The 57,216-nt window shown below is 61.4% G+C and overlaps 3 protein-coding genes across 11 annotated transcripts; all 3 read right to left on the bottom strand.

Moving 5' to 3' along the window:
• Nucleotides 1-203: 203 nt before the first annotated feature.
• On the bottom strand, nt 204-3,159 carry RASD1 (ras related dexamethasone induced 1). 2 transcript variants are annotated; one of them, XM_059998269.2, is made up of 3 exons: nt 2,309-3,159; nt 1,579-1,918; nt 683-1,359 (listed from the first exon to the last, which is right to left on the bottom strand). In XM_059998269.2, exons 2-3 carry the CDS (start codon nt 1,862-1,864, stop codon nt 815-817), a joined length of 831 nt encoding a protein of 276 aa, XP_059854252.1. In that variant the 5' UTR covers nt 1,865-1,918; nt 2,309-3,159; the 3' UTR covers nt 683-814. The 2 variants fall into 2 exon arrangements, with proteins under 2 accessions (XP_069396229.1, XP_059854252.1); XM_069540128.1 differs by lacking the exon at nt 2,309-3,159 and having other exon boundaries at nt 204-1,285; nt 1,579-1,988.
• A 1,961-nt stretch (nt 3,160-5,120) lies between these two features.
• On the bottom strand, nt 5,121-52,894 carry PEMT (phosphatidylethanolamine N-methyltransferase). Of its 8 annotated transcripts, XM_059998062.1 has the most exons (9): nt 46,812-46,894; nt 46,141-46,335; nt 43,631-43,738; nt 14,479-14,594; nt 10,350-10,495; nt 9,667-9,726; nt 8,506-8,617; nt 5,694-5,768; nt 5,121-5,396 (listed from the first exon to the last, which is right to left on the bottom strand). In XM_059998062.1, exons 3-9 carry the CDS (start codon nt 43,721-43,723, stop codon nt 5,339-5,341), a joined length of 660 nt encoding a protein of 219 aa, XP_059854045.1. In that variant the 5' UTR covers nt 43,724-43,738; nt 46,141-46,335; nt 46,812-46,894; the 3' UTR covers nt 5,121-5,338. The 8 variants fall into 8 exon arrangements, with proteins under 8 accessions (XP_059854045.1, XP_059854048.1, XP_059854049.1 ...); XM_059998065.1 differs by lacking the exons at nt 46,141-46,335; nt 46,812-46,894 and adding an exon at nt 52,783-52,894; XM_059998066.1 differs by lacking the exons at nt 46,141-46,335; nt 46,812-46,894 and adding an exon at nt 52,235-52,325.
• On the bottom strand, nt 29,830-40,444 carry LOC138413898 (uncharacterized). Its single transcript, XM_069540114.1, has 5 exons — nt 40,278-40,444; nt 39,949-40,130; nt 37,192-37,303; nt 30,923-33,461; nt 29,830-30,001 (listed from the first exon to the last, which is right to left on the bottom strand). Exons 1-4 carry the CDS (start codon nt 40,442-40,444, stop codon nt 32,315-32,317), a joined length of 1,608 nt encoding a protein of 535 aa, XP_069396215.1. The 3' UTR covers nt 29,830-30,001; nt 30,923-32,314.
• Nucleotides 52,895-57,216: the final 4,322 nt, after the last annotated feature.

Here is a 57,216-nt window from a genome sequence, read left to right as displayed (position 1 = left end):
CCAAACGGAAAGGCATCCAGTCAGCTGGAGCTTTTGTGGAGCCTTTTCTCCCAGGAGGGCTGGAGCTGTGTTCAGAAAGCCAGGATTATTTTCGAGCTCTGGGGAAGGGGAGTCTAATTCCACAGAAGTAGAAACCCGCCTCTCCCTTCTCACCCTTCCCCCTTCCCCCTATTTCTAAAAGCAGAGGAAGCATGGTTTTCCATTTTAAGTTATTTTATTTTACATTAAAAAACCAGTAACAAGACTAACTTCAAAGGTAAGGTTTTGTTCACGTCAGGTGGCGACACCAGAACCGCCATGCAGTGCAAGCTCTCTGTTTTGCTCTGTGCAGTTGCACACACATGTAAACAAGGCACTCCCTAGACCCGACCCCGCCCGCAGTTTCAGGCCAGCTGTCATGGCAACCCCCAATCACAGATAATGCCCCGTTTTGTCCTGGCCCTCCAGCTGGCAGGACCCATTTCTGAAAGCCCAGTGGTGGCTGATTAACTCCCATTCCCACCCCCATTCTTAGGTCTTTGTGAGAAACAAGGCAAATTCAACCTCTGCTGGGCGGGTGGGGCTAGCGGGCGCCTACGGGGGATCGGGATCGGACGTGGGGGAAGCCCGGGCTCAGCTAGCTCTCTTTCCTTCCGGAGCAGATAATGGTCCCTTCTCGGTTTCTTTGAGTCTCCCCAGTGAACAGGCTGGAGTGCTGGGAAGGAAGACGCCCGTCCGCGCTCGCGCGCACGCGGCTCGGGACGCACGGCCCGGACACTTGACTCTTGGACAAGAGGGTCTTCTGAGGCTCTGCGTCCGCGCGGGGCGGGAGTTCCTAGCTGATAACGCAGCGTTCCTTGTCCTTGGTCTGGCCGCCGCCGCTGGCCTTCTCGCGGATATACATGAGATCGCTGTGCACGCTTGGCCTGCGCGCCCAGGGCGCCAAGATGCCGAAGGCGTCGTCCTGGTCGCCGCCCGCTCGCCGCAGCCTCTTGCCCCGCAGCGCCTTCTTGTGCAGCGCCTCGCAGTGCTGCGCCGATACCCGGCGGTGCAGGTCCGGGCTCATCTCGCGCGGCAGGTTGGCCATGGCGAAGAGCGCGTGGAACATCTGGTCCAGGCGGCTGTTCCTCTTGGCCGAGATCTCGAAGTAGGCGCAGCGCTGGGGGTCGGCGCCCACCAGCTGCTCGATCTCGCGCTGCTCCACCTCGCGGTAGAAGTCCCGGTCCCCTTTGTTGCCACAGATGACCAGGGGCACGTCCACGTTCTCCTTGGTTTTGTTCTTGAGGCAAGATTTGGTGTCGAGGATCTGCTGCTTGAGCCTCTGCACCTCCTCGAAGGAGTCGCGGTTGTCCAGGCTGAACACCAGGATGAACACGTCTCCTACGGGGAGCAGAAAAGGAGAGGGTGAGGGCAGCCGCCAGGGGACAACTTAAGCGGGCTGACTTCGGGGCCTCCCGACGCCGGGGCTCCGGCCGCCGCGAGGGTCGCGCCGAACTCTCCGCGGCCGCGCCTCCAGCCCAGGCGTCCGGGGACGAGGGGTCCCCGGCACTGCGGCGGCGCGCTCCCTCCCCTGCCCGCTGCCCGGCCGTCCCGGCTCACCAGTGAGGATGGAGAGGCGCCGCATGGCGGGGAAGGGGTGGTTGCCGGACGTGTCGAGGATGTCGAGCTGGTAGATCTCGCCGCGGATGCAGTAAAACTTGCGGTGGAAGTCCTCGATGGTGGGCGTGTAGGCGTCCTCGAAGCGGCCAGTGAGGAAGCGCGACACGATGGCCGTCTTGCCCACCTTGGACGAGCCAAGGACCACCATGCGGTAGCAGTTCTTGGCCGGGATACTCAGTTCCGAGTCGCTCTGGCACATCTTCTTGATCATCGCGGCCAATTTCATTGAGCAGAGGGACCGCGGGGGCGGGCGCGGGGCCGCGAGACGAGTCGACTGTGGCTGGGGGAACGGGGCAGAGCGGCGCGGCTCGAGCTCGGGACGAAACCTCTGCCTCTCAGCGTCCGGCGACTGCCCTTATATGCAGCCCGCGTGGCCGCCCCGCCCCGCGCCCGCCCAGCCTCTGCGCGTCACGGTGCGCACGCTCGCGGGCCCCACCGCGCGCTCCCTCCACCTCCGCGGGCCGCTGCCCGTTCCCGCCCGCGGGGCTCGGGAAGGAAACGGTACAGGGTCTGCCTGCGGCTACGGGCGCGCGGACCCTTCGCTTCTCCGCTGCGCGGGGCTCAGCGGCCCTAAGGGCGTCGGGGACACAGTCCCGGCTGTGCCTCTGGCCTAGGGCAAAGAACCCCCCACTCCCCTGCCACCGCAGCACTCACACGCGCACACACTCACTTTCTTTGGGACGCAGCTTCGCCAGAGAATAACGACACTGGGCAGCGTGATGGCATGTGCTTGCCCGGTGCTAGGCACCGCGTCCGGGCTCCGCCCATCTTCTCGCCAGCTCTGCGAACTGGCCCAGCGTAGGCCCCTTCGCGTCCCAGGCGGGTTTTGCTCCCGGGCGGCCGTGCCAGCGCGAGGTGGGCGCCTCGCGCTCCGGCCGCCAGAGTGCAGCAGAGGCCCCGCCGCCGGAACGGGGAGCCGTGAGCGCCACGCTCAGGGCTGGAGTCAGCGCAGCCAGAGCGTCCCGACCCCGCGTTCTACTGCAGGCTCAGCTCCTTTCTCCCAACCAAAGATCCGCTGGATCCTGGCAGGGGTTTTCAGCCAGAGGCTGTCCCGTCATCTTCCTGTCGGAGACTGGAAGGACCAGAGGTTTGCCCTTAGTCAGTCTGAGGCCAATGTCCCCTCCCCTCCCCATAGCATTTTGTGCCTCTGGAGTCCCGTGGGCCAACATTCCCATTTTTATAGTTGGGGGAGCTGGTCTCGAAGCCAGAGTGAGCCTGAATGCTGTGTGGGCATCACAGCAGTCTCCGGCCTTCTCTGGACCTCGGGTTCCTCTTCTGGAAGATGGCGGTCTGGCTCTGACTGGCTGAGAACTTGCGAACAGTGTAGGGGCAGGACCTGGTAATAACAACAATAGCAAATGACCCACGAGGCTGCAGGACAAGCCGGGGGGCGGGGGCAGCAGGTAGATCAGTAACCAGGAGTGGGCTGCTGCCGAAAGGCTGGGGAAGAGGCTGCCGGAGCTGGCCAGCTCTGGCCTGGAGCTCATGGAAAAGCCATCGCTCCCCGTGGTGACAGGCGAGGCACTCTGATTTGGGAGAAAGCCAGGGCTGTTAGCTGTTGCCACCCACCCATCCACGCATCCACGCAGGTCGGAGCTGTGGGCAATGCTGGGGTGCCAGCCCGCACCCCTAGCTGTTTACACAGGGCCTCTAGACTCTCATGGGCTTCTCGGCCAGCCCTCTATGACGAGGATTCCAGCAGAATCTCACACCCTCTGCAGGGGGGCCAGGAGAGTGTTTATTCCACGTATTCCATGCCAGGCATTGTTCTTAAGTCCTTCCTCGTGGCACCCGTGAGGGGTGGGAACTATTACTCTCTCCGTTTTACAGGTAGAGAAACTGAGGCAAGGAAAGTGACTTGCCTAGGGCCCACAGCTAGTAACTGCAGGGTCCAGGGTTTGAACACAGCTCTCCCTGGGGTGGTCAGTGGGCCAGGACCCAGCCTAGGGTCAGAGCCTCCCTCCCCCGACCCCAGGTTCGGCCCCTTCCAGCTGGTGACAGTGGTGGGTACTGAGCCCAGCCTGGGTTCTCAACCTTCGATTCCTGGCACCTGGGCCCATCCCCACCCACAGATGCCGGGTTCTAAGACTTGTTCTCCCAGGTCAGCCAAGTTCATTAGGCCCTGAGCACACCTGTCGTTCTTTCCCCAAAGTGTGCCCCCTCCCTCCCACCATTGCATTAGTTCTAGGTTGTCCAGGTTTACGATGTTACCAGTGATCTCTCCTCCTATGCTTGAGCGCCTGCCTGTACCATTTCCTTGCAATGAAGCGATTTTCCAGCTCAGAGTGGAATGGGGAACCCAAACGTTGGGGGTGGGCTGGGGTCGGACAGCTGGACCCCAAGGCAGGAAGTGTCCACCACAGCCTGGTCTGCTGGCACAGAGTGGTTTAGAAGGTTCTTGAAAGCCGTATTGAGGAGTGCCGGGCAGGCCACGTCAGGGGGCGTGTGGATGGATGCTGTGCTGAGCGCCAGCCTGCCGCCCGAGCCCACCCCCAGCAGCTCCTCGCCCAGAGGGTCCTGTGTCACCCCGGCCCACAGCCACACCTGACGAAGAGGGCAGGGCTGAACGGAGCTGGGTTTCCCCTCTGACCTCGCTTCCTCGGCAGTTCCCTCCTCAGCTGCGGGCTGCTCCCATCACAGCTGACCCTCCCCACTCCGGGCCCACCCCTCACGGCGGCGTAACCCGCGGGTCAGAGGCCCGGAGGTGCTTGGTCTTGCCCTGACAGAAGGAGGGCTTAGGCCATGGGGGCCAGCATGTCCTTGAAGGCTAGGGAGGATGTGTGTGCAGCGGTGCCCGCGGAGGGGTGAGCTTCCTGTCCCTGAAGGTATGTGAGCAGAGGCGTTGGGTAAGATCAGCCTCTGTGCCTCCTGTGGCCCCTCGAGCCCGGAGACCTCTGGAGCCCAGACACCAAAGGGCACCCTTGAGGCGCTCCATGGCGGGGTGGGGGCCCAGCAGCTCCGGTGCCCAGGGCGGGCACAGCTGTGGCAGCCACTTCACAGGTGAGAACGCAAGGCTCAGGGCCAGGCGCACACAGAGTACACCCGTCTGCCATCCTGAAGGGAGGAAAGGCGAGTTCTGTGCCCTTGGAGGGCTGGGGGCTGTGCAAGGGAGGCCGGGCCCAAATGCGGGTCCTGCCCCGTCCCTGTGGCTCTGTGGTCAGGCCCGGCAACCGGCCCCGGATGGCCCCACAGCTGCTCCTTGTGGCCACACGAGGTCCACGAGGGATTAGGAGAGAAATGTCAGTACCCAGAGACACCAGCTTCAGCAGGGGGATGGGGGAGGGCCCAGTGCTTCCGACCCAGGAAGCCGAGGCAGGGCCGGTCCCGCTGGCCCCCCCCCAAGGGGCAGAAGTGGGGTGAGGCTGGTGGCACAGGAGGCCCAAAGGCCTGGGCAGTCCCCCCCATTCGGCGTGGATGGCGGCGCCGCTCCTGGCTCACGGACCCCCTCCCAGACCCCAGCCTGCCCCTCCCTGGCCTGGACAGACAGAGACCAAGGAGGGGCTGGGGTCAGGTGCCTTTATTGGTCAGGATGTGGTGGGTGGCAGGGGGCTCTGGGGCCACACGGCACCTTCCAGGCCCCCAAGCCACGTTTCCAAGGCACTGGACGGCCCAGGCCAGGCACCGCTCTCCCCCTCCCCTCGAGGGGCGTGTGCTCGGGGCAAGCCCGAGGTGGGGACCCCCACGGAGTGGCCGCGGTCCGTCAGCTCCTCTTGTGGGCCTGGGAGGCTTTCTGCCGGTAGATCTCAGCGGTGAAGGGCCTGCGGGGGTGGGAGAGAGGCTCACTCAGCTGGCGTCGAGGTTGACGTTGCCACCCAGGCCCCCCACCCGGCGTGGACAGGGTGAGGGGTCCGTGTGGGAGCAGGAGGGTCCAGCACCACCTGCCCGGCACCCGGGCCACCCTGTGCCCGCTCTCAGCTGCTCGTCTGCCACCCTGACGGTGACTCGGCGTGGCCAGCTGCCCAGGCCCCAGGAAAGGCCTTGGAGGGAGAGGCAGGGCTGGTGCAGGTGACGCGGATGGTACACGGCAGCCCTGGCCCGAGACGGCGCCTACTCACTCCTCGTACAGGATGGCGACCGTGTAGGTGAGCGCCACCACCGTGGTCAGCAGCAGGCCGGCGGGGCTGGCGTGCCTGCGGGGAAACGCGGGTCAGGGGCAGGCCCGGGTCCAGCCTTCTCTCGGACCGGGGTTCCACGGTCCAGGCCCTGACCCGGGGACTAGCTCGCCACTGCCCGTCCAGGCCTGGCTCCTTGTCCACAGGCCTCCAGCACCAGTCAGGAGCTCAGAACAGTGATGTGGGGAGGACGGAATGGCTGGCCTCCCCAAATCACTTGAGTGGTCAGCGTGTCTTCTGCACAGGAGGCTGTCCCGGGGCAAAAAACGCTCTCCTTGCCCACCAGAGGTGATGTTCTCAGGCTATTTTCTAGAAGTGGGTCCAGGGCCGCCAAAGCCAGGCGGAGCGTCCCTTGGGCCCCTTCACGGGCTCTCTCCTGGTGACTGCTGTGGGGGCTGAGCCCCTGCATAGACAGTCGGGGAGGAGAGAGGTGGGTGAGCTGGCTGGTGGAGCCCAGGAGCCAGAGGGGAACGTGAGCCCCAGGCCAGGGGCCCCGAGGCACAGGGGCTCGAAGACACACGAATACCCTTTGGGGACCCTCTGCCCTGCCTACTCCCCTCCCGCTGGGACATCACACTGTCCATCTGGGGGCTCCAGCAACAGTGAAGGGTAAGTGTCCCCTACGAAACCGCCAACTCCCGTTCCATGGGCTCCATTCAAATCAAGCTTGAGAGGCGGACTGGGCCGCTTGGCCCTCGGCACTGCCACGTGGAGATGCCAAGGCCACAGATGCTTTGGGGCTGAAATGAGATCTGCCCTCCTGAGGCTCTGCTCACTGGCCCTGGTGCTGTTTCCTGAGTGGGCAGGGCTTCCCCCGCACAGCCAGGCAGCCCAGGTGCTGGGGAGGGGCAGGCTGGACCCCCCAGGGGACCTCAGGGCCAGGGCTCTGTGGCCACTGTATCCCTAAGGCTGACGGCCCCTGCCTGGGAAGCAGAGTTAACTAGGCTCTACGGAGGCGAGGGTCGGGGCAGCCGGTGCCTGGTCAGCCCCGACATGGGCCCTTCTCCGTTCCGTCCACGTGAAGTTTCCCACCTTCCAAGACCTGTCGCACCTAACAACCTATGTGGAGATTATCATCCCACACTGCAGATGAGGAAACTGAGGTCCACAGTGACCCACATGCCAGAGCCCAGGCCTGGCCCCGAGCCTAGGGCAGGTAGGGTTGGTCCCAGGGACCTGGCTGTGCATACTGGGGAGGGCGCGTCTCACTCGGGCTGACAGGCCCAGAGACAGAAGGCCCGGTTCCTGGTGCCCCCAGAATCTTGCTGCTCTGGGCCTTCTGGGGCTCCCACACACCTGGTTGCTTGGGTACCCGGAAGGCCCACCCGTGGGGCTGCAGGTCGGGGACAGATGGGCTGCGGAAGGCCTGGGGCAGCCCTGCTGGGTCAGCGTCTGGCGCCCCGGGTAATGGCTTGTCTCTAATGAGCTCTCAGACAGAGGGCTCCATCCCCAGCACAGCCGAGGCCCCCTCCTCATCACCGCATGGCTGCTGTCCTCCTGAGGGGTCTGTGGGAGCCTGGCCCCCCTAGGATCCCTCACGTGTTCCTGAGAGCCTGGCCTGACAGCGCTGAGGAGGCAGCGACCTCTCACTTCTGGGTGCCAGGCACTGCTGGGGCACAGAGAGGACCCAGTGTGTGGCTCTGCCCTTGGAGGCCCCGTCTGAGCACAGAGAAAGAACGTGAGTGTGTGTGAGTGTGTGTGTGTGTTGGGGGCATGTGGTCAGGGAGGACTTCCTGGAGGAGGGGACATCTCCAGTTGGGTTTGGAAAGACCCAAGTGGGAGGGAACATCGGGTGTGCTAGCAGGGCAGGCTGCAGGGGGACCTGCATGGGGTTCACCCTGCCAGTCTCATGTGGGAGATGCTCTGGGGAGTGGGTAAGTCAGGGATGTGAAGCCTGCCCCACTGGATCCCACTGCCTGAGTCCAGGTGAAAGGGGCCAGGCTGAAGGCAGGTGGGCAGGGGCTGCCTGGTCTGAAGTGGGACTGGGGTTGGGGGGTGTCCCACAGACCCACACATGCCCCTCTAGCTCCTCGTCACTCAAAGCCCAGTGATTGGATCCCGGGCCACCCCCGAAGGTGGGGCTGGGAGGGGACGTCTCGCTCGCTCCAGGCCTTCCACCATTGATTCATTCCTTTGGGTCCTGTCGCCCTTCTGGTCTCTGGGAGCACTGGTAACCTTCTAGGTAAGTGGTTTTCAAGCAGAACACTTTCTACAAAAACAACTTTCTATGGAAGAAGTCCTCATCCAGAAAATGGACGAACGGGAGCTGCTCTGGGGGGCGAGCGGCGTGATGCCCTGTGCCAGCCTCTTTGACGGCGGGCCGCTTGCTGGCATCCACAGCTGGCAACGCAGACGGAGGTCGGCTCGGGGCCTCATCCGCAGGGCGCGGATCCCTGAGCCTGGCCGTGGGCAGGGAGCCTCCCAGCCCAAACGTTCCAGCACCGAGTCAGCAGCCTGCAGGCCCCGGGCCAAGAACAGCTTTTACAATTTTAATTGTTTTAAAAAATCAAAAGAATATTTTGTGACTCGTGAAAATTACGGGAAATTCTAATTTCAGTGTCCATGAACAAGGCAGTGGGGCCCCCAGCCACGGCCATTCCTTCACCTGCCTGCAGCCCGGGGACCTCCCACTCTTGTAATAGGGAGTTTACCGACCCCAGTTCTAGGAAGGGGACCCTGACCAGTGCCCTGGGCTCCACGGAGGCACGAGAGCTGACCCATCGCCCAGGAGGCACAGAGGGAGCCCGGGACTTACATGATGGCCCAGCCCAGGTAGTTGGCTGTGCTGCCCCAGTACATGGGGTTGTCCAGGACGCTGAATGGGAACGTGGTCACTCGGGTCTCCTTCAGGATCCCGAAGTAGTCGCCTGTGCACAGGGTGGGCAGGACGGGGGGGGGGGGGGGGGAGTCACAGCCTGGCCACCCCATCCCAGGCGAAGGGGCCTGGGGTCCCCAGGGGCCGCGGCACTGTGAGTCTCCACGCCCACCTGCTCCTGCCTCTGTGCCTTTGCACACGCCGTTACCCCTGCCTGGGGTGCCTATTGCCCGCTCCCTGCACACCTCTCCTCTGCCATCTCCCTCAGCTCACATCCCCTCCTGTAGACCCTTCCCCCCACACTGTCCAAGGCAGGCCTGCCTGCTATTCACCGTCTCTGCCTCCATCTCCGCCCCCCACCCCGGGCCCCACCAGCCGGCCTGGAGCCGCTCACAGGGGAGCGTGTGGCCGCCCCGAGAAGCCTCCCTTAGAGGCATGAGACACAGGCGGTGTCCGGCGCAGCACTGCTCACTAAGGCCCCTCTCCCCGATGTTGAGCTCCAGGCACACGTAGGGCAGAAGGAGTGGCGGCGGCGTCATCGCTGTCTGGGGACAGAGGGCTCGGGGCCGGGGAGCCGCGGGAACCTTTCTTCCCGGTGGCACAGAGACCAGCTTTGGGGTGACTCACGGAGGGAAGCGGCCGCCATGCCCTACATCCCAGAGTCTGTGGGCCCCTTGAGTTTGCACACCGTTTCTCCGCGGCAGCAGCTGGTATCTGGGCCCTTCCCCCTCCCTCCTCCAGACCCTGCGCTGCCCCCGCCTGCTGCCCTCTGCTGTGGGGCTGCTCACCCCGGCTCTCCTGACCTGAGGCGACAGCACCACCCTTCCCTCCCCCTCCATGAGGCCCACACCGTGGTCCCCACCTCCTCCCTGCCCCCTAGCCCAGCTCGGACCCACCGGTCGCCTCCTCGTTGCTGGGAGACCACGCCTGTGGCCCCCTTCTCCCCGGGAGTGACACCTCAGTCCCCTGCATGGCTCTCGGGACACGTGCGACGTGGCCCCCGGCTGGCCTTCCACTCTGGCCCCACTGGCCCTTGCACACCAGCCACCCTGCCCTCCCGCCCGCAGCGCTGCACCCCACCCCTCCGGGTTCCGCCTGCACCTGCACACCCTCCTCTAGCACCGGGCTCCCTCCAGCTGCTGCCAGGTCCTCGCCCAAGTGCTGGTCCCCAGAGGACGACAAGTCTCATTTGCCTTCCGAGGGTCTTCTGTGGGACCCCTGCTGCAGCCCGCAGAGCCCCAGGCCGCCCCAGGCACTGCAGGGAATGGAGGCCAAGACTCCACAGCTGGCTGGGGCGAGGGGAGGAGGACCCAGGAGCCCCTGACCAGGCCGTCAGAGCCGGGTCACCTCCCTGTGCCCCGTGTGCCCGGAGGGCACTCTCTGCGGCAGTGGCCCCCTCCCCCTCCCCCAGTCCCGGGGCTGCCCTGGCCCCTGCAGCCCCCACCCCGCCCCCGGGCTGCTCCCCTTCCCGAGCTTCCAAGCTGCTGGGAGTTGACGTCAGGAGGACATCCAGCCAGGCCAGCACTGGGCTCCCAGCCCCAAAGCACCGGAGCCGCAGGCAGTGGGGAAAGCAGAAGGCGCAGCGCCCCCCATGTGTTGCCAGCTCCGGCTCGCAGCCCGCACACAGCGAACAGAAATCCCGCCCTTCCTGGCGGCCAAGCAGCTGGATGGGGTTTGAGAGCCCGGCCTCCCAAACGGAGCAGGGCAGACCAAGGCCTGGGGGAGCAAAGGCGGCCTGGAGCTGGTGGTAGCCGGGCCCCGGCCCCCCGCCCTGGGGGTCTTACCTAGGAAGGTCCCTGTGAAGCCCAGAGCCAGGAAACTGGAAAGGACAAACACGCCGCCCACTCCCAGGAGTGCCAGGCCCATGCCGTAGGCCAAGGGGTTGTCCAGGCTCTGCATCCTGGGCTGGCTCAGCATGGCCTGCGTGAAGCTGCGGGGCAGGGGACGGGAGAGACAGGTCACTGCTGTGCAGAGGGGCCACCCTGCCCCTCCCGCCCCCACCCCCTGGGGTCCCCAGAGTAGCCGGGCTAGGAGTGTCGAACTCGGTGCAAGGCGGGTGCCGAAAGCGAGTGAAGTGGGCTGCAGGGGGGCCGCCCGAACTACATTCAGCCCGTGGAGAACAGCGGCGCCTCCTGCCCCGAGCATCTCCCTGGCCCCAGCCCACGCCAGGCAGAAGGGGTCCCAGTACGTGTTCAGTAGCCAGAGGAAAAGCAGCCCCCTCCCCTCGCCTCCTCTCCCCGCAAAGGAAGAAGGGGGGCAGGGAGAGAGGGAGAAGCGTCTGTTTGAACAGCAAACAGGACGCCGTGGGCAGAGGCCTGCATGGTGACCTGTCAAACAGTGGCACACATGTGTCAGGGCACACCTGGCCACCGGTCATGCTGCCCACACCCCCTGCTCTCCACCCACCCCTCCTGCTGCCCGGGCTCAGGGTCACCCTGCAGCTCCAGGCTGAGCCGCTGGGATTGGCTCAGGGCCGCGCACACGCAGTGTTGTGCTAGGTGGCCGAGCCGTGCCCCCCTCCCCACCCCCAGCTCTGAGAGACCAGCAGCCTCCGCCCCTCCCCCTCTCCTGTCTGCAGGCAGTGGAGTGGGAGGGGCCGGGCGTGGGCAGCAGGTGGGCCCTGGCCCAGCAGAGCCCACCTGCAGGCCCCTGGCTCCTTGGCCACCAGAGTGCTAGGGACCACGCGGCAGAGCGAGTGTGCGTGAGTGGGGTGGGGGAGGCGCTCAGGCCTCCACGCGGATGACCCACTTCCGCTCAGCCCCCGCCCAGGCTGACCCCCGACCCCCAAACCTAGGGCAGCGAGGCATGCCGGGCCCCCCCCCCCGTCCATCGCTAGGCCGCCTGCGGCCCCAAGTTCTAGTGGGGGCACCGCATGGCGACCCGATGGAAGCGCCGTGGGCTCAGGCAGAAGAGTGGCACTGGGTTCAGACAGGCCTGGGTGCCCCAGGCTGTTTTCACCCCTGTGATGGTGACACTGGGAGGTATGTGACCCGCTGCGCTCTGCCCACAGAGCTCAGGGACAGGGGAGTGAACTGAGGGTGACACCATGAGACGAAGCAGGACAGGCACGCTGGGCGGGGCCCGAGCTGTGAGCCCACGGAGGAGACGCCGTTTCTTTTGGGGTTTTCTGCGCTGGGGGTGCGAGTGGAGAGCCTTATCCATGTCTCTAGTTCTGCTTTTAAAACCTGGACTGAGCTTTTGGTCACCAATGTGACAAAGCTGTCTGCATTCTGCTCCCCAGAAATCCCGGAACATGGGTGGAGATGGGGAGGGGTGTCCCACTTGGTGCCCATTTCTATCCGCAGCCGATAAGCCCAGGGAACCCCAGCCGCTCGGGGACGTGGCCGCGACACCGTCTCGGGCTCGGGGCACTAAGCTCCCGGTTCTTCAACCCACACCAAGCAAAACTGTCCACGAGAGTAGCATCTGACAGGCTCACTTGTGTTTTCTAACACACATTAAAATAAGCATACAACCACAAAACCAAAAAAAATGTTCACATGGGTAACATTTTCCACCTGTGAAGAACCATGTGGAATTTAGGGCTCCGATGCTGTACTGATTCTGTACACTTGATCAACACATCACCTTTCCAAAGTGTTCCCCAAACCCATCACAGCCAAGAGAGGGTCTGTGGTCTTACAAATCCGCCCGGTTGGGGAAAGGAAGGGGGAGGAGCCCAGGCTGATAACCAGGCTCACCCTGCTCTGCATAACCCCACAACCCCTCCCCTGGAGGGTGGGCTGCCCTGTGAACACCAGGGGTGCCAGTACCTGGTGGTGCGAGGTCAGGGCATTTCACCGAAAATGTTACCCTGGGGCCCTTTCAAAGAGGCTTTGGAGGTCAGAGAGACTCTCCCACTGGCCTGGAGGAAGGCGCCCGCCCTGCTGTGGGGAGGGCACAGACTCCAGGATGAGAGCCTCGGTCCTGCAGCCACAGGAGCTGAGTCCTGTCCCCCGCCCATGAGCCTGGGGGAGGCCCCACCTGATCTCTATGTGCTCCCCCCGCACCGGCTGCCCGGCCTGCTCTGCAGTGAGCTGTTCCCGTCTGTCTGCCCCATTCACTGCTCCTTCGTGCGGCCACTCAGCCATCAGGCCTGTCCTGACCGTGTCCTTGAGCAGCTCCAGCTGGACTCTGATGCAGCAACGGCTGGCACCCAGATGGCCACAGGGACAGAGCCACCCGTGCTCACACCCCGCCAGTGCGCCGGTCCACACGCAGGCCCCTGCCCTCAGGCCACGAGCACACAGGTGTGGAGGGAGGCTTGCTCCCCCCAGCACAGCCCGGCTCCTGTCCGCTGTGCCTCAACCCGTGACTGACGGACACCCATTCACACGGTGAGGTCCTGAGCACCACAAAACTATACCTTAGATGGCTGAAACGGTCACTCACACACACACACACACACACACACACACACACACCCTGCAGGAACCACATAAAGCGACAGGTGAAGGGTGCTAGGGAAGGGGGCAGGACTCCCACAGAGCCCCTCCGCAGAGCCCCAGCCAGACCACCCAGACCTGTCAGCAGGGGGCAACCGGGAGGAGGACCTGAGAGGGGAGAAGAGGAAACAGGCCTGCGGGGGGCGGGGGGGGGCGTCCTTTCTCTCCCCCCAGATTCCCTGGGTGGCCAGCTCAGCCAGACACCAGGCCTGGCCGGCACTGACACAGGGGCCTGGACGGTGGGGAGGGCGCTGGACCTGGGGTCACTTCCTCCCAGGCCTCCTAAGGGCCCAGGACACAAGAAGAAACAGGAGGGACAGGAAAAGGCCGTCGGCCCTCGGGGCTTGGCCCTCAGGGTACAGAAGCAGGACGGACAGGGAGAGGGGCTTGTCTAAAGCCACCTGCCTCTGCGGAGCGCTGGCAAAGGGGGGGCTTGGGTCGGGGCCCCAGGGGGCCCCCTTCAGCCCTTGGGCCGCCGGGCTCTCCATCGCCTCACCCTCCGCCCCTCTGCGGCCCCGGCCCCCGCCTGGCTGCCCACCTGGGCGCAGCCCACCTGCAGGGCGGGAGGGACTGTCAGCCTCCACCCCCCAGAAACAGCAGCTGGGGCTGGCCCAGGGTTCTGGGCCAGCAAGTACCAGGCCGAGGAGAGCCCGATTGGGGTTTTCTCTTTACATCTTGGACTCAGGAAGCCAAGAACGCAGAAGTCTAGAACCGGAAACAGCACATTCTGTTCGGGGAAAGGCAGCAGGTCCTGCATCCTAAACAGACTGATGTTTCGGGAGCTCTAGATGCCTCCTCGGTGACTGCCAGGAAGAAAGCGGCCGGCGGGGATGGAATGTGCCCACTCGGGCACTCACGCGTTCGCTCACCCGTTCATTCATTCATTCACTCATTCAGAAGGGCCAGAGTGTCTGCAAAGGCTCGTTAGGGAAGAAAACAGGAAAAAAAAAAAAAAATCAATCGAGCCGAAGGGTAGCACCTGGGCTGGCCTGCAGCCCAGGTGGGGCCGTTTGGGTCGCCTCTCCCCCCAGGCTGAGTTTCTAGAGAGTAACTAGGGGAGGAAGGCCGGAGTGCAGCACAAACGCACCAGCAGCCAAGCCCGCGGGAGGGTTTCAGGAGCCGACACAGAGCCCGCCAGGCTGTCCTCTCCCCCACCCCCCGAGGTCACTGCTCGCTGCCCTCCATGCGGGCACCTCTCAGCCAGCAGAGCCGCGCGGGCGAGGTTAGCCCAGCTCAGAGCAGCCCCTGCACAGTGAAAGCCAACAGTCCATCCGTTCGCTCCCTGGTCGTCATCCCGTTTGCGCCCCCCACCCCCCAACAGCTCGCGGCTCCCGTTTTCCTTCCACGTCCCGGGTGCCGCCTGACCCCCCGCACGAGCCTTCCCGGGCGGCTGGGACTCTCGTGGAGGGGACGGGGTTCCGTGCGGTCGGGCTGCCCCTCCCGCAGGCGCGGGGGGCGGGGGCCTTACCAGTGGGAGCGCAGCACGTTGAGAAGCAGGATGGCGCCGCCCAGGGTGCAGCAGGCCAGGTGGGGGGACCCGAAGGCCCCGCTCAGCTTTCGGGTCTTATGTTCCCATCTCGCGACCTACGCAGCGGAGAGAGAAGTAGCCTGCGCGTGAGGCCTGCGCGGAGGGTCACGGTGCAGGGCGGGAGCGGGGTGGAGGGGTCAGGAGGAGGGGGGATGGGGGGATGCGGCTGGCAGCCGGGGGTTCTCAGCCCAGCCCCGTGGGGCATCCACCCTGCGAGTCCTGTACGGACGGACCACAAGGTGCTCCCGGAAGCAGCCTCTCCCGGCAAACACGACAAACACGGGGGCAGGGGAGGCCCTGAACCCGCGCGGCCCGCTGCCGTCCTGGCTTCCTCTGCCCACGGCCTGGCACACACTCGGGTCGCCCACTGCATGACACAGGGGACCGCGGAGGGCAGGGAGCCTGCGGACGTGGCCCAGCGCCACCATCCGCGGGGCGCTCCCACCGGGTCCGGGGCCCTCAGCCCTACCCCCCAGTGCGCCGCCAAAAACAGACTTTCCAGCTTTTAACTTTTAGCCACAGAAGCCTGCCTTTATTTTTTCAAGCTCGTCACGCCTGAAATCTCGACCTTCGGCATCCGACAGCGGAGCCAAGTTGAGGGCGGCCCCTCAGCTCCCTCCCGCCTCTGCCGTCTCCACGGCTGCCTGCCTGTCCCTGTGGCACGAAAGCCAGCCGGGCCAACTTGCTCAAAGTCGCGGGGGCGTCTGGGTGGTCGGCCTTCAGGACAGGAACCTGCACACGTTTCCTTCTGGGGCCCCTGGGGGACAGTCCCCTCCAAAGCAGCTGGACCAAAGGGAACCCACCGAGGGGTGAAGGGAGGTCCTTGCAGGGTGACTGTCCGTCGGGAAAGTGGACGCAAGTGTCCTTGGCCGGAGGAAGCAGCCTGCTTTCACACATGGACCCGAGACTCAAGCCACAAGGGTGCACGGGACGTCCAGGCAGAGTGAGCTGGGAGGGGCGCTGACGTCCCAAGAAGCGAGGGATGCCAACGCCAACAATAAAAATCACAACCGTCGATTCAGCACCTGACGATTTAAGTGCTTTTACCTGCGCTCACTTAACACTCAAAACAAGCCTGGGCCGATAGCACTGATGAACATGGATGCAAAAATCCTCAACAAAATACTAACAGACAGAATCCAGCAGCACATTATAAGGATCATACACCAGGATCAAGTGGGGTTTATCCCAGGGATGGAAGGATTCTTCAATATACGCAAATCAATCAATGTGATACACCATATTAACAGACTGAAGGAAAAAAACCGTATGATCACCTCAACAGATGCAGAAAAAGCTTTCGACAAAATTCAACACCCTCCAGAAAGTAGGCATAGAGGGAACCTACCTCCACATAATAAAGGCCATATATCACCAACCCACAGCCAACATCGTTCTCAATGGTGAAAAACTGAATAGCTGATTCACTTTGTTATAAAGCAGAAACGAACACACTGGGACTTCCCTGGTGGCGCAGTGGTTGAGAATCCACCTGCCAATGCAGGGGACACAGGTTTGAGCCCTGGTCCGGGAAGATCCCACATGCTGTGGAGCAACTGAGCCCGTGCGCCCTAGAGCCTGCGAGCCACAACTACTGAAGCCCGCGGGCCTAGAGCCCATGCTCCGCGACAAGAGAAGCCAACGCGATGAGAAGCCCACGCACCGCAATGAAGAGCAGCCCCTGCCCGCCGCAACTAGAGAAAGTCCGCGCGCAGCAGCAAAGACCCAACGCAGCCAAACATAAATAAATAAATAAATTTAAAAAAAAAAAAAAGAAACTAACACACCGTTGTAAAGCAATTATACTCCAATAAAGATGTTAAGGAAAGAAAAGAAACAAGCCTGGGGTGGGTGGGATGAGGTCCGTTTACATGTCGGGAAGACGGGGCCCCTCAGAATTGACTGGGTGGGGGGGGGTCACTCAGCCACAAAGAGGAGCACCCGAGCGACCCCGAGACTCCGGGCCCAGGGTCCCTTCTATCTGAAGGGGCCCAGTTGTCCTTCAAACATGCTGTCTTTGTCACAAAACCTTGTTCCTGGTATGGGATTTCAAGATGCAGCTTTAAAGGCCGTTGATTTTTCCTCCCAGCTGACGAGCTAACGCTTTCAAAAGGACACTGAAATGGGTGGGAAACCGCGTAGTACCACGTCCTCACCCCTCCTGCAGGCCCGGTGCGGGAGCACAAGCCCCGGGGGCCAGACCCAGAGCCCCCCGCGTTTGTCGGTGCAGGCATGTTCCGCGCTCTCCCCCCACCCCGAACCGGCCACCCACCGAACGGGGCACGTGGACGAAGTGTGGTCCATCCAGAGGACGGCTGTCATCGGCTTCATGCAGCGCAGGAGGAGTCTCCATCCTCGCAAAGGCCTGGAGGGCAGAGCCCACCACGGTGACGAGTCAGAGCCGCGGCGGCTGGGCTGGGGGTCTGACTAGGAAGGGGCGGGAGAGGACGTCTGGGGAAGGAAGGGTTAGGGTCTTGATCAGGGCGGTGGTGACACAGGTGTATACATCTGTCAAGACTCAAACTACATTAGAATGTGTTTATTGTATACACACTCTAGCTCAATAGAGCTGATTCCTGAACATCCCGTACCTGTAGAATCTGAGCTCTAGGGACAGATGAGAACGGCCACACACGTCACCCACCCGGGCAGACTCTTCTGCTCACGACACGCCGGGTCCCGCCCCTGAAGGAGGGGCCTCTCCCCTGTATCCAAGGGGGCCGTGACCGGCTGCACCCCAGCCCAGAGCCCTGGGCAGCGGAGGGGGCCGAGCTTCAGCCGAGCGAACCGGGCGCCGGGACCTCCGGACTCCGGGCTGGGCCCCCCGCTGCTTTGCGGACGGTGGAGCGTCTTTCCACCAAAGGCCCTTTGGGGACCGCTCTGCCAGCCTTGGCCTCCCAGATGGCCCCCCAACGCCTGCTCCTTCACCTGGGAAACGGCGGGGTCATAACTGCACTTTCTGAGCAACCCAGAGACAAAAGGTGGGAGAGGGAGGAGGGGAAACAGCGAATCCGATTCGCCAACAGCTGTCTGCCTCCAGGCCGGCCAGCCTTAGACGGGTTGTTATTTCAAGGCAATCAATAAAGCAGCTGCCAGGAGCCTTGCTGGGTCCGAGGTTAATGTCCCGCCTGGCCTTCCTCGGGGCCCAGCTGCACACTTCATCGGATTAGGGGCCTGGAAGCAGGCAGTGGAGCTGAGCACAGGGGACTGGCCACCACGGGCTGGGCCGTGAGATGAGGCGGGTCAGCACCCCGGGAGCTGAGTGACTGGTGCGAAGCGGGATGACCAGACGCTCTGCCGTCACCCTCCTGACTTGGCGTGGCTTCTAGGTTGCCAGGACCCCAAAATGGAGATGCCCTGGCCCAGCCCCTGGCCCTACCCCACACTCACGTTCCCTCTCCCGAGGGCTGCCGGAGAAACACAGGCCCCCAGGTGAACCTGGATCTCACATAAAGAACAAATAATTCAGTACAAGTTGCCCCAGATGTAGCTCCCTTTTGTTGTTTCCCTGAAATCCAAGTGAACTGGGCTGGTTCTGCGTTTGCCACCTTGGGCCACCTTGCACGCACCCCGGGCAGGGTCACCAGCTCACCTCTGTAACGGGTAGGCCTCTTCCCCAAAATGTTGATTTTTTTTTTTTTTGCAAACCTCTCCCACAGAATCTGGGCCAGGAAGGAGGCTGCCGGGGCAGGAGGGGACTGGGATGGATGGAAATCAGGGGAATTTGGCCCTGACCGCCAGCCGCCAGCTGTACATTCCGTCAACCGAGTCAGCAGGGAAATGCGACAAACGGGCCAGTGACTCCTTACCCACCTCCCAGTGTGCGGGGAAGAGCCAGCGGGCGATGGATGGCCACACGCCAGCACCAGCGCCTCGTCCGGGTGGAGAGGGCCCCTCCCCCAGGGGCCCTGATTCCAAGAGCAGCCCCTGCGTCTTGGTCCCCTCCGGGTCCCACTCGGCCACACTGATGGTGCTGGGTCTGCCTGTAAAGGAGGTGGCTCTGTTCCCCACGGCAGCCCGGGGCCCGCGTCCTGGGGCTCAGAGGGCGTAAGGCGTAGCCCAGAGGTGTTTTGGTCAAACCCACATTATTTAAAAATATCTGTCCATCAACAGAGGAATGGATAAAGAAGATGTGGTACGTATATACAATGGAATATTACTCAGCCATGAAAAAGAACGCAATTGGGTCATTTGTAGAGACGTGGATGGACCTAGAGACTGTCATACAGAGTGACGTAAGTAAGTCAGGAAGAGAAAAATATCGTATATTAACGCATATACGTGGAATCTGAAGAAACTGGTACAGACGACCTTATTTGCAGGGCAGAAACAGAGACACAAACGTAGAGAACAAACGTATGGACACCAAGGCGGGGAGGAGGGGCGGGATGAATTGGGAGACTGGAACTGACATATGTACACTATTGATGCTATGTGAGAACCTGCTGCATAACGTGGGGAACTCAGTGCTCTGTGGTGACCTAAATGGGAAGGAAATCCAAAAAAAGGGGATATATGTATACGTGTAGCTGATTCACTTTGCTGTACAGTATAAATTAACACAATATTGTGAAGCAACTATACTCCAATAAAAAATAAATAAATAATAATAAAAAAATATATTTGACCCAACAATTCAACACCATTTAGAATTTCCACATTAAAACCCAGGCATCTGGGGCTTCCCTGGTGGTGCAGTGGTTAAGAACCCGCCTGCCAGTGCAGGGGACACGGGTTCGAGCCCTGGTCCAGGAAGATCCCACATGCCGCGGAGCAACGAAGCCCGCGCGCCACAACTACTGAGCCTGCGCGCCTAGAGCCCGTGCTCTGCAACAAGAGAGGCCACTGCAATGAGAAGCCCGCAAACAGCAACGAAGACCCAATGCAGCCAAAAATAAATACATTAATTAAAAAACAAAAACCCAGGCATCCAATTTGAGGTGAAAAATCTGGACACTGAGGCTATGGGGGCTTCCACCCTGCACGGCAACCCCGGCCGCAGCCACGCCCAGGGTGGGAGCAGGCGTCCCATGTGGGGTCGGGCTCCTGCAGGCTCATGCGGGGGGGCGGCAGGGAGACAACAGCCGCATGCCCGCCGGATGGGCAGCCCCGTTAACTGCAAAGCTGACTCGCCCGCGTCCACAGGGAAGGAGAAAAAACACGTTCCCAAGACACGCGAGGCCTTTGAGCTAGGAGCCACCAGCTTCGCAGGGCGCTGTGTCCCAACACTCAGAGGAGGCCTGCTGGGTTTGAGGCCCAGGGATCAGAGTGTTGACGGGTAACGTCATTGACTCAGGACCTGGAACTCCTGTGTGTGAGCCAGGGGGGTCTCCGTGGGCTCAGCAGGCCTGGACCCTGGCCAGTTGTCGCAGACTGTGTGCCCGTGGGCCGTGTCCTCTGCCTGAAACACCAGTGGTACTGACCACAGACAGTCACAGGGACCGCATGCTCGCCCAGGGCCAGGCAACAGTGTGTCCCCTGGGACACCCTCACACAGGGAGGCTGACAGCCCAGTGGCACCTGTTGGAACCAGGACCTGCCAAGCATCCCGCACTGTCCGAGCATCTCACTGGGGACACAGTGAGCGTGGGTGACAGCAACTGAAACGACGGGGCATGGGGGTGAGGCCACAAGGACAGAGGTGGACCCTGGGGGGTCTTTTCAGGGCCTGTGGTCCACAGAGCAGAGAGTGTCCAGCGCTGGAAGCATGAGAAGTCCTTCCTCTCGATCCATCCACCCACCCACCAGGCGCCCATGTGTCTGCACGCCCAGCTCTTACTGGGGCCCTACTCCAGGCCTGATGTTGTGCTAGAGTGTCGCTCTCTTGAAAAGAAAATGGGGAAAAACCCAGGAAGGAAGTGCTTGCTCTGATTGGTACATGTAATGTAACAGTGGTAACTCAAAGCCCAGATGGCTCCACAGGACAAAAGCCAGGGCAGCAGGAGGAACCTGTGCCCTGAGCACCTCTACAGCGCGGCGGGGGGGGGGGGGGGGGGGGCTGCTCTGGACCGCCCCCAGCTTCTCAGACGCCCCACGTGTCCGTGAAGTGAGGCAGCGGTCCCCACGCTCCTTAAAGGACTGACTGCTGGGTGGGGACCCAGCGCCCGGAGGACGGCAGGTGGGCTGGGTGCCGGGTCCCGGGTCCCGGGTTCGCCCACGAGCTCCTCTGCCTACCAGCCGTGTGACCTGGGGGCGTTGCAGCCCCTCTCTCTGCCTCAGTTTCCTAACCCGGAAGAGGGGGCCAAGCAGCGACGTCGCACCTCGTAGCGCTGCTGTGAGAGTCCGGGAGTTGACGCGTGTCTGGAGGAGACTGCGGCGCTGTCTGCCTCCTTCTGGGGGGACAAGCGGGGGCGGCGGGGTGCCGCCCACAGGTGAGGAAAGCCTGCTGTGCCCGCGTCCCGGGCGGTGAGGGCCGGCAGAACTGGGACCACGCGGGCACCCGTCTGCCAGAACCTCCCCCTGCAGCCCCCGCGGCCCTGAACCCGGCAGGAGGGAGGCCGGCCACCGTCTAGTCCGGGCTCTCCACCTGGGGGCCTGGGCGTGTTCCGGGGCTCAGTAAACATCCCCAAACGGAAGCAAAGGCCGAGTGCTTTTGCATTTGTAGCTTTTGCTGAGAAGGAGTCAGCGTTTCCTTGCGTTTTTCAAAGGGGCCCACAGCCCAGAAGCACGAACCACCTGTGCACCACCACCCCTCCCGCTCGGGTGGCGGTCCCCTCCCGCCAGACACACAGGTGCTCCAGCCTTCTCGCCTTCTTCTTCCTGCCTGCGATGCACGCCACGAGCTGCCCTGGACCACCCAGCACAGCCAGAACCTCCCGCTCCCTGCACCTGGCTCCACCGTCAAATGACACCCCACCTCTGTCTGTGCTCAGTGTCATATCCGCACGCGATGCAGCCAACAGAGGGGGCCCCTGCGAGCGCTGATCTCCACGCGCGGGTGGACGCGGGAACGCACGACAGCTCAGCGGCCTTCCACCCAGCCTGCTGGGTGAGGGGCTTCCCTGCAGCGGGGCTCGGTGGGGCCCGCCCAGCTGGTTCCATCTAAAAGTGGGCGACGGCCTGGCCTGGAGGGACTGGGAAGGGTGGGAGCTAGAGGGCTCCGCGAGAGGGAGTCCCAAGCTGCGCCCTGTCGCACAGGGTGGCGTCCAAGAGCTTCCCCCAGCCGAACTGCCCCTTCACCACTGTCCATGAGCTCGCTCAGCCATCACCTGCTCACTGGACACCTTCCACCGGCTTGTCCAGGGAATACATCGACGCTGAGCAGCACGCAGTCTTCCCCCAGCAGTGAATTCCCATCTGGACTCGACTGCCTGGGAGACGGTCCCCAAATCCTACTGCCCACCCCAGACAACCTGAAAGCTTCCCGACACGGCATGACGGAGCTGAAGCGTCACCATCTGCAACTCCTAAATGAGGACCCAGGAAACTCTATCATCAGGGACAGGGCGGAGAACCTGGCCGTGAGGGTCAGGCTGACCTCCTGAATCCACTGGTCAATCTCAGTGTCATGCAAAGTGGCGCTTCCTGACGGGCTGGGACAGGTAGCGTGACGTGGAACGTCTGGACACGGCACTTGGCAGGGCAAATAATCAAATACTGGCGATTTCACATGCTTCAACCGAACACGCAGCACGTTTACGAAAAGTTCTTTATAACTATCAGGTTCAGGAAATATAGAGGAACACGTTAAAAAGCATCACAAAGATATAATCGCCCAAACTCAGAAAATTCTACTGGACAAGTGATTCAGTTTCTTCCATAAGTAAATGACATGGAAAGAAGGGGTGGGACACTGGTCTGGGTAAAAAGGGCTCGGGAATCACATCGACTGAATGCAACGTGTAGACCTTATTCAGATCCGGATTCAAACACACCAACTGGAACAAGATACTTTTGAGACAATTGGGGAAAATTAAACATGGGCTGAGTACTGAATGGTATTAAGTCATTACTGCTGTCCTTTCTACTTCCAGCTAAGATGGATGAAGCTTAGCCTCTCACCCGAAACCACCCAAAACGGACAAATATACAAGGGCTTTCCAGACACCAGACATGAAGGAATGGAGGACGCTGATTTAAACCTAACCCCATCAATAACATTAAATGCTAATGGCCAAACATCTCAATTTAAAGGCAGAGATTGTCAGGACTTCCCTGGCGGTCCAGTGGTTAAGGCTCTGCACTTCCACTTCAGGGGGCTCGGGGCTGATTCCTGTCGGGGAAGTTCCACATGCCATGGGGTTCAGACAGGAAAAAAAAAAAGAAAGAAAAAGAAAAAGCAGAGATTGTCAGATTGGATAAAAAAGCAAGATCCAACTGCATGCCGGCTCCACAAAATACACTTTGCTTATAAAGATACAAACCAGATCAAAGTAACAGGCTGGCACAAGAGACATCCTGCTAACACTGGTCAAAAGGAGAGTGAGTGGTTACATTGATTTCACACAGAAATCAGAGCAAACATTATTACTGGGATAAAGAAGATCGTTTCATGATTATCCAAGAGGACATAACAACCCGAAACATCCATGCACCCGATGCCTGAGCTTGTGGTCCATGAAGTAAAACTGATAAATCTGCACAATAGAAATAGTTATTTCAATGCCCCTCTCTCCATATTGATAGAACAAGTAAGGATATAGATTTGAATACTATCAACCAACTTGGTCTACTGACGTTTATAGAAGACTTCACTCAACAACAGGAGAGGGACTTCCCTTGTGGCGCAGTGGTTAAGAATCCGCCTGCCAATGCAGGGGACACGGGTTCGAACCCTGGTCTGGGAAGATCCCACATGCCGTGGAGCAACTAAGCCCGTGCGCCACAACCACTGAGCCTGCGCTCTAGAGCCCACGAGCCACAACTACTGAGCCCGCGTGCCGCAACTACTGAAGCCCACACGCCTAGAGCCCGCGCTCCGCAGCAAGAGAAGCCACCGCAGTGAGAAGCCCGCACACCACAACGAAGAGTAGCCCCTGCTCGCCGCAACTAGAGAAAGCCCGCACGCAGCAATGAAGACCCAACGCAGCCAAAAAATAATTAATTAAAAAAAAAAACCGGTAGAAATTAGTTTCAAGTGCACACAGGACATTTACCAAGATAGACCACGTGCCGGGAAATAAAACTAGTCCCAGTAAGTTCAAAAGAATTATACATCGCACAAAGTGTGTTCTCTGACCACAATGGAGTTAATTAGAAATTAGTAACAGCAAGATCGCTGAAAAAAATCCCCAAACATCTAGAGACTAAGTAACACATTTCTAAAAAAAAAGCAACTCACGGGAAAAAGAAGAAACAGAAAGGGCAACTAGAAGGATTTTGACTTGAACAAAAATGAAAGCACAACATACCAGCGTCTGTGGGATGCTGCTGCTTGACAGGGTTTATGGCACTGAACACCCACAGGAGAGAAAGAAGGAAGGTCTCCCATCACTGGTCTCAATTCCCACAAGAAACTAGAGAAAGAAGAGAAAATGAAACCCATGTAAGTAGAGGAAAGTTTGAAGTGGGAATCAATGATAGAAAATAGAAAAACACTAGAGAAAAATCAATGAAACCATGAGATGGTTCTCTGAAAAGATGAATAAAACCTCTATTCAGACTGATCTGAATAGAGATCAAGGGAAAAAGACACAAAGGCAAAAAAAGGAATACGTGAACAACTTATACCAATGAACTGGATCAAAGCTCACTCAGGAAAAGAAGCAGAGTCTGACCAGCACGCACTATACCCATCAACTATTTTAACATATAGTCAAAAACCTTCACGAGAAAAAGTTCCAGGTCCAGACGGCTTCACTGGTGAATGCTACCACACATTTAAGGAAGGAATAATACCAATTATGTACAAACTCTTCCCAAAAACTGAAGAGGAAGGAACACTCTCCAATTCATTCAATGAGGCCAGCATTAGCTGATACCAAAACACTGCAAGAAAACTAGAGAAAAATACCCCTCCTGAACAAAATGCAAAAATTCTAGACAAAATGTTAGCAAATTAGCAAACAGAATCCAACAACATACTAAAAGGATAATACATCATAACCGAGTGAGATTTATACCAGGAACAAAAAGTTGGTTTAACATTTGAAAACCATTCAATGTAATTCACCACATAAACAAAGTAAGTAAGAAAAAACACTACGATCGCCTTAATAGACATGAACATTTGACAAGAATCCAACATACACTCCTGACAGAAACTCAGCACATGAGGAGTAACGGGAAACGCCCTCGTCCTAACAAAAGGCATCTGTGAAAACCCTACAGCTGACATCACCCCGGATGCTCCCTTAGACCAGAAAGAAGGCATCATGTGAAGTGAACTGTGACACATGGTCACCTACATAAACGCTGATGAACCTGACAAATAACGCCGGTCTGGCACCCCGAAACCTGTGAAGCTTCGCCAAGAATTTAAGAAAAGACCTCAATAAACGGAGAGATACAGAGTGTCCGTGGGTCCGGAAACTCAGTACTATGAAGATATCAATTCTCCTTGACTGGTCTACAGATTCAACGCAAACCCAATCAAAACCCCAACAGGCTTTTTGCTGCAAATCGACAACCTGAATCTAAAATTCTCATGAAAATGCAAAGGACTTAGAATAGGCAAAACAACTGAAAAAGGACAAAGGGAGGCTAAGTCGACAGGTTTTGAACCGTATCATAAAGCCACTGTGACCAGGACTGGGGTGCTGGTGCCAAAGTGGACAAACAGACCATCGGAACAGGACAGGGAGTCCAGAAATAGACCCACGTGTGTAAGGTCCACCGATCTGTGATGAAGTATAAAGGTCATTAATTCAGGGGGCAGGGGACAACGGCACTGGGTGTCGTGCGCAGAACTCAGACCACGTACAAAAATTAACACAAGTGGGTTATAAATCTAAACATAAAAACTGAAGCTACAAAATTTTTAGAGGAAAACAAACTAGAAAATCTGTATGACCTCGAGACACGCAGTGATTTCTTAGATACACCGCGAAAAGCACAATTCGTAGATGCGGAGATGTGATGAATGGTTGGGTTCCGGCTGACGGCTGGAGGGCTGGGCTGTTGTCGCTCTCCCCGGGGGGCGGGGAGCAGCCCCCAGCGCCCACACCAGCTGCCTTCCACCTGCACAAATGCCCGCCAGGCCCCCTCAGCCCTCCGGCGCGGCCTGCGGCATCCCCTGCCACCTCCTCGGCCTCCCTTCACCCACGAGACCGAGTCACAAGACCCCCTCCTGCTCCTGGGCCCTGGGTCCCCTGCGTCTCCTCGCCCCTGCTGACACCCCCGAGGGCAGATCCCGTCCGGGCAGGTCCCCAGGCCCCTTCTGCCCAGGGCGACCAAGGTCACCTCATCAGGGCAGGACACAACTGCCCCGCTGCGCCGGCCCCCCAAAGGATCACTGTTGTGATGTCGATTACTCACACTCTGCCCCGTGGCCACCTCCCCCATCCCTGATGTTTGCCTCTGCGGGAAGGAAAGGGACCCGGAGGCTCTGCCCCCGTGGAGCCCGCCAGCCTCGGACGGGCCAGCCCTGGACCTGGCAGGTGGGGGACAGACGGCTGGTCCAGATCCTGGCTCTGCAGCGGGGCCTCGGGCCAGGCACTACTCAGGACGTGGCGGGGCTGGCGAGGGTCCCTGCCGCCACCCGGCCTCTGGGCGGCTCTGGGCGCCTTTGTTGACTCGGAAGGTGATCACAGCTGTGACTCGGGTGGGACCTCGTCTTGGGGTCCAACCTGCCAATGCAGGTAGTCCGGGAAAGAGGCCTGGGAGCTCTCAGCCAGCAAATCCATCAGGGGGGACGGCTCGGCTGTGAGGACCGCTCCCCACCCACCCCACCCCCGGGCAGCCCATCCTGTCTGAGCTGCTTTCCCTGTGCCTGCGACGGGGCAGTGCAGGAGGACGCCGGAGGGACCCCACCCATGCACATCTGGAGAAAGAAGGGAAGCTGCCCAGCCCCCCCACAAGAAAGCCCATCACCCCCTCAATAGGCCATGCGGCGGCCACGTGGCCCGAGAGCCCCAGGCTGGGGCAGGGGGCACCCGTGGACCCAGCGACACAGTCCTTAAGCAGACCAAATACCCGTCTTTTCAGTTTTACATAATACACTAACGGGGCTGGGAGAGTTGACTCTTTTTTCTTTTTTTGTGGTACGCGGGCCTCTCACTGTTGTAGCCTCTCCCGTTGCGGAGCACAGGCTCCGGACGCGCAGGCTCAGTGGCCATGGCTCCCGGGCCCAGCCGCTCCGCGGCATGTGGGATCTTCCCAGACTGGGGCACGAACCGGTGTCCCCTGCATCGGCAGGCGAACTCTCAACCATTGCGCCACCAGGGAAGCCCGAAAGTTGATTCTTTATTGAAAGATCCGCTCGCTCGGGGATTCATCTAAATGTGCTGGTTTTCCCCCTACACTTACAATGTTTGAGTTACGCACAGCTCTTCAGGGTCTTTTTAAAATTTTAAATGAAACAAGGCCCACCTGTAGGAAGCCACTGGGAAAATAGCCGTGGAGTGAATGGCTCTTCAACTACTAACCAAATACAGTACAAAACCTGGTCTGCCTTATTTGGTCAATATTTACACGGACTTCAGCCTCGGAAAGAAAACTGGGCCGTGCTGGCGCTCAGCTGGGGAGCTGTCTAGATACGCGGGTTCGATAGGCAGCTGGGCCCCCTCTGGCATCACAGGCGGGCGGGCGGGACACGCCACCAAGACCAGTGCCAACACCAGTGTCGGCACAGCATCCGCACCTGCGGCCAGACGGCTGTTTCTCTTTTTTTTCCTGAGCCAAGAGTAGTTTATTTTAGAAGGGGAGACTATTTTCGGTCAGCTTTAGAGGTAAAAGTAAAATTCTGTGAGACACAGGACACTTCCCGTCGCCCTGGAAAGCTCCCCGCGCCCCCGAGGCCCCGCCCCACGGCCCCTGACCTGGTTTCTGCCCCGTCCAGCTTTCTCCAGCGCGTGTGGCCACCAGACCGTCCAGGGAGCTGTGCGTGGATGGACCATGGCTGGCTCACGCACCCCAGCTGGGAGCCCTGCGTCACGAGCTCTGCTGGTGTCAGCAGAGCTGCTCCCAGGATTCTGTGCACGCACGTCTGCTGGGCTGAGGGAAGCGAGCCTTCAGTGGTCTGGACACCTGTGCCCACCCAGCCCGTGTTGTGCGACCCCAGGAGGGTGGGCTGGGAAGACTGACCGGGCAATGGCAGGGGACCCTCGGGGGGCACCTCCCACAGTGCACAGCCCGAGGCCCAGGTGGGGGCAGGACGTGGAGCCGACAGCGGGAGCGAGGAGCCAAGGCCTGGAGCACAGAGATCCCTTCCTGAGCCTGGACAGAGTCACAGGAAGGAAGGGGGAGGACTCACGAGACACAGGAAGGAAGCGGGGAGGAGTCACGAGACACAGGAAGGAAACGGGGAGGAGTCACGAGACACAGGAAGGAAGCCGGGAGGAGTCACGAGACACAGGAAGGAAACGGGGAGGAGTCACGAGACACAGGAAGGAAGCGGGGAGGAGTCACGAGACACAGGAAGGAAGGGGGAGGAGTCACGAGACACAGGAAGGAAGGGGGAGGAGTCACGAGACAGGAAGGAAGGGGAGGAGTCACGAGACACAGGAAGGAAGGGGGAGGAGTCACGAGACAGGAAGGAAGGGGGAGGAGTCCCGGGCAGGGAGGGCGGGAGGGCTGGGGGTTGGGGGGGGGGCTCTGCAGGAGGGCGGGCCTCAGCCCCTCTGCCCCAGACCGCTTTCATCTGGGAAGCAGGGAGCAGTGCGGAGCCCCCTTGTAGCCTCCCCGTCACCCGCTGAGCCGGGTGGGTGAAGACGAGACGTCTGCCCCCTCTCGGCCCTGGGACCCCCCAGGGGGCGGCAGCAGTGGGGTGTGGCGCCTGGTCCCCAGGTCCAGAGAGCAGACAGTGGTGGCATCTGTCAGGAGGCCACCCACTCGCTGGGCTTGAAAAGTCAGCCCCAGACTTGGGCTGCGTGGCGGGGGAGAAGGCAGATCAATATTTCTACAACCACATTCCAGGTGAAAACTGCAGTTCAGAGAGGGAAGGTAACCTGCCGCGATGCACAAAGGCAGGGCCGGGACTTGTCGGGGGCTCTCCTTGTGAGCCCCCTGCCCAGAGAGGATGGGCATGTGCCGGAGGGCTAGTGAAGCTCCACCAGCCAATGTCACAATACTGGTGCCGGAGCCCGAGGGTGCAGCTAATCCTCTTATCCTCCAGGGCAGGAACTGCGCTGAGGAAAGTGCTTTGCCTAATTGTGCTCCCTCACAGTTAATCCAGAAAAAGAGGCCCCGTCTGCATGGACTGGCGTGACACGGCCCGCGGGCCCCCCGGCTCGGGACGGAGATCACCAGCTCCGTCCAAGGGTGCTCACCTCGCTGTGGCCCAGACCCCAGCTCACCTCCTGGTCAGGCGTCCGGAGCTGGGAGGGGCCCATCTCTTGGCCATCACCAGCCTCCCGGAGCGAGCTGGGCCACAGCAGGGACACGACCTGGCCAGGGCAGGGCATCGCGCTTTGGTGGGACTGTCTTTCGTGGAAGAAAGTCGCGAGTGTGGTCTGAACCTTTCCACCAGGACAGCACCCACTCCTGAACCTGTGTGGCATCCAGGTGTGAGCGGGGCTGAGCCGGGCCTGGGGGCCCTTCCTGCTGTGCAGTCACTAGGCCTGAGGCCACCGGGGCCACGATGCCGTCCCCTGGGGACGCTGCCCCGTCTGGGGGGACCTGACGCCAGGAGGGCTTGGGGGCGCGGTGCTGCTCGCTCCAGCTGCCTTCCCTCACAGGCTGGCCTCCTCGCTGCCTCTAAACCTGTTCCTCAAACCCAGAGTGGTCCGCAGACCGGCAGCTTGGAAGGCTCTCAGGACCTGCCCCAGACCTGCCGAGTCAGAATCTGCGCTTTAACCAGACACCCTGGGATGGCGAGGCAGCTGTGCTGCTCCAGGACACGGTGGGGACCCTGCAGCCGCTTGCTCCCGACGCAGCTCCCCCAAAGTTGGCTTCGGGCTCCTCTGTGCACACCCACGACCCTGCTGCACACTCGACTCCTCGGGCGTGCTGGTGTGTGAGCCTCTTTCCCGTCTCCCCACCCACGGGATGACCCCTGGAAGGTGCTGTCCTAGAAGCAGCCACAGAAGGCATCACACACACACCCCTTGGGCCGTCTGGGGCTCAGAGTACAGCTGCAGGCAGACGGCAAAACCAAGCTCCCGCCTTCCTTGACCTCTCAGCTTGACGGGGCACGCGACTCTCTGGGGACCCTGGTGGCCGTCAGGTCCTTGTAACAACAGGCTTTGCGCCTCGGAGGAGAGAGCTCGCAGATGGAGCTCCTGCTTTGGCGAACCTCGGGAACGGCCTTCCCAGAAGAAGTCAGCACCTCTCATGATGGCTGGATGGGATCAGAGCACAGCAGCTACTGTGTGCAGCGCCCGCCCGGGGACCTTCTCAGTCCTCGCCGCCACCCACGAGGAAAGCACTTCAGTTTACACACAAGGGAAAAGAGGCACAGAGAGGTTAAGTGACTCACTCAAAGCCACACAGCTGGGAAGTGGGAAAGCCCAGCCTTGAACCCAGAGCCTGTCTCTAGCCACTAAGCCCCTGGGCCTCCGGGCTGTTCCCCCTGCCCCCCACCCCGATCTGCTGGCACCGATCTCCAGACGGGCTGGACTCCAACAGCCCCGCCAGCCCCGACGCCCTGCAGGGCTGGGCACGATGGCTCGGGGCCCAAGAGCCCTTTCCCACTGCACCAGGAGCTTCTGCCACGTGAAGCCTGGGCGGAGACGCGGGCAGTTTACGGCCCCCCCCCCCAACCTTCAGTGTTTCTGTCGGTGGAGCCAGAAACACTCGTGGGAGGGAGGGGAGGCCGCGCTGGTGACGGAGGTGACGCTCCGGTGCCCCTTCCAGAGCCGCCACGGCCCCAGGCCCTTGGCCTCACCCAGCGTCTCCCAGTTCTGAGGGCCACCGGTGTCCCCAGCTGCCCCCGGGCGGCACGTCGCCGGATCCCCGCCCAGGCCCCACCCCTCAGAGCCTGACCTCTCCTGGGCACGTCAGGCGGGCCGGCCAGGACCACCGACATGGAGCCCAGCCCTACGGGCCACCCCCGGGCAGCCCTGCTCCGTGCCGGTGTCCCAGGCCACCCAGCGGCCACAGGCCCCGCGTCCCCTCACGTCCATCTGCCTGGACGCCACAGCTTCCCGCACGTCCCGGCCATCCGGAGGGGCTGCCCGCCGCCCTTCGCCTGCTGCTGGTCATGCTGAAGACCCTCCTCTGGCTGTCCCTCCCACCTTGTCCTGCATCCTGGGTCCAGGCCTCACCTCATCCAGACCCTGGACCCCAGGGCCTTGACGGCCTCCCCTGTCCCCGGGGCCAGGGGCGGGTGGCCAATGCCATGACTCACCCGCTCGTTCCAGAACACAGAACAAACCCTGCTCTTGCTTCCAAAGTTTGCTCACAATGTTCTCTCTCATGATAATGAGGTCCTGCTGAGGCAGGAAACGTCCTTAGCTTTGGGGATGCAACGACGCAGGGGCAGCAACCGTGCAGGATGTCCTGGGATCCGGGTGACAGCAGGCCCGTTCTCGCCACTGTTCCACATACTTAAAATTTGCAAATTAAAAAAACAGTTCCCTCTGCCCAGGAGCCTCCCGTCCTCGGGGGTCTCCACTCTGTCCCCTCCATCCCCTGGGCCACATGCCGTCTTCCGAGTCCCGGAGTCTTTTCTGGAGGCTCCCCCCTCCTCAAACAGACTGGGAACCCCAGGGGGGGGCCTCTTCCTCTCCAAGCCTCCCAGGCGTCCTGCGCTCGCGGACACTGGCCAAACCCCCGACCTGCTAAGTGCCCACGTCCACAGCCGCCTCCGTGTGGGCGGTGGGCGGGGGCAGGCAAAGCCGTCGCTCATGGGGAAAGAGGGGAGCAACAGCGTCGGGGAGAGCGCGTCCCGCAGCCAACGTGCGGCAGGAACCTGCAGGGCGCCACCCCGCCCCAGCCCAGCAGCCCAGAACCCACTGAACGCACATTCAGATGGCCTGGGTGCCTCACGGGAGCAGCGGGGCTTTCTGTGCAGAAGCAGATGGGGCCGTGCACACGCGGCCAGGCTCCTGCGGCCAGGCTCCTGCTGAGTCTGCCGAGGACGCGAGCCTGCGGGGCTGCGAGTAGCAGCCTGGAGCGGCCCGTCCCACACACGACCCCGCCGGCCACCGCCTCTCGCCCAGGGACCAGCACAAAGATGCTGGGAGGCCAGTGCAGCCCAAGGAGGGGGCGACCCCACCGTTCACCCCAGGCGGGGTGGGAATCAACAGGCACGCTTGTCACTCCAGGGTCTCAGCTAGTAAGAGGGGAAGAGGGGCTGCCATTCCAGGGGAGGGCTGACCCCGCCTGTGGCCCATGGCTTATGACCTGGAGGCCACCACCAAGTCCCAGCGAGCTCCTGATAATTGCTGAGCTTCTGTGCCGACAAACATGCTTGGTGTCCTCACAGCCGCTGAACTCAGCGCTGAGCTGGGATCATTCACTTTGCCGCACGCCGACCTGGGCCCTGTCCACTGGGCTCCATTTGGTTTCCTCTCCTTTTAAAGGACAGAAACGAGGTGGCCAGGGGCTGGGCCTCTGCACAAGTCTACATGACCTTCAGGACTGAGCCCGGCGGCCCGTTGAGGCTGGGGGGCCGTGGTTTCTCCAGGACCGGAGCTGAGCACCCCCCTGCTCCAGGTGCTGGGGGCCAGGCACGGCCTCCTGGGGCAGAGGTTCAGGACAATTAATCCAGCACCGAGGGGGCACCCGGGGGAGGTATTTACAGAGCAGCCGCGGCCAGGCCAGGCCAGTCTCCCCGCGCTGCAGGCCTGCCCCCCCGACCCCGGCAGCCAATGGGTACCGAGGAGACCAGGCCAGCGTGGCCTCTGCCCTCGGGGCCTCCAGTGCGGGGCAGATGTACTGGGGATGTGATCGCCAGAGAAGGGTGCTGGGAGGAAGAATAAATTGGGGTAGGGCCGTGGGGAGGCCTCTCTGGCAGGTGACCCTCACTCGAGGCCTGAGGGCTGAAAAGGAGACCCACACAGAGCACAGAGAGATGGGTCCTCCAGCAGGAACATGTGGCCTGCAACGCCCCAGGGTGCTGTCCGGACCAGACCAGCAGAATCCCGTACAGCCGGCCAGGCCACGTGCCGGCCTGGGGGGTGGGGGGTGGGGGGCGGAGTGGGCCAGGGTTCACCAGAAAGCACCAGAGGCGCAGGGAGGGACACTGCAGGTGACAAAGCGAATGGGGGAGGAGCCGGCGGAACGAAGGAGCCAGAGAGAGGAAATCCGAAACCCCAGATGCCTGTGGGATCACTGGGGTCGAACAAGGAACCCCCGGCGGCCAGGGCCCACCGGCACCACCTGCTCCTCGCAGGAAGCCCGGCTGATCAGGACCCGCCGCCCACAGACCAGGCTCGAGGGCTGCTGCACCGGCAGGGAGCAGGTACGAGGCCAGGGGCCGCGCGGAGGGGCGCCCCACGGCGGAGGAGCAGAGCGGCGTGGAGAGGGCTGGGGGGTCATCTCGCCCGCGGCCCCCAGCGGCCCGGATACCCGCGGCCAGCGGCCAAATGTGTGGATGCAGGCCTTGAAGATGGGCGGGACGCACAGGTGCCACAGGCCGCGCACACGCCCGATCTGGGACATCCGTCCAGAAGTCTCCCGGACCCAGCACCGGGCCCAGCCCTCCGCAGTGACGGCAGCCTGGCCTTTTACTCTGGAATCTAGCGGGTTCCCACAACAGCTGCCGAGACAGCGCGGCGGTCCCCGTGTCCTCCGGCCGCCCGCCGCCTCCCAGACCCACTGCGCACTCGTTGGAGCCACAGCCGAGACAACCCACCCCTTTCCCGGGCAGAAGCCATGCTGTTCTGCCGGGTCTCAGGGCTGGGAGGTGCGCGTCCTGCTCACAGCCACACAGCTCCCAGAGGCTGTGACGTCCTCACCGCCCCCCACCCCGCCCGGCAGCTGAGAAACACAAAAAGGCTGCGTCCTGATGGAAACACAATCCCCTCGCAGAGCCCTGCGCCTGGGGACAGTCTCTCCTCACCGAGTACAGCCTGGGTCAAAATACCATGTTCTGTGCTAATCGCCACGCTTCCCCCACCGCGGGAACATTCTGGGGCCCTGAGGGGGGGCTTGTGGCTCTGTGTCCCCCGAGGACGCGGCAGACAGAACACAGAACAGGACGGCCCCTGCCCGCAGCACAACAGCATGACAGCATGCTCTCTCCGGAAGACCCCGCACAGCCTCCCGAGCCGCTGCTCAGCCCGGCTGAAGCAGGAGCCCCAGGGGCCTCGTGGATGCACGGCTGGGGCGGCTCAGGGACTCCTGCAGCACCCAGGGGTCAAGGGTCGCGCTCAAGCCACCAGCCAGTCAGCTTCGGGATGTGGGGCCCTGGGCCTCCCTGCCAGCTCCACCAGTCACAGCCACACGGTCCGGTGACCGGAGGTTCCGGGGTCCAGAAGCAGATCCTGGCCGTGTGCAGATAAGCAGGATGAAGACGTTTACTTTAGGGCTGTTTATGGGGCAAAGGGTGGCATCAGCTGCTCGTCCACTGGTGGGGCCTGCTGAGCGAATGACAGGACATCCCCACAAGGGGCTGAGAGAGTGCAGAGGCCTCTGGGTGTGAAAGTGAATGGCCTCCAAAATCCACTCAGAGGGGCTGTGAGGACAGGGCCCAGCGCTTAGGGGACCGTAACAAAGGCCAGTTCCCACCACTGCCCTAAGACCAGCATCCTCTGCTTTCCCGAACGAAAGGATGAGGGACCTGCAGGGGCTGCGGTGGGGGCAGGTGGGCAGGTGGGCATCTCAGGGCACGTCCGGGGCCCGGGGCAGGGCTCAAACAGCCGTTCTCACCATCCGCCTTCCGCAGACGGTGGACGGTGCACGTGCGTGGCCAACATTTAAACCTTCAACGTCCTAAACTGCAGAGAGACTAAAACAAGTGGCCGCGCCCAGGGGGAGGGGCAGACGGCAGGGACCCTGGGGTTGGGGGGGGTGGCTGGAGCGATCGATCCTGCATCTTCGAGGCCGACCAAGGGGAGGAGGGTCACGCCGCTCTTCCCAGGTGCCCCCCCGCGGGGAACGGTAACTCCCGCCTCAGGGGACATGCTCTCCCTTCACGCACGATCCTAACAAGCCCCGAACAGCAGGCAGGTGGCAGGTCAGGAGGGAGACGTGGGCAGGGGATGTGACAGCCGGCGAGAGGTCAGAACCACTGGACAGCCCAGGACCTGCCTCCCAGCCCCGGGGCCAACGAGCCGTCTGACCCCTGAGAAGGCCGGGGACCTGTGTGAGCTGAAAGCTTCCCTGCGCACCAGCAGGTTTATTGCCCAAAGCAGGTTCCTCCCACGGTGCTGGACAAACGCACCTCTTCCACCCCATGACTTGCTCTGCAGCGTGGAGGCCTCTGCCCACCTGCTGGTCCGGCCCGCATCTCCGCTGAGCTCCGCCCGGGGAGGGGGGCCTCCTACCCGCCCCCCGAGGCCACGGGCAGCCCTGTCAGGTGGCAGGTGATGCTCCCCCAGGGAACGTGCTGGCTTCAGAGTTAAGGGTTGAAGCCGGGCTGTCCTCGTTCTCTCTCTCTCTTTAATCATCCTGCTGTTTTGACATGCACGCCCAAGGTCTAAAATTAGGCCACTGGATCTCACACCTGACTTTCCAAGCTCCCTGTTGGGGGGGTGGGGGTCAGCACTGACCCGGGAAGGTGTCAGATCCGTGTGGGGGAACAGTGTTTTCTCAACACGCTGTCCCAGCCCCGCCTGCTGGAGGGCTGCCCGCCTGTGCACCACGGCCCGCAGGGATCCAGCACCCCCACCCCACCCCCGGCCGCTCACCACTTCCACAAATTCAGGCCTGAAGGCGCCTGGCAGGCGGCGGGGTTAGAAAGGCTATGAGGTCCCCACCATCCCCACCGTGTCCTCGGGGCCGAGTGCTGAGACCCTCCGTGCAGGCCACACTCAGACGTGGGCCAGAGAACCAGGATCAGGGCTCCAACTGCCCCCAGACGGGGAGACCCGGCCAGTGTCCTCCACCTGTCACCTGGCCACGGGGTCGCCGTCTGCGCTCCGCTGCGGGAAGGCAGGAAGCACCTGCCCTTTTCCCTTCCTTGCCCATGAAGGTCCCTGCGACTTCCCCTGTCTCCTGAGGACCGCCCCCATGCCGGAACGCCTTCCCACGCCGGAACGCCTTCCCACGCCATCAGGGTTTGTTTCGGAGGGACCCGAATTCTGCACCCGTTAAGCCCACAGTGCTCCCGGGAAGGGCCCTGCCCCTGCTCATGGCATCCGTGTGGCCACCTCCGGGAGGACCACGGTCCTGCCAGCCAGGCAACCCCGGTGCTTTCAACCACACCCCTTCCTCTCCCCTCGTCTGTTTCTCGGGAAGCAGTTTGTGCAGGTATTTGGCCATCAGGACAGGGAGACAGCATTAGGGGATCGGCTCCCTTCACCTCCACCACCAGCCGAGGTGTGAGATCTGACCTCTGTCCTTTAGCGAGCAGCCTGACGGTCGATGGGGCCGAAACTTACATGCTCCCCACCCTGCTCCCGGGCCACCTGCCACGGGCACAGGGGCACTGATGCGGCACCTGGGCATGGCTAACGTGGAGCACCTGTCCCGGCAGGTATGGTGAGGTCAGCAGGGTGGGGGCCTGCCCCAGGCTGGGCCGGCAAGTGTAGCCCTGTGACTGCAAGACGGCATCACTGCCCAGGCAGCCCAGCCACGAGGAACGGCCAGGGCGAGGCCGACAAAGGGCACCAGGTGGCCGGAGAGGAAGGAGGGGCAGCAGCTGCCAGCCGGCTCCAAGCGAGGTTCTGTGCCTTTTTACAGATGAGAAAACCAAGGCTCAGAAAAGCGAAAAATCCTGCCCAGGTCCCGGCCAGGAGGCAACAGCAGCAGGACAGGCTGGTGTGCTCAGAGGCCCACGCCCCTCCCCGGGCCGCGAGACAGGCAGGGAGGACTCGGGGGCGGGCGGGGGGCACGGCTGCACCGGGCTCCTAGGGCCAAGCAGGCCAAGGACGGGCCCGAGGACATGCAGCCGCCCCTTCCAGGTGGCTGCCCCTCGTGGGCGCCCCACACACGGCCCTGCCCACAGAAAGTCCACGTGCCGTCATAACACTGACACAGGCGGGGCGGGGTGCACACCAGCCAGGAAGCCGGCGCAGGGCACGCTCGTGCACCCCAGGCTGCAGGGTCGTGAGGGCCTCTTCGGCCGTCAGGGCCCTAGGTCCTGCCCAATCTGGGCCAGGCCAGGCCGACACATAGGGCTGTGTCTGCACCAGGCAGGCCCTCCGGGGGGTGGGACGGAGGCGGGCATGATACACAGGAGCGGAAGCCGCAGCTCCCAGGCCCAGCTCTTGCTCTCACAGCTGTGTGACCCAGGCAGCTCAAGCCACCTCTCTGGTCCTCACCTGCTGCTTCTGAAAATCCTGGGGTTGACCCGCCCCCACCCCGGGTCTGCACATCAAATCTGTTGAGGGGTGGTGACAGTAATTCTCACTCCCAGGACGGCCATCACCGAGTGCGCCCCACGCCCAGAGCCCCCAGTCCCAAGGCTGTCCTGCCCCTGTCACTGCTGTGCAATCCCTCAGTCCCCTCCCCTCCCCAGGGCTGGTGGGGAGATACAGAGCAAGGCACCACACCCAACAGCTGACTGACCCTCGCAGGCGCCCACGCCCAGCCACCTCGCTCATGACCTGCAGGACAAGGGCTGGATTCTTCTTACTGTAATTCACAGAACCCCCTTCCCACCCGTTATTCACCTGGAGCCCTGTGGGTGGACAGGTGGGGCGCCAGGCGAACAGGTGCCCGTTATGTGCCAGGAGCAGGCCCCTGTATACACACCTGTGGAAAGTGTATGCTTCCCAGGCTATTTTTCTACCTAAGCCACAGGATGACCCTGAAGGAGGATAACCCTGTCCAGCCAGGGGGCTGAGGGGCCCTCACCATCCTCACTGCGGTCCCCTCTGCCCACAAGCACAGCCCTGGAAGGCAGGAGGACCTCGCATCCCTTGTGCGCCGTCTGGTGGCCAGTTGGGGTCAGTCCGACGTTGAGCTGCAGTGGCCCTCACTGTGCTGCAGAGCCACCAGCCCCTGGGCCACCTGGGACCCTCTGCAGCAGGGGCGGCTGGACAGAGCGAAAGGTAGCAGAGGTGTGTACAGGCGGGGCGACCCTCGCTCCCTGCAGAGGCTGGTACCCAAGTACAGGGGCTGCCCTCTGAGGCTGGCCAGAGCCTCAGACGATAGGCACCGGAGCCGGAAGTACCGTCGGGGGAGCTGTGCAGGCTCCGCCCCGCCCTCTGCTGATTCCCTGCTGCATCCGGTGGCCTGGTTCTCCGTCCCTCTTTGCCCAGGACCCCTGTGTTCTGGCCCCCCGACTCTCGTGATCTCTGCCTCCCCAGAGCCCACACTCCAGGCTGACGCCTCTTTGGAGAAACTACAAGAATCTTAGATCCAGCAACATGGCGAGGCCAGGGGCCTGCCCGGAGGTGCTGTGGGCATCCATCGCCAGGGTCTTTGGGCCAGCACTTGACCACCTCGCTTCCTAGCCCTCCTGAGGCTCAGGGTGCCAGGGCAGGGGACCAGGAGGCGGGATCAGAGGAAAGGTGGCAGGAACGGGGCTCCCCGGGCCCCAAAGCGGGCAGCGGCCAGACACCACGGGGAGCCCACGGCACTTCCAGGCGCTACGCGGCCCGGCGTCGGCCAGTGACAAGCACACCCATTGCCCCTGCATCTCAGAGCCTCTCCCAGGCCAATTCCTGATTCCTGGAGGCGAGGAAAGGGTCACCAGCTACAAAACACTCTCCAAGATGTATCCCTAGGCCGTGGAGCATTTCTGGGCATAAGACTCTGCGACAAGTGAGAGCACGGGGCCTTCAGCTCAGGCAGCAGCTCTGGGAGTTTGCGCTGATGCAAGAGCCCTTCCAGACGCACCTGCACCCGGGACGCGCCTGCACCCAGGCGGCTCCCATGGCTGCTTCTCCTCTGGGCCAAGTATGCCCGGCGCTTCCAGACCCTTTCACACCCACTGCCCTCCCCCCACAGCCTGGCAGCCCCCCTTGAGAAAAGCTGGGCAAAGGCCACTCCTCCAGAACTAAGATGAGGCAGCTGAGGCCCAGGTCAGAGCAAGTCAGCAGGAAAATGAGACAAAAACCCAAGCCTTGGACATTTTCCCCAGAACGTCAGCTGGCCTCAGAGGAAGACCAGGGAATGGGGCAAAGCCAACGACACAGCCAGCTGGGCACCGTGCGGCCAGCGAGAGGACCTAGCACCCCTCTACCAAGAGGAGGAACTGCCTGGCCCACGGCACCCCGGGCCACTCTGGGCTCACCTGCGATCACACTGGGCCTGCCCTTAACTCCAAGGCAGGAGCCCTTGGTCTAAGGTAGGAGGTGAAACGTAAACTCGCGAGCAACAGCAACCACAGATCTGCGGGTCAGGGAGGCTGGAAGGGAGCTGGGCCACGTCTGCTCGGGGCCAGGGCACAGGGAAGGCCAGTGAAGGCCTGGGAGGGAAACAGGAGGCAGGTTGGTGTGGCGGAGCCCTTCTAGGAGGGAGCAGGCCGTGCAAAGGCACGGGGGCACGAGGAGACCAAGCCTGCTGATGGCAGAGGGCAGACACCAGAGCTCCAGGGAAGGTCACAGCAGACACCCTACGGAGGTGTGGACGGGCCCTCGAGGCTGCGGGGCCTACAGGAAGGTCGAAGCAGGAGGGCTGATCTGTTGGGAACCCCAAGGGGAGGCCAGGTCATCAAACTGCCCCTCGTGCGGGAGGGGCCCGAGAGATGACCCACCAGGAGCCCTCCCGCCACTGCAGCCACCTTGTCCCACCCAAGCTGCTGTGCAGAGGCCGGTCGTGTCCAAGTGAAGCGTCGCAGGAGGCGTGTCCTCTACCCACACGGCCCCCAGCAGGACTCGTGAGGAAACTCAGGCTGCATCCCTGGAGCGTCAGAATCCGGGAAGGAGAGGAAGCCCAGCTCAGGTGGGGTCTCACCGGGGCTCCGGGTGGGAGAGCCTCCCGCCTCACCCCCTCAGCCTCCGCACGGTCCCGGCAGAAGGCAAGTTAGCCACGTTCCAGCCGCCACGTACGCTTTACCGCCACGCTCCTCGGACACCTGAAGTTAGCGCAGCTGCAGCCCGTTGCCCACAGACGACGCTGCTGCCTGGCACGGCTCTCCCTTCAGAGGGATGGGGCCGAGGGGCGGGCAGGGCTGCCTGCACCAGAGGACACACGCCTACTCCTCGAAAAGCACACCCACGCACACGCCACAGGACATCCTGCGCTCGAGCCGACGTCGCGGCCAGAGGAGCCAGCACGGGTCCTAGTGACAAGGGGCTGACTGTCCCCACTGCAGAGCCAAGGCCAGACACCCATCAGCTCTGCAGGAATCCAGCTCTGAGCACAGCTCGGGCGGACAGGGGAGCTGCTGTTCCACGGCGTCCTGGGCGACATCGGTCGGAACGGACGGCGGACGGACGGCCAGAGCCCTGTGCTCCCAGAGCCGAAGTCTCAGTGAGGCCCGGCCGGCCAGCCGGCTCTGCTCAGAGGAAAGCCCTTGCTGGGCCACGGGCCCTACCAGGAAGCCCCACTCAGCATCCCTGCAAACGCAGGATGCGCCTCGTCTAGAAACTCGGCACAGAGCCAGTGGGTACGTGGCCGTGCCCTCGGAGCCGAACTTCTGAGCCAGACGGGAGCAACGGTGTCACACAGCCTGTCCACACCCGGCCCAACTCCCCCGCACTCACACGGGCACACGCGTGTACACCTCGCGCACGCCCGTCGCCGCCGACTCCAGCACACAACCCGGTTGCAGGCCGGCACTCAGGGCCCTCCCGCAGGGGACCGGCCGGCCTGTCCCCTTCCCCACCTGCACCGCATCCCAGCTCCTCCAGCAGCCCAGCCTCCGGCTCATCCCCTCGCAGCCCCCAAGCCAAGGAGCCGCCCAACCCCTCGCCCTGTCTCCTGGACAAGCTCCAGACACCAGCTTCCTTGTAACCAACTCCGACGTTTGGATTGCAGGTCTGATGCCCAGTCTTACCTCGCTGCCAGCTCCAGGAAGGCACGCCGCCCCCTCCCAGGGGGCCTGCGCGGGGTCACCCCAGGGGGGCAGGGTAAGCCGAGTGGCTGCGGTGCTTCAGAGCCCAATGGGCCTCCATTCACAGATGGAGAAACCAAGGCCCAGAGGGGGCGTGAACACAGGGGCTGGGACCCCAGCCTCTGCCCTTGCTTCAGCATCCACAGCGTCAGCTTCCCGGCCCCTGTGGGGGTCCCCGGGGCAGCCGAGCCCACCCCACAGTGGCTGACACTGAGGCAGACACGGAAGCCACGCAGCAAATGCACACAAGGTTGCGGGGACCCCCCTCGCCCTGGCCTTGCCCACAGCGCCACCTACCGTCCTGCTGCCCCCCCCACCCGCTCCCTCAAGAGCCCGCGGCCGCCAGGACTCAGCCGGCAGAACGCCCCTGTGCCAGGGCCCCCCAAGGCGCATGGGGAGCGCCCCCCTTTCTGGGGAGGTGCGTCTCCCTGCAGACCAGGTGACCTAGCAGGACGAAAGGCTCTGGGCACGCGGGACACCCAGGGATAAAGCGGGTCAGCCATACCGCTCACACTTTGTCCTAGAAGGCGGGGTGCGGGGCGATCCCTGGCCCTGTGTTTGCGGGGTGAGAGCACGAGCGGAAGGTGGAGAGGAGCGGCTGGTGGGGCCACGCTGAGCAGGGGGACGGAGGCGGGGCGTGGGCAACCTCGAGCAAGGAGGGCAGGCTGGTCCAGACCCTGGCACAGGGCGGCCTTCTCCTGCAGGTGGGGGAGGGAGCATGTCGGGGAGATGTGGGCCAGGGCCAAAGAGCGAGCTCTCTGCGGGGTCTGGACGTGCCCAGGCGCGGCCGAGCACCGGGACGCAAGGTCCTGGCACTGAGGAGATTCTGGGCCAGACAGAGACACAGGTGACAAAGGAAACGCCCCAGCTGGTCCCTCTGCAGCACTTATTCTTCCCAACATTAACCCATCCGTGCACCTCGTGGGCTCATCCCCCCGCCCCCGCGGGCCACTCAGCACCCCAACAGCGGGCTCCCCAAGAGCACTTGTGGGGTGAGTGAGTGAAGAAGAGGAGGTCATGGCAGAGACGGGGTCAGGGACACCCCACGAGAGAGGGCGGGAGGCCCCCTGCAGGCACAGCAACAGGGGTGCTGGCGCCAGGTGGGCAGGCAGCGCGTCCAGAGATGGCCCAAGAGCTGCGGCCCAGCCCCGGGCAGCCACTCCCCAAACCTGGCTCCACCTGGAGGCCCTGGGGCAGGTCTGAGCTCCCCACAGCCCTCGCCTCCACCCTGCTTCTGCACCAATTTCCACAGGAGGGTCTTCCCCATACGTCCGAACAATGCTGACATCAGCCGGGTGTGCTACAATTCAGCTCAATTCCAACACTCTCTACCTGGCTCGCAGGCCTCTGGAGACCAGCTCACCCACTAGATGACAGGTGTGTTAGGCAGGAAGCTACAGCATACAGACCCACAGCCAGGAGAGAGGCCTCGGCGGGAGGGGGCCTGAGGGGACGGAGCAGCTCTGGGGGGCGGGGGACCGGAGCTCGCTTTGTGGGGAAACATCTTCAGGCCTCCTGGGGAGCTTTGGCCCCTCCTGCCTGAGTGGCCCTGACCTGACACCGGCCCCGGCCAGAGCTGGGGTGGCCCGCGCCTCGCCCGCCCCACGGTGATTCTGCTCTCCCCCCACCCTCCCCGCGTCCCACCAGTGCACCTTCCCCTCCCGCAGCACCGGACAATGAAGGGTAAAGGGTGTGGCAGCTGAAAATCAGGCTTAAATGATGTCCACGTCCTGACCTCAGAACTGGTGGAGGTTGCCTGCCCAGCAAAGAGGGGGCTTAGCTTGCGTTCAGGGTCTTGAGGTGGGAGTTGTCCTGGGTCGGCGGGGCCCTGACTGCTGTCCCCCCCCACCACCGTTTCCTTATAGGAGGGAGGCAGGTGGGGGGAAGATGCTGGCCTTGAGGACTGGAGCCGGCTCTCCTGGAGGGGACCCTCCCCTGGAGCTGGGGGGCGGACAGCCCTGCCCACACCTGGATCTTGACCAGTACTGGTTTCAGGTTTCTGGCCCCCAGAGCCAGGGGAAAATATATTCCTGCTGTTCTAAAGTCCCCAGTCTGTGGTCATTTGTTACAGTGGCACAGGAAACCAGCGGGGCGTATGAAAAAGGCCGTGTGTCCATCCCGGAAAGACCAGTCAGTCTGTCGGGAGGGACGGCGTGTTGACTGCAGCCTCTTTGAGATGAGCAGCCTGCCCCCACCCTGCTCTCCCCAGATGAAGAAAAGGCCTAACTCGTCAACCAGATGCAAACAGGTCCGTTCTGCCCCAGGGACCGAGCGGCCACCTGAGAGGAAGACAGCTCGGAACGGCGTGTGCTGACGCCCGCGTTCAGCAGGCCGCCCTCGAGGTGAGCACAGGACGTCCACGCTCTGCATCGGCAGACGCCTCGGGGGCGGCCCGGGGAGCACGTCTACCGCCCCTTCCAGCCCACCAGAGATGCTGGACAGCAGACCAGAAACCCCAAGGGCTTCCCCCACATCCTGACAGGGGAGGGATGTCTCCGAGAAGGGCTGGCAGGAGGGACTGCTCAGAGCCCACTCCCCCCTACCTCCCACCCGGCCAGCCCTCCAGGCCCCCAGCCTCCGTGCAGCCCCGCACCCACAGAAGACCTGGGCGCAGACCTGCCTCCCGTTTCACTTGCTGTCAGCTCCTTCCTGCCCCCAGCACCCCTCAGCCCGAGGGCTGCAGATGACCCTGCAGGAAGCCTCGATTAGGAAAAGTGATGATGTTTATGGAGCACACCTGCTGCGGGGGGCTCCTAAGAAGGCAGCTGCCCTGTGTGTGTGGCAGGAGGGGAGCAAAGCCCCGCAGGGACCTGCTGTCCGCTGAGGCCAAGATGTCGTGGGACCCCGCGGTGAGGGGCTTCCCCGGTCCATGTCCTCCCTGGGTGCCGACCTCGATGGGGAAGCAGGACGATGCTCCCATGCTGGCCAGAGACAGACGAGCAGAGGGAAGAGCCACCCGTCCGTCCACCCATCTCTCTGCACAGCCTGTCCTGCGGCACTTACCACGTTCCAGAAAAGCGGATTGAAAGCGATGGTGAGGACTGCAGCCACAAAGTGGGGTTCTGAGGGGTCCACGTAGCCCAGCAGCCGGGTCATAACGCAGAGGTCTGCCTGCAGGGACAGAGCCGGCGTCAGCGGGAGACCTGCCTGCCCTGCGCCGCCCCACCTGGACAGACACGGGAGCGAGTGACAAGCCCCAGAACTTGGAAACAAAGTTACCCTCCAGGAACAGGTCAGGAGGCTTGGGCACGTCCAAGTCCAGCAAAGGTTACTACAATGTAATCTCATAAAACGGAAGATAAAAGCCGAAACGCAACCAGCCGTGTCGTTCCTGTTGGAGAGCGGCCGGGCCAGCAGCGGAAGCACAGAGAGGAAACCAGCAGCTCTGAGCATGGGTGTCCAGCATGCTGGCGGGGCAGTGACCCCGCCGGGACCCGTGTCTGCATCACCAGGGTGACCAGGACCCAACAGAGGTGTTCAGAGGCCCCAGAGCCAACCCGAGGGGCCGACATCCGTGTGAAGATGCTCAGCCTCCGAGACCCAGGAAAATGCAGATGAGCTCTTCCCAGCCCTGGCCGGGGCACCTGCCCCGAGAGCTCACACACAGTGCACAGCTGCTCCTATCGGCAGCCCCTGGACCGGCGCTCCTGGGCATGGGGGCTCCCAACCCCGGCACCTGCCCCGAGAGCTCACACACAGTGCACAGCTGCTCCTATCGGCAGCCCCTGGACCGGCGCTCCTGGGCATGGGGGCTCCCAACCCCGGCACCTGCCCTGAGAGCTCACACACAGTGCACAGCTGCTCCTATCGGCAGCCCCTGGACCGGCGCTCCTGTGTGTGGGGGCTCCAAAGCCCGGCCCCTGCCCCGAGAGCTCACACACGGTGCACAGCTGTTCCTATCAGCAGCCCCTGGACCGGCGCTCCTGGGCATGGGGGCTCCCAACCCCGGCACCTGCCCCGAGAGCTCACACACAGTGCACAGCTGTTCCTATCGGCAGCCCCTGGACCGGCGCTCCTGTGTGTGGGGGCTCCAAAGCCTGGCCCCTGCCCCGAGAGCTCACACACAGTGCACAGCTGTTCCTATCGGCAGCCCCTGGACCGGCGCTCCTGGGCATGGGGGCTCCCAACCCCGGCACCTGGCCGAGAGCTCACACACAGTGCACAGCTGCTCCTATCGGCAGCCCCTGGACCGGCGCTCCTGGGTATGGGGGCTCCAAACCCCGGCACCTGCCCCGAGAGCTCACACACGGTGCACAGCTGTTCTATCGGCACGCGTGGAACAGGTGTGCACTCCGGGGGCTCGGGTAAACCAGATGCGCCGTCCCCAAAGCAGCTAAACCAGTGAACTGAAACAGACCAGGTCTGTGTCAAACTGCCATGTTCTCAAACACATGTCAAATGGACAAGGACGCTGCAGAGCACCCTGTACCCACCACACAGCGCGGAGTGCCCCTCCCGTATGTGCAGAGGGCCAGCTTTGAGCCCCAGATTCATTGCCCCCTGTGACCGGGGCGGGTCTCCCCACCTCTGCGCTGTCGACCCTCCGGCCGGTCACTCTTTGCGGCCCCCACCCACTCCATGCCGGCCGTCCTCCCCAGCTGTGACAACTGAAAATGGCTCCAGACGTGGCCCAGATGTCCCCGGGGACAGAACTAAGACCCTGCCTCTAGGGACAAGAGGAGGAAACAGCTGGCTGCCTCCAATGCTGAGTTCCCCCTTTAAAAACCGTGAGACACTGCTGACGTTCTGCGTGGTCAGTGTTCACTGAGTCCCTGCTTTACTCTTTGTATTTTTCTTTTTCTTTTTAGAAATTCATGGCAGCTCTCCACATGCAATTCAGAATAACAATAAGCCTCAACTGGAAGGTAAGTCAAGCCTTGGCTTGGGGTGGGGGGGTGTGGAATCCACTCCAGGCAGGCCAGCCGTGCCCAGGGTGCAGACCTGGGGGGCAGCCGGGTACATAAACCATGCTTCCTGCCAACGGCCCCCAGCCCCCGCCTGGCCACTGAATCACCACATCCAGCTTAGGGCCGCCCACAAAACATGCTTCTCACCAGTTACGGACTCTGATGACAGCAACAACTCCCACGGCAGTTGATATGGCATTTCTGCAGACAAGGGTGTCATTGTCAGCCAGACTCCCTTTTTTTCTTTTTCTTTTTTTTTTTTTTTGCGGCACGCGGGCCTCTCACTGCTGTGGCCTCTCCCGTTGCGGAGCACAGGCTCCGGGCGTGCAGGCTCAGCGGCCATGGCTCACGGGCCCAGCCGCTCCGCGGCATGTGGGATCCTCCCGGACTGGGGCACGAACCCACGTCCCCTGCATCGGCAGCCTCGCAGGCGGGCTCTCAACCACTGCGCCACCAGGGAAGCCCCAAGCTCCAGATATTTTTAAGAATTCCACTGCTCGTCGTTCAGCAGACGCTGAGCACCCCGGGAGGCTCCACTCTGGGGGTCTGCGAGCTAAGCCCCTGCAACAAGGCCAGTGAGCACCTATATAAGTTCTCACACCTCACCTTGGGCCACCAGCCAGCAAGACGAGCGCCGCTGTCGTGCCAGCTCAGAGAGCCAGAGGCTCCCGGGGGCCAGGCCAGGCCAGCGCTTCTGGATTCCAAATTCCAGATTCCGGGTTCAGGCACTGGAGTGAGGATGAGTCCCGAACACTCCCAAGGAGGCCGGGCAAGTGAGCGGGAGAGAGACTGCTTCTTCGCCTTTAGGAGAGCAGAGGCGGAGGGGAAACTGAGGCACAGCGGTTAAGCAGTGACACTGGCTGAGGTGGCCAGCAGCAGACATCCGGCCTGGGCTCCCTGTTAGGGCTGAACTGGTCAAAACTGGAACCTCGGCCCCCGCCCAGGTCCCAGGGCCCTCGGTCAACCTCTCATCCAGGAAGTATCCGGTCACCTTGAGGGGGGATTTGCGTTGCCCAGAGAAGGGCCCACCGAGCAGGAAAGAATGACGGACAAGTCAGGTGGCAGCAGAGGGCCCCCTCCTGGCTTCCCGCTCCAGAGGCCTGCAGGTCCCGTCCTGGTTGCTGTCACCCCCAAAACCCGCTGGAAAGGGTGCCCTCCCGGGGCAGGCAAGAGCAGAGCAGGAGGGTCCCAGACCCCCGTCCCGTCACCCTGTACCCCTGTGGGCCACCTCGACTAAGGGGAGGGGCCCACCGGGGCCCACCCACCCTCTGCCCAACCTGATTAAAGCAGCGGAAGTCCTGGCCTTCTGCTCCCGGTAACCCTAACAACGGAGCCCCCCTCTGGCTCCAAGGCCGCGGAGTCCTGGCGCTGGAACAGAGAGGAGATGGGCTACCTACCGCTGCCTGGGCAGCGCTCCCGCGAGGGGCTCAGCAGCTAGAGCCCGTGCCGCTCACCGTGCGAGGGTCAACAGCACCCAGGGTCACATTGTGACATCCAAACAAACAGCAGGGACCCAGGGAATCAAAGTCACATCGACCGCAGCTGGGACCCACGTACCGCTCACTGCCGGGGGAAGGGGACGGGGTGGGGGCAGCGGGGCGGGCCTCCAGCTGGACCCTCCGTCTCCGGGCCTTCTCGGTGATTCAGGAGACATTTACTGGGAAACTTCTGCTGCAAGCCCCGAGCCTGGCGCATACAAGAAGGAGCGGCCACGACCCCATGGCGGGGGCACCAGGCGCAGAAGGTCTCTGGGCAGCGGATAATCCAGGCTGGGCTGGGGGCTCCCCCTCACCCTCCAGGACGGACCACAGGAAGCTCCATGACCCACCTCCACCCCGGGGGATGAGAGGGGAAAACAGGTGCCAGGATACAAGGGGCAGAGGGTGCTCCCTGTGCACCTGATGCCAGCGCTCAGACATGCTCTCTGGAGGGGCCCTCAGGGAATGCTCCCTTCTTAAGGAACAGCCAGCGAGGGGTGCGGCCCACACGCTGGGACGGGGGGCGAGACAGCACTGGAGACCACCTGAAGACTCTGCTTTCCTACGGTACAGACAGCGGCCAGCGGCTGCCCCGGTGTTCAGAATCCATGACTCCTTCCAGGAAGCTGATTATTCACACTCTTCCTGCGATGAGCCTGTCCTGGGCCATGCGCCGCGAGGCTCTGAGGGCCCGTGGGGTCCCGCGTCTATGGGGCAAGGTGGGCCCTTCCTGGGAGTGGGTCTGGGGCCTCCTCTCCTCTGCAGGGGCCGTAAGCCGCAGACCTCTCTCTACATTCGCCCTCAGGGGCCCCGGACAGGCCCTGCTACGCTGGTGCCTAAGGCTATTTACCTAAGGACGCAGTTCTGTGTCCAAGGCAGTGGTGACAGGAAGCCAGCTGACCGAGCCCTGGGACAGGGCTTTGCAGAGGCGACAGCGCCTGTCCTGAGACAGGGCCCGATGCCCTGTGGGAACCTGGGTAAACTTTGACGGGGGTGGCCCCTCCTTCCTGGGACCATCAGGAGGATTAAGTGAGATGATACAGGAAGCTCACTTATTACTCTGTGACTGAGTCTGCCCACAACCCTGTTTTTGCCCATTTTTCAGATTAAAAAACTGAGGCTAACACGTGAAGCCAAAACGGGTAGGCAGAAAATCGGTGAGGACAAGGTGGGCCAGAGCAGCAGCCCCCGTAACAGAGGCGGCTCATCCCTCGCAAGTGCCCATAAAAGAAAAAGAAAGAAACAGTAAAAGTGTGTGTGTTCTTGAACCAAAGCAGAATCAAACTAGAGATCAGTACCAGAAAGATCCTTGTTAAAGACCACAAATAGGGGGCTTCCCTGGGGGCGCAGTGCTTGAGAATCCGCCTGCCAATGCAGGGGACACGGGTTCGAGCCCTGGTCCGGGAAGATCCCACATGCCACGGAGCAACTAAGCCCTTGCGCCACAACTACTGAGCCTGCGCTCTAGAGCCTTTGAGCCGCAACTACTGAGCCTGCCAGCCACAACTACTGAAGCCCGCGCGCCTAGAGCCCATGCTCCACAACAAGAGAAGGCACTGCCATGAGAAGCCCGCGCACTGCAACAAAAAGTACCCCCCCCCGCTCGCCGCAACTAGAGAAAGCCCACGCGCAGCAACGAAGACCCAATGCAGCCAAAATAAATAAATAAATAAATACAATACAATAAAAATTAAAATAAAATAAAGAACACAAATAGGGACTTCCCTGGTGGTCCGGTGGTAAAGAATCCGCCTTCCAATGCAGGGGATGCAGGTTCGATCCCTGGCCAGGGAGCTAAGATCCCACATGCTGCAGGGCACCTAAAGCCCGCGCAACAATTACTGAGTTTGCGTGTCTCAACTAGAGAATCCGCGTGCCGCAAACTACAGAGCCCACGCGCTCTGGAGCCCACACACCACTATTAGAGAGAGAAGCCCGCACGCCACTACTAGAGAGAAGCCCGTGTGCCACAACAAAAGATCCCACATACCTCAACGAAGATCCCGCGTGCCACAACTAAGACCCAACGCAGCCAAAACACATAAATAAATATTTGTTTTAAAAAAGAAAAGAACATCCATACTGACAGACGGATGAGTAAAGCCCCACGATCACCTCAACAGAGGAGAAGAAACCGAGGTTCTGCCCGCTTACGTGACTTGCCCAAGGTCTGGACTGTGACTCAAAAACACTGAAGACAAAAATTATGTCCTTGAGAACTTCACACAGTAAGTCGTCCAGAGAAACGGCCTGCTGTTTATTCTAACTAATGTGATAACGCCAAAAGAGTTTGAAAAACAACTCAGTGCAGCAGGCAAACATCTCGCCCCGGAAGGCAGCTCCTACCTGCCCCTGGGATTTGCCTCCCAAATGGTCACAGATGAGTCACAAACAGGGACCGCGCAGCCCAAGGGGCCTGTCGCCCAGCATGGTCTCGACGCTGCCTGAACACAGCGGCCTTGCCTTCTGAAGAGCACCCACCCTCAGGTGGGCTGCACTTTACAGCTGACAAAGGTCCCATCTCACAGAGCAGGTAACTGAAGGGCCCCTCTTGACACCTACACCACCCATCGCTCACAAGGGCTGGAGAACCATCTGGATATGGGCATGAAAGGGGCCCCCCGACTGTGCCCTGGCAGCCTGTGCTCCCAAAGAAGCCAGCACCCCGAGGCCCCACTGGAGCCCTTCAGTCCGGCTCCATCGCCCACCAGCCAGCGGGCTTCCCTCAGCTGCCCAGCTGAGGAGCCTGGCTGAGTCCCGGGCAGGGGGAGCCTCGGTCGACGAGGCTGCAGCGGGGACGCGCCTCAGCCCAAGGGGGGACTTTCTAAGCTCAAAACAAAGCCCAAATTCCGCACCAGCTGGAGCAGGCCCAGGAGCTAGTGGTCAAGGGCACCGTGCCCATGCTTGCACGTCAGCATACGTGTGGCTGCTGAGGACGTGCGGTGCCACGTGATGAAATGACGTATTTTACGTATTGGGTCAAATATATTGTCAAAAGTGATTCACCGATTCCTTACTCTTTCAACTGTGGCTACTAGAGGAGTTTAGATTCTCAGCGTGACATATTACCGCCAAGGGACGGCGCGGGGCCAACCCGCTGCCATCATGCAGCTCAGACGCCCAGCTGCAGAGAAACCATCCCGAGGATGACATCTCTCAAAACCAGAGGTTTTCACTGAGGAGGGAGGAGGGCTGCCAAGTAGGACAAATACACAACGTTCAGCGTTGTTGGCAACAGGAAGCTTAACTGTACCAATAGGGCTGCAGTGGAAAAAACGGAATGTTAGCCAACGAGGGTCACCCTGACCTGTCCCCTGAAAGGTTCCCAGATCGCTCCAACTGCACAGCCCCACAGGGAAGGGAAGAAGGGCAGAAAAGACCTTCCCCCCAACACCCAGGAAATCTCCCCCTCCCCCGCTGCTAGGTCTAGAACACAGGCCTTGCCTAGACCTGAGGGCAGGACCCTAACCCTGCAGCGGGGCCCACTGCCCCCTTGATTTCCACCAGAAGCCCCGAAGGCTTCCCCACTTCCAGTTAATGGTGCCCCATCCTTCCCCCGTAGGTCTCACCCATGAAACATCCACCCCAAGCCAGGCAATGCCGAGGGTCCCCTTGGGCTAGGCTTCTCTTTGTTCTTGAACAGATACTCCTCCTCAAGGCCTTGGTCTGCCAGCCCCCCACCAGAGCACCTGGGCCCCCACCCCCCCAGGGCGTATCACTCAGGGCTCAGATCAGAGGTCACCTCCTCAGATAGGGACCGGCTATCTCAGGATCTCAACCCACCTCCCCACAAGCCAGTTTCTAAAACATTGACCAGTTTTATCTCCGGCAGAGAATTTTCAATTTCCAGCCTCAGTGGAGTGAATGGTCAGTGAGAGCCGACAAAGAATGCCGCCTGCCATTCCGGTAAACAAGGGAAGTCGCCCCCCATCAAGCCATCGGCTGCTGCTGCCAACCCCACAGTGCACCCTGAGGGGGGATTCAGGATGGAGAAAAACAGGAGACAGGCCCCAGGCAGTTAAGATGCAGTTCTGAGGAATAATTTCAAGGAGCCCAGACTCTTGCATCTTCCCACAAATAGAAAAGTGCTAAAATCCTGTACAAGATGTCTGCTTTTTTGTGTTTAGCAGTAGTCTTTTGATGTTCGATGTGGGTTTTCTTCCAGCAAAAACTCCTATATATCCTGGCTCCCCCTCAGAGCTACTGAGAGGCTCTTTCCTGGGCTAGAGTCCTCAGTAAGGTCCCCAACAGAACACAACTCGCAACCATTAGGTTGTGCGTTTTTCTTCAGTGGACACCTGCTCTCGATCGGTACCGGCTGTACCAATGAATGGACCACAAAAGGCGGCCTCGGGCAGGGACCTCTTGGGAGCTCCACGGGGAGTGGCTGACGCCGAAAAGGTTAATGTCTTGTCTCAGAGGAGACTCTAAGGGCCGGGGCCAGGGGCCCGGCTGGTCTTCAGAACCAGGTCCCGCCTGGCCCATCCCGGCCCGGCCCGTGCGGGGCTCCGCAGGCCGCGAACTCCCAGCCAGTCCACCCGAGAGGAGGCCTGTCCTCCGGCCTCAGCTCGGGGCACCTCCTCCCCGGAGCCTAGCGATCCCGTAGGTGCACACGTGTACGCACTCCCACGCGCGGTTACGGGTGCGCACACGCGCACTCGCACTCACACGCACGCACCCGCGGCCCCGCCCCGCCCCCGTTGCCTGGTAACGGCGGCACCGCCCGCGGGCGTAGGCGGTGGCACCGCCCGCCGCGGACCCAGCAGCCCTAGCGACCCCCCTCCTGGCCCGGCTGCTGGCGCGGTCGGTACCTTCCTGAAGTCCAAGTTGCCGAGGCCCCCGCAGCAGTCGGGCGCCGCCACCGAGCTGCGCATGGGCCCCGCCCGGCCCGGCCCCATCGGCCGCGGGCCGCCTTGCAGGGACCAAGCGCGGGCCTCGCGGCAGCCCCCAACCGCCAGGACCGGCCCCATCACGCCCGGGAAGCGCCGCCGGACGCGGCGCTTTCCCGGTGACCGCGCTTCCCCGGCCTTCTGGGAAATGTAGTCCCCGTCCCCGCGCAGCGCCGCGCTCCCGGGCTCGCACCGGCCTCTCGCGGAGCCGAGAACTACAAGTCCCAGGGCCGCCCGTTGCGGCGCCTGCCAGTCCCGAGTAGGCCACGCGGCTGCTGGGCACCCGCCCGCCGGACCCCGGACCCCGGCTCCCCACTCGGTCCGCCAACTGACCTGGTGTCCCTGTCCTTGGCCGGCTGCGGTGGGTCGTAGGTTTAAGTAGCGCGCTGCGCAGCCCCGCGGACCTGGACTTTGGCCGGCTCGGCCCCCCGCCCCTCCTAAGGCTGCCTGTGGCGGGGGGCGGGCACACCCCGCAGCTCCCGCCCCCCCACCCCGTTGCGACCCCTTCTCCACTGGCCCTCGAGCACTCACCGGGGCTGCCCTCACTGTCCCCTGGGAGATGAGAGCCGAGCAGCACAATAAAGGATTATAGCTTGATGCGGGCTGGGATGGCAACACGGGGGACACTGCCCTGGAATGCTCAGGGAAGGGCCCGAGGGAGGCCTGTGCGCAGGAGAAGGTGGCAGACATGCAAATTGCGGGGGTGGGAAGAGGGACCACCTGTGCAGGTGCCTGGAGACCAGAGGAGTTCTCAGTAATCCGGAAAAGGCTGGAGTAGTGGTGGAGGGGGGACAGCGGGAGGGAAGGGGTTTAGAAAAGTAGGTGGGATTTTAGCTGGTTGGGTCCCAAGAGAGCCCCTTTGGTAACTAGGTGTCACATACCTGGGAGCCCTGGCAGTCCCTCTGCTTCCTGATTCCGGCCCACTTCTCTCCCCCTTGGCCCTCAGCACCTACCAGCCCAGAGCATTTGTGAGCTGCCACCGTGTGCCCACCCTTGTGCTGACCACAGCCTCCCTAGGATGGGGCAGGCCCACCAAGAGACAGGAAGGATGCTGGCACCTAGCTAGCTAGGTGCACTAGCTCTGTGGTTGCAGGCAGCTTTCGTTTTCTCAAAAGTAAAAGGGAAATAGCTGCTGGTAAAACCCACTGCACAGGACCTGACCGTGGGAAGTGCTTGAGAACCACTGGCCACGAATGGGCTGGGTGCACAGCAGGTGCTGCAGGGCTGGTTTGCCCACTGACCACCCCGTCAGGGTGTCCAGGCAGGGCCTTCCGGAACCAGACCCAATTCTGGAGAGCCCGCCAAGGGGGAGGGCCCCCAGGGAGCACTCCCCCCCCAACTACAGTCTGTTTCACCCAAGCCCCAGTTTTCTCCCCACCTACCAGGCCACTCTCCTCCCCCCCACCCCCCATTCTTTTATTAAGCCAGGAATATTAGTTTTTGTGTGTTTGGTTTATCTGGGAACAAAGAAAGGTAAATGTCAGAGGTCACACCATAGCTGATGCAACTAGAGGAATCCACTCCTCCACCGCTAACCCACCCCCACCACTCTGGCTCCATGAAAGGAACACACCCAGACGTGCAGAAGCCAAACTCAGCTTCCAGTGTGATCGATCGGGACTGTTCAGATCAAAACCCTCCTGCTGAAGAAATCTGGGGGCAGAAGTCTTGCCTCGCCCTTTGAAAACTCCCAGGTGTGAGCTTGCAGGGGTGTCCCCAGGCCGACCTCTCTCGGGGGAATATGCCTTTTCCGGCAACCCTGGCAAACAGAGAAGTCACTTCTGAGGCAGCGTGCTGCTCTGTCGGACAGGATGTTTGCTCCAGACACCGACCCAAAGTCCCTCTTGCTGCAGCTTTAGCAAACAGCCCCTTTCTACCCTCAGGGTTATCTCTCTTTGCCCCTTGATAGCTCTTCAGATATGGGAGCCATTTATCATGCGTGTCTCCCAGTCAGCTCCAGGACAAACATCTCCAGATGACCTCTCTGGCCAGGAGTTTGACCTTTGCTGGGAGGGGATCAAAGCTAACAGCCATTTCTTTGCCGTCCTCCCTCCCCCAGTGGCCCTGGATCTGACTGCCTGGCTCCCAGCAATCACCAAAAGCAGCTTTTATTACTAAAATTAACATTTGCTTATTGAGTGGCCTTGGGTAAAACCCAAACCCTCCCCTACTCTGAGTCTCTTTTCTGTTCATAAAATAGCTACGATAGCATCTCCCGATAGGATCAGCCCGGCATGCAGTAGGTTCTCAACAGGTGCCTGTCGTCCTCCTTTCCATACAATCAAGACTTGCCTAAGATCATACTCCTGACGCACCTGAACACGCTGTGGCTTAGGACTGCCCATGACGGGGGCCTAGCGGAGCCGGGTACTAGCTGGGAGGCCTGCGAGTCCCCGGGAGGACGTGGGTGAGGAGGCAGGCTGGGCAGCTCCCCTGAGGGGTGGGAAGCAGGGGGAGGCTGGGGCGGTGGCGGGCACCGCAGGCCACCGGAAACCAGGTCATCGCGAGTTCTTTAAAACCAGGAGGGGACTGAGGGGCCGCGGCCATGATGCCCAGCTCCCCTCCTACATCCAGGCCTGATTGCCCCCACCCTAACCACGGCAGGTTCTGTAGGAGCCGGGTGGGAGCTGTGGCAGGGCAGCACCGCTCATAAAGAGTAAACTCTCCCTTCCGCCGGGGCTTGGGGAGGAGCCCCTTCCCCAGCGACCTCTGTTGCTGGGAGGAGGGCTTCGCGGCAGATTCACCTGAATTCAAGGCCCAGGAAGCACCAGCAATCGCTGCGGGCTCTTTGCTGGGCCTGGAGCACCCCAGGCACACTCTCACCTCAGGACCTTTGCACACGCTGTGCCTTCTGCCTGGAATGCTGCTCCCCTAGATGTCCTAAGAGCCCCTCCCTCACCTCCTTCAAGTCAAGGGCCACCTTTCCGCTCGACTGGACTTGTCAGCCTCCCCCCACTCTCCTTCCCCTTCCCAACTGTATTTCTCTCCAAAGCCCTTGTCGCCACCTAACAAATGTATTTGGTTTACTTATTTATTCTGTGTAGCATCAGTCACCCCCAGGAGGATATGAGCTTCCCGAGGGCAGGGTTTATCTGTTCCTACACCACTCTGTCCCTGGCACCTGGGTCACTTCTGGCACAAAGCAGGCACTCAATAAATAGTGAATGAGTGAATAGTTCTGCCACTCCCATGTTTGGGGCATCCTTGGGCAAACCACCTCTCGGGGCCTCAGGGACCCTGTCAGTGGAATGGGGAGGGAGAAGGATACTGGCTGTGTGGCCTGGGGCAAGCGACTTACCCTCTCTGACTCTCAGCAGATGAGAAAATCCTAACCATAAAAACAAGAGCTAAGATGTTTGAACTCTTGCAAAGCTGCAGGCCCAGCGCTCAGCACCGTTTTCTCTGGGCCTCATAACAACCCAGTGAAGGAGAGATGGCAAGCTGACTCATGTGGAAGGGACCACAGTCACACAGCCAAATGAGTGACGGGCTTGGAAACTGCCAGCCTAGAGTCAAGCCTGGTCTTTACCACCAGAATGGAGCAGGTGACCCAAAGCCCAGCACAGGACCCACTGCAGGAGCCAGCCCTGGTTCAGACAGTCAGTGCTCAACCCCACCAGATTTCTGCCCCCTTCTCAGCTTCTTTTCACCACATGCACCCTTCACGGGCCAGTTAAAGCTTCGTCTTTTCTGAGAAGCCTCACTGCTCCTATAAGGACGAGGGCAAAGCGTGATTCCTCGCCCACAAGGTCCCAAGTGGCCCAGGTGCAGCCGCCTCCCCAGCCCTTCTTGCTCCCTGTGCTCCAGCCACGGGGCCTTTGCACATCCCTCTCCCTCTGCCAGGCACACACTTCCCTCTCTTCTTGGAGAGCAAGGGCGTTTCCTGCACCTGCACACACTCAGACCAGTCAGGGCTCATCAAATACTCACGCAACAAACGAATACACAAGTGAACGACGGTCAAAACTGAATTTCAGTCCAGTGAAATTGTCCCTCAGAAATGGAGACAAAGTAAAGGTGTTTTCAGACAAAGGAAAGTTAAGAGAATTCATCCCCAGCAGGCTGGTCGGGAGCCTGGGAACGCTGGAAGGAGTGAAGAGCACTGAAAATTAGCCGTTAAAGCTAATCAATATTGGACGTTTGTAACAATAGAAACATCTTGTGGGAGTTAAAATATTTATCTTGGTCACTGAGAGAAAAGTCAGGGAAACCCCCATAGGGTTTGATTCCCCACAAAACTCCTCCCATTAGCGGCAGAGTATACGTTCTTGTCAAGGTCACGCAGAGCATTGGCCAATGTCGACCACGTGCAGAGGCACATAGAGCAAATCTCGATAGATTTTGAAGGATTGCGATCACGTAGTTTATTCTCCCAAACACAGGTGGATTAAGCTAGAAAACAGGAAGGCAACTACCGCAGCCCCCAACATTTGGGAATTACCCAAAACATTTTTTTTTAAACCCCAGAGACAAGTTCTAGCTGCTTCGAGTTCCCTGGACCCACCAGGCCCTTTACCTGGCTGGAGTGGGTCAGGCGGGGGACACGGCTTCGAGGAGCCTCTTGGAGGAGGGGCCTTTCCCGTTTAATCCCAGATTCCAGGAGCGGAGGAGAGGGCTTGGGGTGGGGCGCTGGGTGCTCTGAGGGCTGCGGGGTGTAATAGGGGCTGAGCGTGTGCACAAGAACCAGCAGTCCTGGCCCAAAGCTCAGGGCGAGTGGAGTCTCAGCAGGTCTTCAGGCTGAAGACTGTGCAGGCTGCCCCTCGGGCACAGCCTGAGCAGGAGCTGGAAGCGACCATGATCAGCGCTGAGGACGGGCCAGGGCCTTGCGCACAGCGTCAGCTCCACGTGCAGAGTCTCGTTTAGGACTGTTGCCGGGAGCACAGAGGATACAGTCAGCCCAACCTCTTTCCACAGGTTTGTGCCTCACTTCCTCACCAGCATGGGATCTTACTATTCCAAATATACTTACATTAATTTAATAGTTGAATAATTATACCTTATTTAACTTGTTTTTTCCCCATTATATGTGATGTTGGACGTTTTCCCATGTGCTTTTCTTTTTGATCAGAATAGTGTTTCATTTGCACTATTTAACAGTGCACCTCCTGGGCTTTCTTTCAGAAAGAACTGTGAGCCTCAGTCTTAGCAATCTCTTGAACTTCTTAATTAAATGAATGGGGCCGTTGTAACTCTTAAGTGATTAAAAATTTTTTTTACCTTGAAAATTTTCCAAGCCACAAAAAATTGGGAAGAATTATGCAATAAACACCTCTATACCCTTCACTAGATTGACCCATTTTCATTCTCCAGCATTT

This window comes from Delphinus delphis, chromosome 19, assembly GCF_949987515.2.
Source record: "Delphinus delphis chromosome 19, mDelDel1.2, whole genome shotgun sequence".
Classification (NCBI taxonomy): Eukaryota; Metazoa; Chordata; class Mammalia; order Artiodactyla; family Delphinidae; genus Delphinus; species Delphinus delphis.
Note: the sequence above shows the minus strand (reverse complement) of the source record. Positions and strands in the feature narration are given on the sequence as shown.

What these genes read in the sequence shown, in the direction of transcription:
- RASD1 (XM_069540128.1), bottom strand. Translation starts at nt 1,864, where the DNA reads ATGAAATTGGCCGCGATGATCAAGAAGATGTGCCAGAGCGACTCGGAA. An exon ending in GCGCCTCTCCATCCTCACTG is followed by an intron (nt 1,286 to 1,578) that starts GTGAGCCGGGAC and finishes CTCAAGCAGCAG; the next exon opens with ATCCTCGACACCAAATCTTG.
- LOC138413898 (XM_069540114.1), bottom strand. Translation starts at nt 40,444, where the DNA reads ATGAGCCGGAGGCTGGGCTGCTGGAGGAGCTGGGATGCGGTGCAGGTG. An exon ending in GTGTACACGCGTGTGCCCGT is followed by an intron (nt 40,131 to 40,277) that starts GTGAGTGCGGGG and finishes CTGCGTTTGCAG; the next exon opens with GGATGCTGAGTGGGGCTTCC. An exon ending in GGGCGTGGGCGCCTGCGAGG is followed by an intron (nt 33,462 to 37,191) that starts GTCAGTCAGCTG and finishes AGGACGTCACAG; the next exon opens with CCTCTGGGAGCTGTGTGGCT.
- PEMT (XM_059998068.2), bottom strand. Translation starts at nt 51,982, where the DNA reads ATGGGGCCGGTCCTGGCGGTTGGGGGCTGCCGCGAGGCCCGCGCTTGG. An exon ending in ATCCGCTTTTCTGGAACGTG is followed by an intron (nt 14,595 to 43,630) that starts GTAAGTGCCGCA and finishes TCCGCTGCGTAG; the next exon opens with GTCGCGAGATGGGAACATAA. An exon ending in GTCGCCATCCTGTACGAGGA is followed by an intron (nt 5,397 to 5,693) that starts GTGAGTAGGCGC and finishes CCACCCCCGCAG; the next exon opens with GCCCTTCACCGCTGAGATCT.